The 60,948-nt window shown below is 44.8% G+C and overlaps 1 protein-coding gene across 4 annotated transcripts; it reads right to left on the bottom strand.

Moving 5' to 3' along the window:
- Positions 1 to 435: 435 nt before the first annotated feature.
- TBC1D24 (TBC1 domain family member 24) lies at positions 436 to 31,533 on the bottom strand. Of its 4 annotated transcripts, none has more exons than XM_066197961.1 (8): positions 31,496 to 31,533; positions 17,753 to 18,787; positions 15,564 to 15,581; positions 11,038 to 11,196; positions 10,024 to 10,087; positions 7,932 to 8,027; positions 6,057 to 6,282; positions 436 to 4,427 (listed from the first exon to the last, which is right to left on the bottom strand). In XM_066197961.1, exons 2-8 carry the CDS (start codon positions 18,709 to 18,711, stop codon positions 4,273 to 4,275), a joined length of 1,677 nt encoding a protein of 558 aa, XP_066054058.1. In that variant the 5' UTR covers positions 18,712 to 18,787; positions 31,496 to 31,533; the 3' UTR covers positions 436 to 4,272. The 4 variants fall into 4 exon arrangements, with proteins under 4 accessions (XP_066054058.1, XP_066054059.1, XP_066054060.1 ...); XM_066197962.1 differs by lacking the exon at positions 31,496 to 31,533 and adding an exon at positions 27,656 to 28,321; XM_066197963.1 differs by lacking the exon at positions 31,496 to 31,533 and adding an exon at positions 20,573 to 20,821.
- Between the last annotated feature and the right edge of the window lie 29,415 nt (positions 31,534 to 60,948).

The raw sequence follows: 60,948 nt of genomic DNA, 5'->3' as shown, positions 1-60,948 counted from the left end.
TGAAATACACAAATCTCTTTGGCCTGACAGCAGTTTGTTTAAACCTCCAAATTTCATGAAATTCCACTTTTTTCATTTACATCCTCAGTCACTGCATGGTCTGATTGCAACTTACAGGTGCTGGTGGCCAGAAGACACCCCTAACCTCTATTTTAAACCTAGGCTGGCCTGGGGCAAACCATGCTCCCTGGCCCTGCAAAGGGAAGAAGGCTCATGTCAGAATTTGCTATCTAGAGACTTCACAGTCAGTTTGACACCTGATCTCAGAGAGTCTTGTGAGATCTGAAATGATCAGGAACCGTGTAACCACCTCACCACAGTGAGAGTTCTGTCAGAGAACACATGCCCCAGGGTTTCTTTCAGTTTCAGGGTGCCTTTTGTTATGAGCTGTATGGGAAGGAAAAGACCAGAACAAAGGACAAAGCCAGCAGCCTCCACAGTCAAATACCTTTAATATAATCCCATATTCTGCACAGTGACAAAAATACCATTGATGTAGGGCAGTGATTCCAAGATAGGGTAGAAAACCAATTCAGCAGCACATCACCACTCATCTGAAGAAAACAGCACCCCAAATAGTACACGCACACTCACCCTGACTATGAATAGTCTGAAATTCATGACAGAGCTGCAGAACAGCCAGGTGCCCACGCCTCAGCTGTACCCAACAGCCTGACTCAGTGTCACTTGCAGGAGCTGAGCTCTCACAGTGCCACAGTTGTGGGTCAACTCCTGGCTGTGGCATCAGTGTCCCCATGGGCAGAAGAGATCATGCCCCACCAAAAATGAGGATGAATTTCCAAGGACAAAGTACACAATTTCAATACACACACATGAAGAGCAGTTGATGGATCTGCACGTCACCCCTCTGTGGGTCATCACACATCTCTATTGGCATTGTTTAACTCTTCAAAGAACGGTACTGGCGCCCACTCCATTTTGACTTCAGATATGTCACCAAAGAGGAAATGAGGATTTTTCCCTTCCCTTTGCTAATTTGCCTCTATTAACATGAGGTTGATTAACGTGCTGCATCAGAAAAAGGAGTGTGCCAAAGTGCAGGAGCTCCAGGAAAGACAACTCAGGTGCAGTGAAGTCTGTCCAGCCTGGCTGCAGCTGGACACAGTTTCTGTGGCCTGCAAACAGCTTGGTTGCCATTTACAGTCAAGTCAGGGTTCTGATGTCAGGAGTTTCTAATCTTTTCTGCCTTCAAGGAATATGACAAAGCAAAAAGCAGCTTCTCAGGAAAGCACAGATGCTCTTGCAGAACTGTGGTGACCAACGCCCAGCATGCAGCTCCCAGCCCAAGGCCATCCAGTGACTCTGGCACTCTTACTGCTGCCAGCAGGGCGACAAATGGGGATTACAACCTACTTCAACAGTTGTTCAGAGCTGCAAGTAACAACTGACTAAAGCACTTCATGGCTGGAGTACTTGAGATAACTTCACTTTCTGATAAAGTGTCTATTGTAGTAATTGTCTTCAGAACCAGCCAGTGGCTTCCAGCTCAAGAGCTTTGCATGAAACAAAGGGTTTGAAATTCGATATACAGTTGGTCAGCAACAACCATTAACTACACAGACAGGAAAAATGCCTCTTTGCTACCGGAAAGATGACTAAGTCAAAATGCTGTTCTTCTAAGGTGTCTCACAACCACAACAGGAATGACAGATGAGGATTTGCACATGACAAGGAATATCCATTTTTACTGAACACAAGGATTGTGTGAAGTTGCTTCAGCACTGTAGAACTGCTCTCCCTGGATTATTGCAGCTTCTTGCTCATCCAGGCTATTTCAGTTCAAACCACACAGACCAGTCCCACAGGGTGGCTGTGGCAGAGCAGTGCTTTATCAAGCCAAACCAGTCCCGTGCCTGGTATCCAGTACTGCTCCTTGGATTCTCACACTGATATCCTCTGATGAATTTCTGAGCAACCAGGAGTTATTTCGGATTCCAAACACTTAAGTCACTGTGCACCAAGAACAGAGCAGGGAAAGGAATATGTTTCTGAGGAATGTTTCTTATATATAGTTTAATACAAGGTATTGACATAGTTGCACCCGGCAGGGATGGGAGTGAGGAAATCCCATCACACTGCCAGATGCACCCAAGCTTTTGCAGGTAAAATTTATTTATTTGGAGTAGAACATTACACTCCCACAAATTCTACCAACACACAGCTCCAGGGAATTTCTGACAACAAGTTGGAAATTAATACTGTTGTGGTTTTGAGTTGTTTTTTGTTCCCAAGGATACCTCCTCAGACAAGCTCAAAAGAGGAGATGCAAACCAAATGGAAATCCCACCTACACTAAGGAGAACCTGTACTTTTTGAGTGATTTCTTTTGTCTGAGGAAGCTTGCGGGATACCTGCAAGGGCAAAGTGACACGGGTGGTTTAGAAAATTAGAAGGCAGCATCAGCCAGTGTTTGCAAAAAGTCAGCTATGACTGAGTTCTTCCACATCAAAATACATCAGTATAATTGCATTACCTCTTGCAGTTCAATCAAGTGTATAGAAAACTAGTGAAAAGACAACTGGGCAGAACTCACTGTGTGGGAAGGAGAAAGGGAGGCCCAATGCTGACTCTCAGACAGGATGAGAGAATCCAATTGCAAATACAAATGGTGCAAAAGACATCTTAAACTGTTCTGCACATAGGCTAATTTTTCAGAGTTATTTTGACAAAAAATTCAAAATGGCACTTAAAAAGCAAATCTTATTTTTGCCAAGTTTATTCACATACTCTGCACGAAGCAGCTCTTTACCAAGCCATGAGGTACTGTCATGCTTGGCAAGCAGAACAAGCCAACATGACCCAAAACTCACCTCTGACCTCTGAATACGAACGTGACCCTGTCCAGACTAGCTTTTAACATTATTCATTCAAATTTTTCCTTTTAATGAACTTCAAGCTTAAGTAGCAAACCCACACTACAGCTATTTTTTTAGATTGAACTGTTTAGAGAATCAGCAATTTCTCTTTCCCTTCATTTTTCCTGTTGTGATAAATCCTACTAGTGAGTTACTCACTGAAGCTCTGAGCATCCTGTTGTATGCTCTGGACTACTCACTGATGTTTATGTATTTGTGCTTCATGTGGGAGAAGTTCCACAACAGATAGTGCAATTTTTGAATAAAGACTCTGGGGAATTGCTTCCAGACATCACATGTCTCAGGACATGCCTGCAGAGAATGTAGGAATGCTCAAGAATGAGCAAAGCCTCATTGTATCACTCAAAACCTACCAGAATATACAGGAAGAAAAGCGTTACCTTCTCAGGAGGGATCTCATCACTGGGAAGACATCTGGAGAAACAGTGTTGCCTCCAGTTCTCCTGGGAAACTCATTCCCTCCCAAATTTCCTCCTGCCTTCCTATCTTTACTTGTGGGGAGAGGATTAAGCTCCTGTTCCACCACGTCCAATTCCCGAAACACACAGGGATAGCAACACAGTTATTTTCAGATTTAAAGCTTCATTTCAGCTCCCAGGAAGGATGAGGAAAGGAACATTTCTGATCACTGCAGATACTCTCTGGCTTTCAGCTGCCTGACGCAGGGAGTCGCTCTGAAGTCATCATACTGATATGGAATAGGAATGTAAACAAAATCAAGACTTGGAGATATCACCGTCCAGCCTGGATGCCTTTCTCAGAGGCAGATTGCTCAAACATACGCAACTGGAACATGTCAAAGTTTTGGTACAAAAAGATCAGCAATCGTGGTTCTGGTGTGAATGAAGAGCTTCATAACTTCTTAATGGTACTGATTTGTCCTTACAATGTTTGCTAATAGGAGGGCAGTGATTTTATGAACTGCTGTTTTAGGTCAAATCTGAGGTCACCAGCGCTCCCTGTGAGGAGACAGTTGATATTACTGGCTCAGGCCAGGTATTGGTGCCAGTGGGTCAGAGCTCTGCAGCACAGCTCAGCCAGGGTTGTGCCTCCGAGGAACTGCAGACTCAAACCTATCCCATGATTTGGACCTGTATCCATCTAGCATGGCTCCGGACTCATCACATTTTCATTTTCACCAACAGTCCCTGAATACAGATCTCTAGAGGTAAAGGAACAAGCAGTTAACCAGATACATTACTTCACCTTGACCTGTCCTAAATAAAATAAGAGTAAACAACTAGGCCTGCATCCAAGTGTACCACTTAGGAATGTCTCACAGCACTGAGCCCAGCTGAAAGGATGTTCCAACTCAGCTCCTGTATCAGAATTTACCTTGGACAACTGAAAAACTAGCTGATTAATGATAGTCACATCAACCATTCATGGTGTCCCTGAAGCCCCACACCTCCAGGATGGAGATCTGGAAGCTCTCAGAGCACAGTGGCTGGTTATTGAAAGTGTTGCAGTGGCTGGTTCTCCCGTGGTTCAGATCTGCATCGAGATACAGAGCCTGGCCATCACCACCTCCTGGGAAGAGACAAAGACAGGGTGAGGATGTCTCTGCATTTCATGGGAAACAGCTGTACAAAGAATTTAGTGCTTTTCCCATGGGGAACAACTGGAAGCCCTCAGCAATGTCTGCTTCCTGTCTTCAGGTGCAACAGTATATGATCAGATGTATAGGTTTTGAATTACAATATCAGAACTGGATAATTTATTTTAATAATAATAATAAACAAAAGTAATGCAACTCAGTAAGAACAAAAGCTACCTGCATTTAAGATTTGTATTTCAGCTCAGTGCTGGAAGATATTGGAACCTAAAACTACAAATTTTTCTCCAGTAAAGGAAAACCAAATAATTCTGTTAGCAGTCAAAAATCAAAGCTGGGAGAAGAACAAGATCAGTAAGTAACAGCACTGGCTTGGTCTTCTAAATCACTCTAAAACATGTAAGAGTTGAAAGCATTTTGGTTATCTGTGGGTCTGTGTCAAGGTTCACAGAGCTTTCAGTCAGAAAATGCAGAGAAGTGAAATAAAGTTAGACAGAAACGTGTTAGGAGAACAAAAAAGAAGATTTCCTATTGCTTACTGGGCAACCATCAAAGAACAGTTACTAAAGCCATCTGAAGAACCAAAAGGGTGGGAATTCTGGTCTACAGCTGGAGCTGTGTACAGCATTCACTTCCACATATCTACTACCCAGGCCTGTATCTCTCTTATTACCACCCATAGTGTAGTATACAGTAAATGTAAGCGACTACCTTACCAAAGGCTGATAGGAAGAGCTCGTGGGACACATCACACTCTACACCTCCCTGAAAGGAGGGTGGAACCTGCTGGGGGTTGGGCTCTGCTCCCAGGGAACAAGTGATAGATAGGACAAGAGGAAAATGTCTGAACCACTAGGGAAGATTGAGGTTGGATATTGGAAAAATTTCTGCACTGAAAGGGTGGTCAGGCATTGGAACAGGCTACCCAGGGCAGTGGTGGAGTCACCATCCCTGGAAGTGTTCAAAAACCCTGTAGATGTGGCACTACATGTAGATGGGTTTGATGGTCTCAGAGGGCTTTTCCAAAGTAAACAATTCCATGATTTTATGATTCGAGCACATGCTTCTAAGTGGGAAATCAGCCAACACTTGACATTACAGAGCAAATTATAGGCCAGTTGCTCTCCTAACAAGTGTCAAGTAAAGACTTTTGGGAAAATGACAACTGTGATTTTAGATCTGTTTCTTCTAAATCCCATTTAAGTGACAACTTTACTAAGCAGACTTTTGCCAAAGTCCGCAGCACCACAGATCCAATAAAGTTCCTGGAGAATTAACATCTTTTATAGTTTACTCTGTGTTTCAAAATCCTTGATGCAAAGTAAGCTCCTTTTTGAGAACTACTTCTCATTGTGAATTAGGCAGTATGAAGGAATGGCTGTATTTAAAGTCATGAGTTATTATTCTCTTCTCTAAAATGCTTGCTTATGAGGTATTCCTACCTGCATACCTGAAAATTTTGGTTGGGAAATGATGTTTTGGGCAATTTTATCTCTACCTGTGATACTGAAATAGATAAAGGGGTCAGGTGTATTTACCATGTATCTAAGGTGGATATGAAGAGCTGGGGTGGGATCTGTGCTCGAATTCTCACACTGACTCACCTACAATGATGCACTCGCTGCTGCCAGCCATGAACATAGAAGCTGTTTTGGAAGGCAAGTTGAAGTGCCTAGCTGCTAAGAAGGGAGAAAGGCGATCTGAGGGGATGCTGCTGGAGGAAAGGGTGCTGGAAGCTGGTTGGGCATGGTTTTCTGTGTCTGATCCAGTTGAGGCTAGTTCTGGGTGTTTTATGATCACCCACTCGTAGCGTTCCACTTCTGGCTGCAGCTGCAAAAAGACAGAGAAGGGCAGAGCTGACATTAGTGTAGACACACTACACAGCATTCTGCTCAGAAAAGAATATTCCAGCCCCTCAGTCTCTACCTGCAGAGTCAGCAGTAAAGCTTGGATCAACATTTCTTTTAGGCCAGATGTTATACTTTATTCCTTAGCTTTTTAGGTAGTTGAAAAAATAACACAATACCTTCCAAGTTACCTCATTACATCTCTCATCTCTAGATCATCTTTTCCTACAACTGCATAAAAGGAGGGTGGAGCCAGAAGGGGTAAGGCTCTGTTCCCAGTTAACAAGAGGTAGACAGGAGGAAATGGCCTCAAGTTGTGCCTGGGAAGGTTCAGATTGGATATTGTGAAAAATTCTGCACTGAAATGGTTGTCAGGCACTGGCACAGGCTGCCCAGGGAAGGTATAGAGTGACCATCTGTGTCAGTTTTGCACGGGCTGGTTCTTGGTAGTGGGGGGGCCACAGAGGTGGCTTCTGTGAGAAGCTGCTGGAAGCTTCCATCATGTCTAGCAGAGGCAATCCCTGATGGCTCTGAAGTTTACCCAGGGCTGGGTCAATTAGAAATGGTGGTAATGCCTCTGTGATAATGAAGGAGGGGGAGGAGATGAGAGCCACAGCCAAGATTCCTCTGCAGGCTGTGGAGATGACCATGGTGAAGCAGCTGTGCCCCTGCAGCCCATGAGGATCCATGGGGGATGCAGAGATCCATCCGCAGCCTGTGGGGGAGGTGCCCATGCCAGAGTGGGTGGGTGCCTAGAGGAGGCTGTGAGCCCATGGGAGACCCAGTGGAGAGAGGGGCCCCTGCTTCCAGCCTGGAGCAGTCTGCCCCTGGAGGACTGCACCTTGAGGAAGAGTGACCCACGCTGCAGCAGTTTTGGAGGACTGTTTGTCCGTGCGAGGGGCTCATGTTGCAGTTCACGGGGAACTGTCTCCTGTGGGAGGGACCCCCAGTCTCACAGAGGATGGACTCCTCTCCTTGAGTAGTGGAAGAAACCCCCCAGCCTTTGTCTCCCTGCACTGTTGGTGGGAAGGACGGATGAGCTCAGGTGAAAAAGGTGTTTTTAAGAGCTTATTTTACTTCTCATTTTCCTGCTCTGATCTTATTAGTAATAAATTTGCCCTATATCTCTAAGTTGAGCATGTTTTGCCTGGAGTGTTTTTTCCCAGTCTAAGGACTGCGAAACTCATGAACCCTTTGTTAAATTTTCTCTCCTCTGCCCAGCTGTAGCAGGAGAGGGTGAGTGAGCGGCTTTCATGGGTGCCTGGAATTTGACCAGTGTCAAACCATGACACCATCCTTAGAAGTGTTCAAAAAACGTGTGGATGTGGCACTTGGGAACATAGTTTACTAGTAAACAAGATGGTAGTTCTGGGTTGGTGATTGGACTTCATGATCCTAAAGGTCTTTCAACCTTGATGATTCTATCATCTTTTAAGAAAATGTCCTTTGCAAGCGGAGAAAAAGTCACCACAAAACTTAAAAGTAAAATTTTCCCTCCACGTTAAGAGTTCAATAAACTTTATAAATTAGAAAGGCATGTAATCCAGCCTCTTTAAGCGGAAGGAAGGTGATAGTTAACCACTACACTTGTTCTGTCTTGGTTCTGGGCAGCAACAACAAAATTTTACTCACCCTAAACACAAAGCACTCCCCAGTTCCAAAGAAACTCAGCTTGTTCCCTCCTCGCCGGCGCTCGCTCCAGTCAGTGGACAGGTAAGCCCCACAGACCTGGCACAGACAGCACAGTCAGGCTTCCCATTGAAGGAGAAAGTGTGTTAAACCCACCAATACTGATATTTCAGAGGCCAAAACTGCAAGCTTTACTTTAGTTTGAGTTTCAGAGTCTCTGTACCAGTGGATTAAAGCAGAACAAGTACTTACATCAAAGACAGATTTAAACTGCTTTAATCCACCGGTGGTTACCTCTAAATCCTAAGAGTGTCATAAATTATTTCATACCTCTGATGTCTTAAGGGAGAAATTATCTATCACAACCCCGGGTACCAAACCATAGATCACTCCAGGCCTGTACAGCCTGACTCCCCCTCCCTCACTGTGGCAGCCAAAGCAGCAGTGCTGTCCCAAGTTACAGTATGAGCAGCTCTGCCTGAACACTTTTTGGTCAAACAGTGGCCTTGGTCGCTTTCTTACATTTCAAAGTGTAGGTTAAAGCCAGCTTAGCTAAGCAAATGCTGAACGAGCTCAGGTATTTAGAGAGCCACTCAAACCACATGGGGGTCACTAGTCTCCAATAAAGAGAAGCACCCTTTGAGGGCTGAGCTGATCTCTGGAATCCTGTGTTTGCACTAGAATTTTTTGCTACCAGTAATACACATCTGTGCCAAGTGCACACAGAGGAACCAATGAAACTCTGAGAGTAGGATGAAATCATCTGCTTCCCCCCCCCCCCCCGAAACTAGAAAAACAATTATGATTATACAGAATTGTTCTAATGTACATTTACTGTTTGGCCTCCATGAGCACTACAACCAGAGCTCCTAGGACAAAATTACTGAAGATCAGATTTGTTTTATATAGATAAATCTGTATTTAGATTTAAATCTAAATTTAGATTTAGAATTAAATCTAAATGACCCAGAAGTCCATTTGATGTGATATGCCTGATGGGTATGAGAGGCAGAAAATGGGAAGGCAAATTTTCTTCATTCTAGAAGTTAACTATAGACATATGAATAAAGGATGAACAACCCTTTGCAAAACCCCTCCAAACCCATAAGCACAAGACAAACTCCCCCATATTTTTTTCTCCTAGTTTTTTTGACAGGCTCCAAGACAAGAAGCAAAACGATTGTTCCTCCCCTCTACTCTTTAGACACCAGGGGCATTCCATGAGCCACTGGCATCTCAACACAGGCCTGAGTGGCCAGAAACCACACGCAGAACTGTGAAATGGCCTGGAGGGTGAGCATTAGGTAGATATAAATAAGAGCAGAAATGGGCTTGCTCATGAACAGTCATCCTGCAGAGATACAGGCAGGAATAAAGCCCACAGGCTGCAATAACAGCCTAATGTCATATACAGAATACTTAGAGGTAATGTACAGTGGCACAGAAAACAACATCATTACAGGAAGTTCCTCTGCACCCTCCTGAGAAGGTTCTGGGAAGACTTCTTGTTTTATGTATTAACGTTTTAAATAAGCGTGTTGCTGTTTTCACATTATGCTGTCCAATATTGTCACAAATAGGAGCAGAAATAAGGGACCTATGCACACTCCTCCGCAGGTTCTCAGAGCTTCCTTGGCCTATTTTTTTCCTAATCAAGAACAAGATGAAGCTAAGGCTTTTGTTTTCACATCATGTAGTCAAACATTATTCATATAATTTAAATTCTGCTACTTTCTCTCCTCATATCCTTGAGAAAATTAAAATATCTTCTATGAATCATAACTTTAGCACAGTTCCCACTCTGTCCCTCTGATTCTGCATTTCAGAGACTGTCCAAGAGCATAATGAGCTACTGTAGTCCATCACCCCACGATACTTGCAAGAGAAAAAGCAGTTAACCAAGACCTGGTTTGCAAGGTCTGCCCAAGAATGCATAGTCCTATAACCAACAAATAGAATAACGTAAAGCATGGATTCTAAAAAAACCGAAGACAAACCTTGCTTATTCATTTTATTATAAACAGCTGTGTGTTGCAACACAACATTACACACTGCCCCAACCCCAATTTAATAATTTGTCTTTCACCTCACTCACCTCTTTTGCTGTTGTCTTGATGAGGAGCAGAGTTGGTTCGTGTCCCTCACTGTGGGAATAGAACCTGAAGTGCAGAGCACAACAAAGTGAGCACTTGACTGCCACCAACTGCAGCTTCTTTCCTCCTCAACGTCAGGCACTGCCTCCTTCTCCAACTGATGCCATGGCAAAAAAAAACACCTGAAGACTAAGAATATTCCTGCAAATACTTTATACAGTCCATGTAAATAATACAGCTGAGTGTAAACGAATACTATCAAGCAGTTGTTCCCTACTCAGTCCCCTGTACAGTTTATGTCTCTGAAGAATAACTAGAAGCTTACCTAGATCAGCTGCAGCATTTTACAGCATTTTGAATGGAAACAACCTAAAGGATTGTAAAACAACCTAGAGGACTGATGGCCATATGTGAAGGGCTTTAGGTCTTCATGGAAATTAATTGTGATGCATTCTCTTTGCTCGCTTTTGCTCTTCCTCATAGGCACATAAGGCTGGGAGAGCAGGTCACTCCCTGCCTCAGTACCACAACTACTGATGGCAAAGTCATTATTAGGAGCTATAGGGTTATAGTGTTCTGTACCAAGTGCAAGGACAACTCATATCTAGTTTATCTTACTTAAAAAACCCCAACCAATCAGATTCATAGGTGATTTCCAGTTTCCAGTTCTCTTCTTCCTTGGATCAGTTTGAATGTGGTTATCTAGTGCCTGCAGAGTAGCCACTGAGTTAAACCATTCAAACCCTTAAGGAACCAGACTCAGACCTGCAGAATCTGTGAACTGATCCAAGTTTGACTTTTCCAATTTATCTTGAACAGTTCAAAATATTCTGGCATAGGAAATATCCCAGTCAAATGCTGTAGGCAACAGGAATTTGTCACATTTATATTCCATCATTAATGATATTCTTCAGATCAAGTTCTGACTAAGCATAGCCTTTTTGTCAATCCAGCAAACACTTCACCAGTTGCTCCTTTATGCCCTACAGTAGAGAAGAGAGGAATGTTTTCCTTACCTGCTCAGACTACAGCCATGTTCCAAGGTGGTGAAAAGCAGGAGGGGCTGGCACAGTGCAAATCTCTCTGGGATCCATGACCAGATATCCCGCATCTCCTTCACACTGACAATTTCTGATCTGAAGTTCTCAGCATGAACTGCCAAGTGCACATTCTGCCTGAGAAATACAACACAAAACATTGAGAAGCAATAATTTAACAAGTTTTGAATTCCTGAACTGAAACATCAGAAGACAGCTGAACACGAACAGACTCCAGCATATAAATTATGGGTCAAAGCTCCAGCCCACAGGATTAGGTGGCCATGACCTGGTGAAGGTAATAAACTATTGCAATTTAACATAATCCTCAGAGGCAGAAATCTGGCTTGATTGAGTTTTCTGTTCCTCCATATGGAGCTGTGGCTTGCACCTTTACACCCAGAGGACACAACACTGAGCCACTAAAAATTACCATGGCCTTATATTTGCTGTTTGTGACAGTCTCGCTAGCACTTGTATTTAAGCACAATGAACAGAATACCTAAACAAACAGCCAGTATCTGACAGGAAGGGGCAGTATTTTTTCTACCTCTGAAGTCCTGCCTATAGTGTGGGATTAGAGAACTCCTAAACCCCTCAGAAACTTTAGAGGAATCAGTATTACCAGGGTAAGCAATTTTAACCGAAGGCAAATATTTGAAGCTTTTGAGAAGTTCCACCTCTTGGAAACATGTCATTACCAATGACTTCCACTTCATTATGAACCAAAAATGTTCCTGGGGTCATGGTTACAGATGGAGCCTGAGAACATCAAGGAGTCCTAGACATTGACACTGGGAAGGAAATCCCTGTAGCCCCCAGAAGGGTCTGATACAGTTGGAAGGATTGATTGACGACTTTTAAACACTTGAAGTAACAGTCATCACCATGTTAACCAGCCTTTGCTTCTCAGATTTAACAAGCATGCAAACCCAGAGCCTGGGGATTAAATGTTATTTGCTTTCATGGTCTATGTTAAATGCTTAAAATGCAATAGTGACAGCCAAGGACACAGAATTTACACAAGTCACTGAATTACTGGGCAGGCAGGTGTTTAATAGAGCTTTATTACTTTGCTCTGCATGCAAGGATTCAGGTGCAAGTATTTGCCATTCTGTGATGGAGTTTTTTTGACAATTACACATTTCTCTCAGTTTCATGATCATGAAGGGACCCTCAACACTACATCTGCATGAATCTGGACAGTTTAGCTCACCCCCTAAAACACACAAAATATATAATTTTTTTTATTTTTCATGCTTGTAGTACCAAAAAAAAAACCAACAAAAAAAACCCCCAGCAGCATTGCAATGGAGAGCAGTGCTTGCTTGGAGACACTGGGAAGTGGTTTCTGGAATTCACTGTAGGCACCTTGGTGTCAGCATTTTGAATGAAGTGATTCTTCAGGTCACTTAAAAAATCACTAAAATTACTGCTTATATTTTAGCCAAATGAATTAAATCAGTCTTTGCATTGCTACCCTGCATTATTTAATGCAAAGAACTTTTGTGGGCAGCTATTTAAACAACCTGTAACTATTTACAGGTTTTAAAACTTACAGTATCACAGACTAGGGACATTATTTGTACTTTTAAACACAGCAATCTGAGGCAAAGGAGAGATCCATTGAAACAAAGTAGGAGCCAAGCCTTGAAACCCCATGTCCAGAATCTTGCTTTAGGTCTCACCCTCTGTGTTCTGGCAGGTCTGCAGCTAAAACTGGTGTCTCTAAGGAACAGAGCTGAGAGACAAAGCCTTGGTTTCAGTTCAGCAGAAATGAAGATTTTTTTCTCCCCCCACATTTAAGGAATTAAAAAATATTCAGGGTAGTCAACTGTTTATTAGAATGAATTTCCAGCAGAAAAGCAATGGTGATAAATAGGCTACAACTTAATAATAAATATCAAAATGTTTACATTTACACCTTAAGCAAGCCTCAGAATTATTTGTATACCTGATCTGTACATTTTTCACATTTCTGTGAGCTGTTTGGGCAACTAAACTTCAGTTCTTTTTTCTAAAAGGCTCTTACACTCAGGGTATCATTGCTTTTGCCTTTTTGCCTTTTCCTGGCTACTCTGAACTGCTGATTTAAAGACTTTTCTACCCAAACCCCTCTCAAAGCCTGTGCTCAGCAGCATTCTGAACACATCCCTTTCAGTACCCTGTGCCTTCCCACAACTCTTCCATGTAGGTAGAATATCACCTTTTCAAACAGATCTTTCTGATTTTCTAGAAAGCATTTACCACTGTATTGGCCATTTAAAACCGTACCAGGCATACAGTTCCTGCCCTTTCAACATCATGGTAAATAATTTTATATTTAATGGCACCATCTAGTTAAACCAAAGAATGTGAAACTGGGAAACCTGCTATTTTCCAGTAACAAATCACAGCTGCAGATGATTGAGACTGAAACTGGACCCTGTGTTAAGGAGTGTCCACATACAGCCTGCACCTATCAAACCAAACTCTATGCTGCTGAGCAAAAATAAAACTTTTTTGGGGGGTGCCAGAAAATTGCAACTAGTTACAAGTACCTAACCTGTATTAATTCTCTTATTTTTGACAGTATTTATCTAATGACACTGAAAATCATCTCCTTCAGTTTGGCAGTGGTTTTTCAAAATAGTAAATAAGTGAAAATGAACTGAACATAAGTGGGCTAAGAAAAAACCCAAATGTTTTTGTTTATATTTATTGAGGAAAAATAAGTTTAGCCTTCACCACTCCACTCCATTCAGGGTCATCTGTGAAAACACTGTAGCTTGAGAGAACAGTAAATTTGGACAGCATTAAAGTCTATCACTAGAACTGAACAAATTCAGAAAGTTTTACCCTGCATTAGTGTTCTCCTCAGTTACCAGGATTTGCATGACAACTTTCTCTTGATTGCTGATGTTGGAAAGACTTGTTTAACTGTTATTACTCCAAGGAATTAGGTCTGAAAACCAGCACAATTAATGTTTAATAGAGTAGCATTTGCTAATTTCATAGGAGTGTTGCTTTTTCGGGTATATCATTAATACAATATGCTTCAGAGACCTCAAAGTTCCCAAAGGTAAAGCCAAGGTTGAGGACATGCAGCAGCGCCTGTCGAAGTGGATGTTCCCTGTATTATTCAAAGAACAACAAATACCCAACCCCAAAGATTACTCACTGAATTACATCTTCCTGCTCTACTCTGGCTTGGGTCAAATCTTAGAGGAGATACATTATCTTTAAAATCCATTATAATTTAAGTGAGGGCATAATTGTGTGGTAAAAGGAGATTTCTTTTTTGGACATAAATAGCAATATAAGTAATTTGTGGTATATAAACCTGAAACCTAATCCTGTGTCCAGATCAGCATCAACCGACGTCCTGCTCTCCCTAAGTCCCCTCAAACCCAAAGTGTTTCTTAGCATAAATCAAAGCTTTCTGCTGCTTTCAGAACAACCTAATTGCAAAAATAATACACAGATGCTGAAGATTTGCTTGGCTGGGATTAACAGCTTAGTGATTTATTAGAAGTAAAATCCTCAACACAGAAGTTATGGTATGAAACATGCTTTGCTAAGTCTCTTAAGATGTTTTTTCAAACATGAAAACATGAGGAAGTTAATTCCAACTTTGATTTTATAAATTAGTACAAGTGTTAATATGCATCACTCACTAAAGTTAACTCAGGGCACCTGCAGCAAGATCAGAGGATTCTCAAAGGCATGAATTGAAACCCAAACATCTGTGGTATTTAATACTCGCCGGGCCGCCTTTCTCTTTCCAAGTTCTCTGCTTATCAGGTATTACAATCCACTCATTGGATTTCAATTCTTTAAGATTTACTTTTCAGGCCAAGACTTGATAAATGACTTCATTAACCATTAATGCTCCATGGCTGAGTAACTCTGACCTCTTTGGCACATAAAAAGGTTCTTGTCTTCACGACTCTAAAAAACCACTACCTACTTAAAAATAAATATAATCTACTATGAATAGAATTCACTTTTAGGAGTGAGCCAAGTTGGGGTCAGTCCAAAATTTTTCCAATTAACAGCAGAAAGCTTCCAAAGAAGATAAAAAGTTGACTCTGTTTCACATTGAATGCAACAGCATAAACCAGGTTTGGAGGTGGGATGATACCTAATAGCTCATCTAAGCTGTTATTTGAGATATTTTTTAAAAAATACACTTTTTCATCCGGAGTAGAAAGGACCATTATTATAACAGCCCTTTATAGTCATAACCATAATCCCACCATGTACTTTCTCCATGTACAGTACTCTTTCCCACTCTGGAAAACACAGGTGTATTGCTGTCTGAAGTGCTGTGCTGACTCCTTGGGCCCACTACCCCTTCTTTCACAGCTCTGCAGGTGCTATGAACTAACTTTGCAGGAGGGTATTCAGGTATGTGGCACAGTCTCCTGCCCCAGCGTTGGCAATACGTGACGGCCTTGGAAAAAACAACAAGCCAAAGAGAGCAGGAATGAGCAAAGTGCAAAGACTCAAGTATTTTAACCTACCTTTTGGGAGGTGCAAGACTGCAAACAGGAGTGGTGCAGTGGAGATGGAATGGACAGAAGGAGAACATACAAGGAGAAAGACAAAAAAGACAGAAAAGATCAGTGACTTCCTACATCCATGACAAAGTGAGTGAAAGGAGCCTGGAGAGAAACAAAGCAAGGTTTGATTTGAGTCATCAAGCACTAAAAAACAATCAGACAGGTTAAAACATTTATATTTTTATCTTCCCCCTTTTTTGTTATGTGATGGGAAAATAAATCATCTTCTCCTTGCATATGCCAAACGCAACTGGAGAAGAGAACTCACTGGCACTCCATGGAACCCTGGAGAATAGCTCACTTCTCCTGCACTCTTCTCCTGCACTTCCATCTGCCCACACTGGGATCCAAACTGAACCAAGCCAAGCTCCCAGCAGCACTGTGCCTGGGGACACTGAGAAATTTCAATCGGTTTACAAAGGTAGCCAAGAAGGGATGAAGGTTTTCCAGTAGGAACTCTGCCTGGCATAGCAGTAACTATTTGCTTTATTTGGGTATATTACTGTATTTTGCCTTGAAAGCATCACTGTTGTGAGTAAGAATTTCTCTGCAACATTTAACACAGCAGGAGGTTTTGGAGTGTCTGTGGTTGGTTGATGTATGTTTTCTTTTCTCTGCTTTATTTAATTTTTTTTAAAAAAATTATTTTTATTTAAAGCTCTAATTCTGTTTTAAAAAATACACTCAAGGACATTACAACTCTCCTGAACTTTCTAACAGGAAGACACAATGGAGGAGTCAATATTTTGTAACAAGTCTCAAATGCAATGATTGGAACTGCCCCCAGTGTGACAATCCAGTGGCTAAAGGCCTTGAGACTGACAGGTATATGCTGAAGCTGATTGTAAACCAAGCTGTGAGTCTAAAAAATTAACCATTGGAAGAGACTGGGGGAGCTTTACATGTAGGTAGACACATGAAGGAAGTTCAGCTAACATTTACGTGATCTCTTAGGCTGAAATGTACAGAGTATGTATTGCCATGCCATGGAATGGTATCTGTTTGCAACTACTGTAACTAACCCAGCAATACAGTTGGCTGGAAGATCCTACTATATCAGTGGAGATTTAGAGAAAACAGTCTGAGCTTTCTAGGTATCACACTCACTGACCCAGGGGACTTCAGAGGGCAGGGCAGTTCATAAAGCTGTCTAACACTTAAACTTGAGATTTCAAAAACGGCTGGGAGAAGTTTTCTGCTGTCAGAGGCCTCTGGAAAAACAGAACATGTTCCACTTACCTGCACATACATCTGCACTTGGCAAGATGCTAATTTTGTTCAGATTAATACATTGCTGCCTTTTCTATATCCATCGAGAGGCCTCTCAGCTAAGCTTTTTATTAGTATAACTTTTACTGTCACATCAGAGCAGGACTTCATTTACCGGTTTCAGAGTTGGTTCTTCCTCCCCTTATTTCTGAGAAGAGCTTGTGATTATGCAACAGTTTCTTGGATCTGTACAGTCACTCTTCTTTTCCATGGTTCTTTCAACATTATTTTTTCTAATGGTACATGAACCTATCACAAAACAGGCCAACTCCTACCTGTGAGTACTATACTCTTGACTTCCTGGAGGCTTGCAGTCAAATTTATTTACAAGTAACCAGTAAATAAGACTTATTTCTTCCTTGCTCTGTTTAAATAAAGTTCTTCCTCAGTCAGGCAAAATGTTCCCAGCTGTTATAGTGCCTTACATTAAAGAAACTGCTGGATTCACAGTACTAGGCAGCATCACATTGACATTTTATACTAATAATATAATATTTAAGAATCAATTTTCACATTTCTTTGGGTATATTTCTTCCAAGTTATTTATCAGTGTTTTATTAAAATGCCTTTTAGTTAAAAAATGCTTAGGAAACTTTTGAGATATAACACTTGTAATTAATATATACTTGTATAAATTCATAACTGAGCAAGCTACAAGAAACTTCTGTTCTTCTTGTACCATAACACTTCAGTTACACTTCCCATTAAAATCACAGCAATGCTTGATTTTGGAGCTGCTGAGTTTTTCTGCAGAGAAAATGCATCAGCAGACACCAGCATGCACCAGTGGAGCTTCCCCACCAGTCACCCAGGGCTGCCTGACTGCTTCACACACTGGGAAAATTCAGGAGATTGCTCAGGTTACCTGTGCTGAGCCCTACCTTTTCTGTTTGACTGTGATACCCTTCTGCTGCAAAGCCTTCTCATTGGCCATCTGCAGGAGCTGGATCTCCTTCCGAGAGAAAAGGCGGATAGCAAAGGCTTTTTCCAAGAGCCTCTCAGGAGTCACTGACTTAGCGATGTCCCGCACGAAGGCTCGAATGTCCTGCTGGACACTGTCCGACTCCATGGGCTGCCCAGCTCTGACTTTGTGAAAGAATTTCAGAAGAGCCAGTGCAACACGATAGAGAACTTTGTACCCTTCCACCAGGAAGACGTCGAAGACTCGTGCAATGTATGCCATGGGCAGCTCTCCGAACAGCCACCGTTGCCAGTCTGAGTACACTTCCAGCACATCCTCCGACACCGCCACCATCAGCTTGTGGGCTGCCTGGCAGTACTTGTTCACCAGGTCCCCAAAGGTCATGCAAGAGGACTCGAAGGCCAGGAAGGTCTGGTCGATGAGCCGCTTGGACGGGTCGTTGCAAGCCAGGATGCGACAGACCTGCTCAAAGCACTCGGCTTCGTCCTTGCTATAGTGCAGGAGCAGCGCGATCACCGAGGGCAGCGCTGGGCAAAACGAGATGTCTGGAAACTGATTGGCGATGCACACAATGATCTTCCTGACGGCCCCGACACCCTCCGCGTTCAGGCAGTACGTGGGGATCAGGCTGTTGTCCACGAACTCTGGCAGTGGAAGGGAGCTGCTGCTGCGTTTCCCAATGATCTTCACCACAATGTCCCGGTACACGTTTGCGTCCGGGGTCACTGTACGGCACGGGATATTGTTGATGAGTTTATGGTACACTTTGGCTCTCAGAGAGTGGTTTTTGGCCCAATAGCCCTGCCGGGCCAGCTGCTTGAGCTCATGGAAGTCTGTGCAGGTGAGCTCTTTTGTATCCTGGCTCTGGGCACTCACATCCATTTTGTCCCAATCCACAAAGCGGCTGTATTCATCCATGGCTCCAGGAGAAGCAAATCACATGAATCACGGGAACAGAGACCTTAGTTAGTCATTGATAGACTCTTGGATTTTTCTGCAAAAGGAAAGTAAAAAACCAGACGTTTGAGTAACAGATAATCTCTTATCTTCTTTATGAACACACATATGTACATACTTGTTACTGCAACTGCAAAACTGTACTCTAAAGCAAAGAAAGTTAAAGATGCCTTTTTATTTTTAAGCCAAACTTTTCTTCCATTCTATCAGTAACTCCTACTGCAGTAATTAATCAAAGGCCAGCCAAGAGGCTGATCCTGAGGACATCTCCCCAGGAAATTATTTTCCCTAAGTGAACGTCCAAGCCGAGGCATGGACCTTTACGTTAACATCCCACTTAAGAGAACAGAAGACTCTCACTGCAAAAAAATATATTGCAAATTATGTTCAATTTGCAATCTCTCTTTCCAATTCTCTGGGGAAGTATAAGTGAAACTTAGACTAGAAGGATGCAGTCTCATGAGTAGTGTATGCTGTTCTGAGACTGTGTGGCCAGCGAGAAGAGATACTGTGCTCCTACTAAACCACAGCCATGTCCTCTGAATCATTTTTTTGTCCTGGTTCTAGCATTTGTGTGACCACATAGTCACTGAGATTGGCTTGTTAATCTGGTACAGTTTTTCTTTTCCATTGGCTTCCTCCTTCTTCATGGAAAGGGTGGTTAAACATTAGAACAGGCTGACCAGGGAGGTGGTGGAGTCACTGTCCCTGAACAGTGTTCAAGAAATATCCCTGAAAGTGTTCAAGAAATGACTGGATGTAACATTAGTGCTCTGGTCTAGCTGATAAGGTGGTGATTGCTCAAAGGCTGGACTTAATCTTGGAGGTCTTTTCCAACCTCAGTGACTGTGTGCAGCTGTATAGTCAGCCAGATCATTGCTAGTGCCAGAAGAGAGGCTTGTGGAGGACAAGAACGCCGCTTCCTGGCTGCAGCACAGGATCAAGTCAGCTTCAAACATCTTCATTAAAGCATTGACATTTTCTAAGTGTTGCTCTGGATGCCTGCCATGCCCTGTCACACAGGCACACAACAGCTCTCCCACTGGAGATGCCACAGACACCTTGTGACAGCACTAGGAGCTGAAACATCAGGTTCTGGCCCCTAGTGCCCTGTGCCAGGTTTACTTGATCTACCAGCTGGCTCCAGGTTCGGAGCACACTTGTGTCCCAGCGGAAAGTGTGGCTGTGACCACTGAAGGCCATATACAAACTGGCTTTAATCAGTCAGTGCAAAGCCAGAAGGGGATGCACCATAACCTCCACTATTGCAGCAGCTCTGCCGAGTGCTGGAACCTCTGCCCATGTGCCCGTGTGTGTGTTCTGTCCAATGAAGACATTATATAGCATGGTTAAATCAATGAAAATATTCACTGAAAAAGCTTCCAAAGAACCCTTATTCATTCCTGCACTGACAGACTGAAAAATGCATGGAACTTGACATTTATTGGCATGGTCTTCCATAAATAAGGTACTTTAAAATGATTTGAAACTATTAAGGTAGATATACCATCAAGATGAGATCTCATCCTCCTAGCTGCACTGCAGGAAGATAAATCAAACATTTTGCCTGAAGCAGCCATAGCAGCCAATCCAGACAGTTTTAGATTCTGAGTAAATGCTAACCTGGGTAATTTGGAATCACATGCTCGAAGTCCCAAATTTAACTCCTCTTCTAAAAGTTTGGCAGCAGTATGCAGGAGCCTTTCAGAGAAGGCTTTTGGATGGCTTTTCTCTACCATATTCAATTCAGGGCTTTTTATAAAAAGAAGACTGGTTTTGGATCATCTTTCTTACTCTGTAAGAGTGATACAGAAATGCTCACCATTTCTTTTCACTGCATTCTTCCATGTCTGAAACTAATTCTAAAACTGTAATTAAAGGAAGCAACACATTGCCCTGGCTCCAATTCTGAAAGTGAGATATCTTAAGGAGTTCAGCTGTGGGGTCTCAGTGTCAGCTCAGTGTGTTTCCTGGATATCCAGTAACAGCAGGATACCAGTCCATAGCAGAGCCAACATCAGGTCCAGGGAAGTGAACATTTTTCTGTAATTCTCCACCTGGGAATCACAGAAACACTCATTTTAAATTCAAATCCTAGAATAAGGTCCTTTTGTAGAAGAGAAATTTAATCCTACATTGCAGCGGTGAAAGCACAGGGAGATGAACCATTCTGCTCCTGGACACTTCAGCATAGAAACTATCACTGCCCTTTGCTTGCTGGAGTCTCCAGCATGCTTCCACCTTCTGCCATCATCCCTTGGGAGCTGCTTAGATTCATATTAGGGAGGGTTAAATAAAATGTTCATCATATAAGACAACTTCTAAGGCACCCAGATTCATCTTGGGTGTCTTTTATTTTTTTCCTGTAAAATTTCTTCTCCTGTCTTATTTTCTAAGATACACAGGCATACTTAGAAGTTGCATCAAACACACATTTTTCACTCTAGCAATTACTGCCCATTCCAGAAACGAATGAATTTGATGAATATGTGCTCTTGAAGCTCACTGAAATCCATGGCTAGAGGATGGCAGCCAGACTGCCAGAAGTTTTGAGCTCACAATTTTGTACATATTTTGGCTGGAATAAATCTGTGGTGTCTGCAAGTAGGTCTGGCTCCTTATGCTTTTCACAGGTCTAGATGCTGCAATAAAAAGTGACAGCAAAGCAACCGGGCATCATCAGGGCAGCCAGAGCATGACCAGCTATTAACTGTGCTTGCAAAACCAACAGAACTTGTGTGCTTCAGCGTAATGGTGTATAGCTCCTGAGACCTTGCCAGCAGCTACTGTAAGCCAGCAGGCCTCAAACAGGGAGAATTGACTTGCCAAAGGAGAAGAGCCCAAGAAATCTCAGGAAAATTCCTGCCAGGCTTTAACTCCTCCTCAGCTCTTTCTTGAATTGTTTTCCCCCTCTCCTGTGAGGCAAGTTCTCTGTCTTCTGGTAACCATGTAAAGAGCAATGTTTAACTCTGGGCTGCTGGGAAGAGGAGACAGATGATGTCTGGCCCCCAGCAGCCAAGAGCCAGTGAGACAGGGCTTCCTCCTGCTCATCCCTCCCACCACAAGGAAGCAAACAGGCAGTACAGACTTGTATTTGGAGGGAGGCTGGAGTTTCAGTCAGGTAATAAAACTAGAGGGTGGCTGTGTGGGACTGCAGTTGTGTCACAAAGTCCCACATTCACCTCAACTACCTTGCTCACCCCTCCATACAAAGGAGGGGTAACACAGGCAGAAGAGAAAAAACATTTCAGAATGAAATGTTTATATATATAGATAGGCAGGGACAACTTCCGCTATCCCACGTTGTTCCAAGCCCTGTCCAACCTGGCCTTGGACACTTCCAGGAATGGGGCAGACACAGCTTCTCTGAGAAGCCACAAAGCTTTAAAGTTCTGTACTAAGGGTAAGCAGTCCTGATTCTTTCTAACCAGACTGACTTTTAAAAAAAGCAGGAGTTAACAGAAGAACAGAAACAGGAGAAAGAGCTTTCTTCTTAGTACCTGCCCCACAACTGTAGATTGTTAGATTTATTAGTTTTTCTAACAGAGCTCTTCAGGTAAGTGCAATATATTAAAAAAGGCAAGTACATAAGTGAGAAGTAGAAAAATGCATACTGAGGATCTGCCAACTATGGATGCAGCACAGGCAAGAGCTTTTTCAAGGTTAAGTTCAAAGTCTGAAGCAGGCAAGCAATCACTACAGTTCAAACCCAAGCAAAGACCATAGTAATCTGCATGATTTTAAGTCAGTGACTGAATTTTCAGGAAACATTTAGCTCGCTAGTCTAGCCACATTTTCCATTTCATTCCCTTAGCTCTTCCCATTGTCTTTTGGACTGCCTTCAGAAGACTGCTGAAAACTGTCTGAATCTGTATAAAATACACAACAGTGAAGCCAAGCGTGACAGGCAAATTCCCATAACTGTCTATGAAGAAAAATTCTGTGAAAGTGTCAGAACACATGAACACATCAGAAAAAAGATTTGAATTATTACTTACTTCCAGTATGGGGAATATAAGGTTGCAATTTTACTAAAGATAACATGGCTGAGGGCAACTTCAATAATTTTACTATTTAGAATAATTATTTTATTATTAAAGGGGTTTGTTTGTTTTTTTCTTTCCAAAATGCAGGAACTAGCAAACTGAAATATCTGAACTACAACTAACTCAGAGGGCAATAATTTCTTTCAAATTGAGAGTACATGAAATACTCTATAGTAGTGAAATATTCACAGTCTAAACTTCTTAAAAATAAATTCCGACTTTGGTCAAAGCCTGAGATTACATTATTTGATATTGCTTTTAATAAACATAAGAGAGTGTCCTAAAAAATCCAAGCTATAGTTAATCAAGAGATCCTGGTTCACCATTCCGTTTAGGTATTCTTGGAACTTCGTGTTGTGAAAGTCTGCGTACAGTTTAGAAGATTAAGACACTTCATTTAAATCTAGTGTAGTTGCTGTATAACAGGAACTACCAAAGTCTGAAAATTACATTTTTCATCTTGTGCATGGGCAGTTACACCACCTTGGATTCAGCTCTTTGCTATGTACAGATACAGTTAGAGGCTGACACCCAATATTTTGGCAGGCATTTTTATAAGGTTCTAATGGAAAGCTAATATTCTCTTTTGCTGCCCTGCAAATCAAGGGTAATGTAATCCTCCAGACCTGCACCATATCATTTGGTGTTTATATTTCTGACCAGTGTTGTAGGCATGGAAAAGACGCAAATTTACACTTTTTCATAACCTTGTGAAACTAATCCATGCAGAAGGCACATGAAGAGATAACGAGAACTGCTTCCTCAAGACTGCTTACTAGTAATCCTTTTCCCTATAAGAGGAAATTAACCCCAAAAGTCTGAGGAGATGAATCCCACCCTTGAGGAATACTCAATCACCTCTGAGATGTTTGCTTCCTAAAGGGAAGTCTGACAGAAGCACAAAGCAACACAGTAAGATAGCAATAACTGCAGAACAGAAGACAACTGGCAGGCAGCCTCCCTCTCCTCCCCCAGTATTTTAGTGCATCCTGCAGCTTTCCCAAGCCCAGACTTACAGCAGCACAAACTTGATATCTCTGCCACATGGATCTGGGAACAAGACTGGACATCACTGTTCCCCCTGCACCCAAACACCTCCTGATCAGAAGCACAGTTCGTCACTTGTACAGCCTCGGTGATGTTCTCACCCCTCCCTGGAGCAGATGTGCTTCAGAGCTTGAATTAAACACTCCATTAAGCATCAGAAAGCAACCAGCTCATCTCATGCAGAGAGTGTTTGGGAGCACGTGGCTGCATTGTGCAGTGATGATCCCTTCCAGCAGAGTTATAGAACTCGATGGATTGCTTTAATGTGGTTAAATACAGTTCGATCTCTGCGATGTGCCCTGGGCACCCTGTATGCACAAGCTGAGCACCACGATAAAATTCCTGACAATGTTCTATTAAAAGTTTAGCAATAGTGTGATAGCAGATTATTAGATGCTTCCTGCTGGGTTTTTGATATGCATTTAGGACAAAGTCTAAAAACCTTCCCAAGTAACTGATAAAGCCCTGATATCAGAGCACTCTAAATGGCAAATACTTTAGGCATTTAGATGATTTCTCTTGGGATATCACCACTGCATATGAAGCACAGTAACAGAGAGTTTGTCCTGGAATCCCATGTTTTCTTTCTTAGGAACATACTAAAGCCTTCTTAAACAGTCTTTATGTGTAATTAATTTGTTGTGCACTTAATTGTGTCTGAAGTTCAGACACAGCAGTTCTTCACTGCTGGGTCAGTAAGTGATAGTAGTTTATATTTAGGAGAATACATACGCCATAGAATTATGGAATGGTTTGGGTTAGAAGAGACCTTAAAGCTCATCTCATGCCAGCCCCCCTGCCATGGGCAAGAACACCTTTCACTATCCCAGGGTGCTCCAAGCCCTGTCCAACCCAGCCTTGGTCACTTCCAGGGACGGGGCAGCCACAGACCTCACTGGGCACCCTGTGCGAGGGCCTCACCACTCTCCGAGTAAAGAATTTCTTCCTAATATTAATTTAAATACATCTCATAGCTGCACACACTTCAATACAAAGCATCCCTTCCTTCCCATCTTTGGGATGGGATCACACAAGCACTTCTGATGTCCACTCCCTGTGGATGCTGTGAGCGGTAAGATACCAAAAAGGCATAAGGTAAACACACAGAACCAAACAAGATAAAAGTTGGGGGAAAAACAGAACACATTTTTGTTGAAAAAATGTAAGAGGAAAGAAATGGTTAATGGCTCCACAAAGGTTCAAGAAGGCTGAAGAGCAGAGCATCGAAAGAGGATACTGGAGGCAAATGTTATCGAAGCCGTAGGTCAGTAGCTTTCCCTCCTGCGTACATCATAAAAACACTCAAGGAACAAACAGTAAAATTAGAGAGAGGGTAATTCCTACCTTTTTTCCCTACAGACCAAAAGAAAACTGCACTTAACCTGCATAACTATCTTACCTGATGCATTAAAAATGATCCATTAAAAAAAAGATATCTATCAAAGTACTGCAAAAAATCAGTACAATTTTCTGACTACATTGTATGAGTTTTCCACCTGGTCCTTCCAAACCATAAGGCTAAAAAGATCCTTCATGTTGTGCTAATTATTTGTCTTCCCTTTGTTGCAAAATCAGAAATAACTACAAACACGTCTCCCTTCAATTGCAAACTCTGACTCTGAACATACCATCTTTGGTCTTATTATTTTAACTTTCCCATAACACCTCAGTTTATATCTTTCTCCGTTTGAAAACACAGTCAACCACATAGAAACAAAGACAGTGTTGACTGTCAGTGCAAAACTTGACATGGGATCAAATCCACACACAATAATCCAATCCCTTTTCCCTCTCTGTTGCACTGGATGCTGTCAGTTTGACATCTATCACCATGAGAACCTCTTCCACTACATTTACTGGCAGAAAACATATTTAAATATCTGTTGATTGTATGTTCTCCTCTTAGACAGACACCATATCTGCATTGGTTTCTGACAAACAATGATTTATTCATATTCCTCTTTTCTAAGCCAGAAGGTGCAGGAACATGTACTTTACAGGTACATGCAACCATGTGCTATTTCTTTTACATTTAGAGTTTCTTCGGGTCCAGAACACCAGCTGACAGCACGAATGGAAATGCAGAAAGATTTTTACAAGCAGAAGACACAATCTGAGATACCAGGAAAGGGCATTACTAGGAAAGACGTTTGCCAAGAAGCTTTTCCCAGTCCATGGCAATATATTGTATATATACAATAATAACAAATACATACCCAATTTTTAAAAACTAATGCTTAGAATAATTTTCCCCACAATGTTCATATTTATCAAAAATACATCCACACAGATGACTGCTGGACATTCTCTCTTGGGAAAGGTTCAAAATATGAATGGTGTCATTTAAAGTCTGTTAAAGAAACCAGCCAATGTCCCAATTTCCCACATCATCTTTAAAATAAAATAGAAAGACAATTTAGTCAACACAATTCAAGTATCAGTGTGGATAATTATGCCAGTTTAATTCTTCTGTAAAATTAACTGATAATACATGTTTATAGTGATTTAAGACCCACTCTGCCTTAAATGAGCATGAACATACAAAGCCTTAACAGGCAGTGCTGGAGAGCTTAAGGAGAACCTAATTTGGGAAATGGGTGGATGCAGCAGTAACCCTGGTGGTAATGGAGCACACAAACCCTTAATCTTTGCTGAGCCTATGGAAATCATTGCACACACTCCTTGTCTCTGCAGTAAGCAAACAGAGATGTACACTTCACTCCTGCCAGCAGTTATCCCTACAACTCATTTATTCCAGGGGAGATCTGGGCTCCCATAATTTCAGCAAGCAGCTAAAAACAGACTAGGGAAATCTTACTATCTCAGAGTATTTCATTATTGTCTATACTAAGTATAAGGGCATAACAATTTTCTCTTGGAAAGCAAAAGTCAATTTACAGTAAGATGAGCATATAAAAATGAAAGCTGTCATTTCACTCAGAATTTTATTTTCTTCCAGCTCTGCAAAACCCTACAGATTTTGTTCCTTTCTTCTGACATTGCTCAGGAGAAAAGTTTCAATAATCTGGTATACCCTGTGATGGATTACCCTTTCCTGAAATGAAGTGCAGATTACCCTACACAGGGGAGATACTCAGACACCAACTACACTTTACAAGCAAAGGAGAACCTAAGCTCAGCCAACAGGTCCATTTCAGGAAACTGGAACAACACATTGCTTTATTTTGGTACTTACTTCTGTCCTCTTTCTAAACTTATGCTCTATTAAAAGAGTAGCAACAAACACTCCTGTGCAGCACAAAGGTACAGAAACAGCACCTTGTAATGAAAAACTGATGGGTGTGGAATCCCAAACTAGCCCTGCATTATTTTGTTTGTAATTTCAAAATCAAAGGCCATTTATAACAATAGACGAGTTGCCAAGTTTATAATCTTACTATTAGTGTATGTTGCTAATCTTCTAGTCTTACTGGGGAGAGAACTTTGGGAGACTGGCTCTGTCATAGTGTTCAGGGTCCACGGCACAGGATTTACAGGAAGCTTTGCTGTTGAGGGTGCTCTGTACCCATGTGCTTGTTCTGAGCAAACTTGAAGGGATTTAACACACCTGGCACACCTACTCCTCTCTCCAATGCCACTGCACTGGCCAATGGATTCCAAGTCTCTCACCTGGAGGATACAGGCATATTGAAATGGAAACCAGGTGCAGGATTCCTGTCTCCATAGGGGCCCAGATTAGAAAACAAATATTTTGTTTACAGAATGAAGATATTACAAAACAAAAATATTTAACAAAAAGAACCCCAAAACTCCTCCACCACTCAGACAGAAGTGCTTTTATTAAACCTTACCTTAGAACTTGTCATTGTAAAGATCTTCTTATAACTTACTCCCTTCTGTTGGGCCTGTTTGTGAGGGGAAAAATAATCTGTAAAAATCAGACTGCTTTTTAAACAGTGCACTGGGCAACACTGATCTGCATCAGGTGCACCACTGACCTTCACACCTTTAAAAAAAAAAGGTATCTGCATGCACAGGTTCCAACCTTCATACCTGAAATTGTGCTATAGAAAACAAGGTGACAAATATCCTCACTAAAAAGAAAAGCTAATTAACCACATTATAAAAGTGCCTGAAGCCTAAACAACTCATTTCAGTCTCTAAAATCACAAGCAGGATTGCAGCTGTGTCACAAATACTTTTAGCTCACCCTATTCTATACAGGATGTACAAAGTCTGCATTAAATAGGCAATCTCTGGAAAGTGTCTCTCTTCTGGGGACTAACAGGTATTTTCTGCACAGGTCCATGATTTTGCAATCCCAACTCTGCCATATTTGGATCCCCAGTTCTGAAACAAACCCAACAATACTCTGAAGATATGCAGTGAACCATGGGGTTAGAAGAGCTGATTTGCTGAGAGTTGGTATCTGGCCTTTGTCCTTTTAGGTAGAAAAATTAAAATTAATCTGAACATTATTTTTCTTTTCAAAAAGTTGACAGCATAGCAGATTTGGCAATAACACAGTACAAGTTTTCTGAAATACAGTCACTACACTTGTACTTGTGTATAAATGATTTCTCCTTTAAGTTGTTTCCCCATAAAAACATAAAATAATGAAGTTTTGGATTTTGGCAGCTACACCAAAGTTACACTTATTTGACAACATAATCAGGAGAGGGAGAAAGGGCTTTACACAGACAGTAAGTTTAGATTAGATATTGGGAAGAAATTCTTTCCTATGAGTGTGGTGACATCCTGGCACAGGTTACCCAGAGAACCTGTGGCTACCCTTGGGTACCTGGAAGTGTCCAAGGCCAGGCTGGATGGGGCTTGGAGCAACTCGGGAGAGTGGAAGGTGTCCCTGCCCATGGCAGGGGGTGGAATGAAATGAGCCTTAAGGGCCCTTCCAACCCAAACCACTCCGCTGATGTAGCTGTCTACACCCCAAGCACAGTTCAGCACACTCTTTAACACAGACATTGGCAGTCTCCTAGATTTCTCCTGAGTCTCTTTCTCAAGACAGTGGGAATCAACTGCTCATGGTCTTTTGCAACATGTCTGAAAGTTCAGGCAATTGTTCTCTAATTGCAGAAGTTTAAGCAGGAGGAGAACAAATGATGTTTATGTTCAAGCTTAAGAGTGTGAACACCACAGATATGTGCACTACCATATCTTAACATCAGAAATTTTAAAACATTTGAGCCCAGAACTGGACCTCACCATCACATATTCCCACCAACACTTCTGGACTCCAAGCCAGTCAATCATTAATTATAGTGCAATGAGATTTATTTTTGTGTCAGGTGACTGTCTGGTCAAGTACCAAAGCAGGCAATAGCTCAAGAATACCATTTCTGCAACAAAACCCACTGCACCTGCCAACACACCCCATGCAATTGTGTCAAACTATTGCAAAGAAACCTGAAAATAAAGGTATCTCCAAATGAATTTGAGAAAAATTGTAGTTCTTCAGTCCCAATTCAAGACTGTACAGACAGAATATAAGGAGCTATTTTTCTTTCAGACCATTAACACAGTTTATCAATTTTGAGTAGTAACACACACTTATCTGTGCCTGAGCATGCAGCCACACAGCCCAACAGCAGCAGTTCCAGCTGTCTCTCCAACCTAACAGGGAAGGCAGGAGGAATTCTACAGAGCCAGAAGAACATAACTCATGGTATGTTACCAATAACATGTTTGTCACTGACTGTATGTGGCTTCAGCACTAAAGCAAATGCACTTAGGACCTAAACAAATGCCAGAAAATGCATACAAGACAAGACATCAATATTGCCTAAACAATGCATTATCACATTGCAATAACCTTGATATTGGAGATAGTGAGACACCCATGCAGTGTGGACTGATTTGCTTTGCTTGCCTTAAATATACAGACAGTTATCTTAGTACAGGGAGAGCTTCTTTTCCCATTTTTTCTTTATAGTCCAAATAACAGGGGGTTCAGAGGATGGAGGCCCTTAAAGATTTCAGATTAACAGAACAAATAAACAAATACAACCAAAGGAAGAAAACAGAGGTTGCAACAAAAGGAGTGAGCTGGGAAGAGCAGAGGTACTCGAATATGTGACGATCCACAAACAGCCACCTAGAAACATTCACCTGACAGGACTTAATCATTAACAGCAAAAACCCCAAAAAACCCCAAACAAACAAACGCCCCAGAAACAACGAACAAAACAAAAACCCAACAAAAAGCCCACCACTACCACCAAAAACTCCCAAACAAAACAACAGCCCACAAAACAAACATCCCCCCCCAAAAAAAAACTCAACCAAACAAAAAAGCCAAAAACCAGGGTGAAAGCTATTTTCCTTTGAGTTAAAATTTCTGGCTGCAAGAACACCTGCTAACTTTCAAATATTAATGACAGAAAAGACATTCAGTAAAAGGATTCCCAACAGCTAATTATTGTGCAATACTATCCACAGCTGTTTTGAAAATTACAAAGGATACAAGTATCATGTATTGCTCAGAAGGAACAAAGAGTTAGCATGAAATGCTGCTGGAATCCTTGGACTCGAATTATCATTGCTGTTCTTGAGTAACTGTCTTGGAGAAATATTTTGCAAGTCTAACAGCTAGTGATTACAGAAAGAAGGAAATTCCAACAACAGAGAATTCCCTGTTCTGGTAATACAGTGCCCTAGATATGATCCATGTTATTTCTGTGCTCTGGGTACTCTTGGATGCTCTGAAAATCCTACTGGGATTTCCACTAAGCCAGAGAAGCTTTCAGATGCTCCAGCTTCTTGTAGGAATTGGACATAAAAACACAAGGATTGAGACAATACAGTTCAAAGGAGAAAGTCCCACTTCTCTCTCATCTCAAATACCCAAGTGTCATCCCTCCTGCTGCCCTGGGACCGGAATCAGGGGAGCATGCTGCATCCACCCGGCTATTGATCACAGACGCAGAGAGGCCGGGAAGCATTTTGGCAGGTTCTAGCCAGCACTCTAAACTTGCTCTTTGGTGGCTAACAGTGTACCAGCCCCAATGCTTCAGCAGCAATTTTCACTGAAGGAAGGGCCAGAAAGACAAACATGAAAACAAACTCACAACAAAATTCTACTTTCGTTATAGAAATTTCAGAAATATTGAAGGCCAGAAGCTGCAGAACACAAGCGCTGCTGGGTTTAGAGAGCTCTCCCTGTGAGGATCCACTGCCCCGCTGCGGGGGTGGGCTGGCAGAATAGGTGTAAACTGCGTGTTGGGAGAGCGTCACCAGCGGTCAGGGGATCCTCTGAGGCACTGACCGGCACCTGAGGTTCGCACAAGCCATTTAAACACCTTCCAACCTCTCCACACACCGAGCCAGCCCCCAGGCGCAGCCCAGAGCCCCCACGGCCGGCTCGCCCCAGGCACCAGCGCCCGCTCTCCGGACACCGACACCCCCGGCGGTTCCGCTCCGCGATCTGGAGCCCACGGACAGAGAGAGCGGCTGGGGCCGCGCCCGAGCCTCCCCCGCAGCTGCCGCCCGGTCTCGCACGAACACGGCCAGAGACCCGCGGCCCGGCCACGGGGGCCCGACGAAGGCCGGTCTCGGAGCCGGGTCCCTCCCAACTGCTCGCTGGAGGATGCCGCCGCGATGCCGCCGCCCAACACCGAATTCCATCCCCCTCGGTGGGCTCCTCGAGCTCGCCCTCGCTACTCCCCTCGCCTCACCGCTCTCCGCCGCTCCGGGCCGCGTCCGGCGGGACCGGGGGCGCGAGCGGCCCCGCGCCTGCGCAGAGGGCGCGGCAGCGGCGGGACGGGCGCGCGCACGCGGTGCCGCCGGGCCGGGCGGGCACGCGCGGAGCGCCCGCGGCTGTGGGGCCGAGCGGGGCTGTGCGGAGGGTGGCGGGGGCTCCGGGGGGCTGTAAGGGGCGATGGAGGGGTTGTGAGGGGCTGAGAGAGCTGATGGAAGCTTGGCGAGGGTGGCTGTGAGGGCTGGTGGGAGCTTTGGAGGAACGGGAGGCTGGGAGGGGTGACAATGAAGGACTGTGAGGGGGGTGCAGGCCAAAATTGAGAGAGTGTGAGGGGTGATGAAGGCTGAGAGGGGTGATCGGGACTGGGAGGGGTGGTGGGTGACAGTGAGGGGCAATGTGGGGCAGACGAGGTGGTTGGGGGAATATTGTCATAAGAGTATAGAAATTTGGTGAAAAGAAACCCCTTGTGAGCCAGCTGGTCGTTACGGATCAGAGAGGGTGAGTGTAGCTGGGTATAATCTCTGATTATAACCAGTTTGGCACTATAAGTGGTTGTATTAAATAGGAACTTCCATGAGCACGGGTTCTCAAACAGGGAACTTTTACTGTCACAAATTCATGAAGAGTGTGGTTTATTGAAGCAGCAGAAATGCAAGGGGGAATGGAAAGGGGGAATAACTGTAAGGTAGTATGTTTTGATTATATTTTCAGAAGAAATTATTTAGTCAGAGGATGGTGAGGCCCTGGCACAGATTTCCCAGAGAAGTTCTGGCTGCCGGGTGCCTGGAAGTGTTCAAGGCCAGGTTGGACTTGGAGTAACCTGGGATAGTGGAAGGTGTCCCTGCCCATGGCAGGGGGTGGACCTGGATGAGCTCTAAAGTCCCTTCCAACCCAAACCATTCTGAGATTCTGAGGTTCTATGAAATACAGATTTGGAATTGCCCAAGATGGATGCACTAGCTGTGATAGAGTTCTAACAGTAACAATAGTAGTGTTAGCCCAGGTAATAATAATCATCATCGTCTTATGTAGAAGCTTACAATGAATGCTTGGAAAGAGGGAGAGGAGAGTAGAAGCCTGTGAACTGTCTCTGAGGTCCTTTTGGGTCTTCCTCCTAACTAGGTGAAATTTTTACCATCCTTATGTAGAGCCCAACCTTATCCCCCTGCTCCTTCTTCACATGTAGCATGATCTAAGCAGAGAGCAGTGTAATACAATAAGATATGTGGGACTAATGTACTTAATTAAGGCAATTAGCATATGCAGGGTTGTGAATTTTAATATCTATATGACCCCTAATCAGGAAAAAGGTTGGGTTTTTTTTTTTTGTTGTTGTTGTTGTTTTGGGGTTTTTTTGTGTGTGTGTTTTTTGTTTTTTTTTTTTTTTTTTAATGGTGTCCTTCAAAGTTCTGGTCATACAACTTTGTTCTCATTTGCTTCACTCTTCAGAGCCAGAGCAGGAACATCACATCTCCACAGGACCTGCTGCTTCAGGGCCTTTCCTGATGTCAGCCATGCAGCTCTCCATCCACAGAGATAACACAGAGGGTACACAGCATAGACTGTAGATATTAAGCCTTAGGCCTTGCTTGTCGCCTTGGTCATCATCCCACGGACAGCAGTGCTGTGTGAGAACTCGGGCTGTGCTTCTGCCCTGGGAAAAGCTCAGCTCAAATACTAGAAACAATTGTTGCTTTAGGAAAGCTTTAAAATCTGACTACTTTTGTACTCAGTAACAATGTGTCTGGTTTTTGGGGTTTTTTTTAAAATTTTTTTTTTTATTTTTTCCCCCGCAAAGCCTACAATGGCTGGGACAGAAATTGGTTCATTTTAAAGATGAAGGATTTCCAGAGTGTTTATTTGACTTGGCTTGGCAGCAGTGTTCTGTGTACGACTGGATAAATAACTGCCACATTAAAGATTATTAACTAGCAATGCTTCAGTGGCCAATAAAGCACTAATCTTTTATATGGTGTTGTACATGTACACAGCTTGGTACGGCTGGATCTTGCCAAAGAGATAACAAATCCCTTACCTGGAAGGTTTACAATCTAAAGGAAACCACAAAGGACCACAAGGAAACTACAAAGCATGATAATGAAACATAAAATACGCACTGGACTTGGAGCCATTTGCAGCTGCATTTTAAACAGGGTCTTAAGTGGGCGTTTTGTATTTACCTTAAAGCTACTGGGCAGTGATTAGAGGCAAGATAGAATCCTAGAATGGTTTGGGTTGAAAGAGACCTTAAAGCCTATCCAGTCCCACCCCGTGCCGTGAGCAGGGACACCTTCTATTACACCAGACTTCTCCAAGCCCTGTCTAACCTGGTCTTGAACACTTCCTGGGATGGAGTGGCCACAACTTATCTGGGCAACCTGTGCCAGGGCCTCAGCACCCTCATTGAGTAAACCTTTTCCTAATACCTCATCTAAATCTCCCCTCATTCAGTTTAAAACCATTCTCCCTTTCCCTGTCACTACAGGCCCTACTGAAGAGCCTGCCCTCACCTTTCTTACAGACCCCTGTTAAGTCCTGCAGACAGACACAGCAGCCACTGTGCTGTGACAAATGGTCAGTGGGGTCTCAGGCAGAGCTGTGCCCCTGCCTCTGCCGGTGGCCAGCCAGGCAGTCCCACTGCTCCAAAGCAGGCCTAAGCTCCGAACTGGAGGGAAGCAATAATCAGTCCTCATAATGTGCTTCTTTTAAGGCTTCCTTGTGACTGGCTAATGCTTCTGTGGACAGCAATGAACTTGTGTTGTGGAGCATGAGAGCCATTTCCAGAAGCTGTGATGAGAAATCATTTGTTTATTCAGATATAAATTTGAACTATAATACATTATTTTTTATTCACTTGTGTTTGATTCTGCAGGGTCCTAGAGGGCACCTCCACACATATACAGCATTGTGTTCCTTGTGCTAAATGAAACAGAGCTAGCAAGGAAAGCAGGTTTAAAAGAGGATGAAAGCAGATGGAGACATGTGAGGACAAAGATAAATGTGGGCAGCATTTGCTAAGATTTTGTAGGAGGATGAAAAGCTGTCATTTGTCTTCAGCATTTAGAGATCCTTTCACTGTAATTTATGAGACCTATGTACTTTGCATACTTGGGCTCATGGTGCCCCTCTGAGGTAAACCAGTGCTGGTATTCTCATGTCCCTCCCAGGGAACTGTGGCAGAGACAATGTGTTCACATGGGGGAATGAAACCGCTGGGGACTGACAGGCTTTGGAAAAGCAAGAGCAGGCACAGGGAGAGGGACCAGACTCCTAGAGTTTCTCTGCTGAAATGTGAACCATGATTGGAGCTGAACATACTGAACAACAGACAGTTGTTCTCAGTGCTCTGAAAGTAGGAATAATTGAAGACTTACTCCAAACTTCTGTCCTGATGCTCAGTGGTGCATTATTGAGAGATATTTTAGGAGTATAATGGTGACTAAAGCCTCTGCAGTGCCTGTTGATTTTACCTAATTCCAGTACTCTGAGTGCTATAGGGGGGTAGAGTTCAAGGAAACAGAGGTAAGATAAAGAGCACAGAGATAAGATCAGTGTGGGGAAATCTTTCAGGAGAGGGGTCTGTGTGAATGCAGGATAAAAGGTGACAGCAGTGTGTGAACTTGTATGGGTGGTGAAAATGGCAGATGATACAGGCAGAGTGGATGCTCTGTGCTGCAAAACTTTGGAGCCTGCATGGCTATATGAGTAATCTCCATCAACCTGTGTTCAGGCTGTTGGACTTTCTGTGACTGTGAGAGAGAGGGTGAAGACCTTGTCTGAGTAGCTGGCTGATGGCTGGTGGAAAATGTGTTTGAATACATCTACTCCTCTTCCTGGAGGAAGATGTTCATTGCTGGTGGCTTTACAGAGCCAAAGAATGCCAAGGCTCTCTAAGTTCTTAAACCCTGCAGTGGTTCAAAAAAGGAGCAAGACCCAGTGAGCCCCTGGGCATGGAGTGCAGGGAGTCTACAGAGGCTTTCTAGGGATGAAAGAAGGATTTTTGTCTATATCTAACTAGTTCCCAGAGTTTTGAAAGACTTACATGTAGCATGAAATAAAGTAGTTCTGCAAGTGCAGTGTTGAGTGAGGCTTCTGACCTTTGGGTTTGTGCCTTGATGGTGGCTTCTCTCTCTGTTCTCTAAAGAATAAGTGAGCTCATATTGAACCATTCCTTTGTGTGGGAATGCTATTCCCCATGAACACACATTTTCCAGAACCTACAGGAACAGACCATTTCCCTGGTATGTACAGTTGTATATCTCACATTTTCTTATGAAAGTAGGCTGGAGTTATGGACTAGGTGCTGGATGTAATGGCGGCTTTTTGACGGGGCAGTGGAGGGACTGGAAAGCTGGATTGGGGAACTACATGAAAGCAAGAAAAGAAAAGAAAGTGAGGAATGTCTAAGTGGATGGAATGATCCATCACATCAGACTTATTCTCGTGTGTGTTCAACAGCCTTGGAGAGGAGATTTGCACTGGTAAGGTGGGCAGAGGAGAAGCAGGAGGGTCATCAGAGAATGCTAGGAAGCATAGAAGGGTCTTAGGCCATAACCTAAGCTGGGATAGTAAAAAGTGGCTTGGCTGGTCCCACAGCAACGGGATTTGCCCTGGGCTGCTTTCATGGAAAGCTGATAAGCCTCAGCAAAGTCTGACCTCCTGTGGATAAAACTGGGAATTACTAGGGGATAATTAAGCAAATCTTATTCCTATCATGTGCCAGCACCTTAATGAGAGTTTTTTTCAGTGGTGTGGATCACTCCTCTTCCACTTGCAGCAGTCAGATATGGTTCTGCCCTTCTAGATGAGCTGCTGATGATACTCCTGGCAATGAGGGTGAGCCTTATGGTCCCAAAACTCAGTGCTGGTGGATGTTCTAATGACACAAAAGGAATGTGGTCATGAAGGCAGACAAGCATTTCTCTGTGACTGCAAGAAGTACTTTGTGGACACTGTGTTTTCCATTTGGTTGGATGACTTGCAGCCAGCTTTTCCTGTTTCTTTGTCCCTTCCCTTGCCCCAGCTATGGCAGCTCCTGCCTTTTAGGGGTGAGCAGTCACATTGTACCATGAATGTGAAAGGTTGTCTTCTGGTACTCGGTGATCCTCTTGGTGTGGAGAGGGTTTTTTTGAGAAGAGAATTAGCAGTTTCCCTCCAGGATGACTTTAATCCCCCTCCTCCATGAGGAGACTGTAGTGGTGTGTGGTACATTCCTATCATATCTCACCAGGTATTCCAGAGTGATGTTGCTTGTTAGGATCCAGCTTTGGCTGCAGGTCCTGCTGTGGTGTTCCATACTTGGTAGGGTCCAGTCCACAGAGATTCCTCTGGCTATTGGGCATCTTGGGAGCTCTCTTACCAGTTCCTGACTCTGGAGGAGGAGAGTTCATTGCAGAAGGATTTTGCACATGACAGTTTGCCTCCCCCTGTGGGGTGCCTGCCTGGTTACCTGTGGGATCTCAGGGAATAACTCATAATCCAAGGGCTTTTCCTGGGAAGGTGATTCTCTAGGAGTTTGGTTTATCCCAAGTCCAGGTGTATCCTATAAGCTCCAGGGACTGTTGGTCAGTCACATTCTACAGACACAGATAGATAACTAAATGTTGCTTAATTTATGTCCCGTACCGTCTTTGATGTTGGTTTGATCCTTTTCTTCCCTCTCTACTCCACTACACCAGTTCAAACACAACACTGCCTTTTCTCAGGAGGCTCACTGGCTTTCATCAGGCAAAGCAGGAACTCCTGTTTTAGGAATTGAGGTCCCTCATGGTATTATGTCTGTCTGGACTGCTGGCTCTCGGTCTTCAGGGTGTCTGGTATATTTACCTCATAGTGTGATTGAGTGGGAGCAGTGAGGGACCTGCAGACTTCACAACAAAGGTGGCTAGACAAGGAAGTTCAAAACCAAGGTGTGATCCCATGGATCTGCTTTTTAGACACCTGAGAATAAGCCACACATCCCTGGGTGAAAGGTTAGAGGGTATAGTGCCGAGATGGCCTCTGCCTGGAGAGGGATCCTATCTGTCCCAGCCAAACGGCCAGGGCAGGCTTAGCTATCAGGGGGGCTTTACACTAAAATCCATGGCACTGGGTCCTCTCAGGCCTGCCTGTGCTCTTCTCTAAGGCAAAGCAGAACCTGCAATTAGTGTTTCCAGAAGGCGTGAAATGGAGCTGGAGCAAAAGCAGGCTCGGTGGTGCTCTGGCCCAGGCCTGGCCCTTGCAGCCTTCACACCTGTGCCAGAGCATGAATTACTACTCTGTGCTGGTGCCCCTCACCCCTTTGCACACTCTGTTTTCATTAGTGTGCTCTTTGGTTAAGGACCCTTCTCACTTCCAGCTGAGCAAACACTTTCCGTCTCATGTAAAATCCAGTTTGGTGCTAATAGGCATCTCCCACCACCTTCCTCCCTCCCCTTTACCACCTTTTCTGCAGTTGGCAGGACAAAAAAGTGTCGCTATTACCTGACTTATTATTGGCACGGGACTGTAATTTATGACATATGCTTGGTAAAATGCCATGCTGAAAACATTTATGGCCCTCTTCGAGTCCTGTGGGGTGGTGGGGAGAGCAACGGCTGTGAAGCCAGTTGTTCCACCCTTGCAAAATACAGCACAGTCCAAAGGCTTCCTCTGCCTTCTGACAGCAGTGCTGTGGGCAGTGGTCTCGGCACCCTGCTCTGCTGATGTCAGAGTGGGTTGAGACACCAGTGCCCAGAACAGATGCAAAGTTTTCTGTCCTTAGGAGACACACAGTTTGTCCCTTTGGAAATTTATTGCTTTTAGTCCTCTACAATCATACCCCTCAGGCAGGATCTCAGAACCCGCCTTCCTCATATTCCTCATACAAATGTCATCTCCTCTTTCCTCCCCTCACTTCAAGTCCCTGTTCTCTAATGGGAGGGTCTACATCAGCTGCTCCATGTGCAGCCGGTCAAGCACAAGACCTGTGAAAGGCATTACAGCAGGACAGCTGCCCTTCAGCAACTAGGTTTATGCTCTGCCTGAAAGAAACAACCTGGTCATTTAGTTCTCCATGTCTGGATTTGACCTGAAAATGTGCTGTGGAGAGAAGGGGGCAAATGAATTGTCATTGCTGTAGGGGGGCTAGATTTGAATAGCAATCCAAGGGGCAAAGGAAAGTCCTGGCAGCAGTGACTTTTTCAGTGATTAAAGAGAGATTTGTGAGAAATGGGACTTTATATCCCAGTCTTGAGATGAGTGGTATGGAAATTTGGCATGGGAAGGAGTTTTTTTACACTGGGATATTTGCTGATTACTGAAAAGTTAATGTTGACTGTTGAGCTCCTCTCAGGAAAACACCATCGTTCATCTTTCAGAGGTATTTGGAGCTTGGCTGTCTTCCCTTTTCACTTGTTGTGATTCAAAGGATGGGAGCAGGGATCGTCCAAACCATTTCCCAGCTCTAGGAGCACACTTTCCTTGAAGCTGCTCAGTTAGAAGGAGCATTTGCTTGGCTCGCAGTGAGGCAGGCTCTCTGTATACTGTGGGGAAGGATCACGTGGCAGTTTGTCCTCTTTCTCTGGTTCAAGCTTTGCCAGCTGCTGCATGAGAAGCAGGTCTGCAGCCTTCTGCTTCAACGATGCCATATGTGCATCCCTGTGCTGGAGCTAAAGGAGATGTTCTGGCTGGGGTTGAGTCCTGAATGCTCTCTGCTATTTGCTATCTGAAGGTTTGCAAGATAAAACCTCGGGAGCTGAATGACATAAGGAAATGTGCAAAGTCCACAGTGCCAAGTTAATGCTGCTTCCAGAGTCATCATCTCTAGCTGCTGTTATTTCTGGACATCTTGTCCAAAGAGTATCAAGGCTGAGGGTTTGGTCTGGGAGAAGGCCTTGAGCCGGAGTTGCTTCATTCCTGCTGTGGTTGGACAGAATTTGTGTTTTGGATGGCATTTTTTCCCCCAAACAGCAGCTATGTAGAAGTTTGCCATCTGGTGTTATTTCGTCCTCTGATCTCCATCTGTCCTGGGCACTGGGGAGAGACTGAAGCCTCCTGTGAGTGAATCAGCTTATTTTGTCTTCAACAGTATTGGGTGGAGCAGGTTTCTCTGGAGCTGATTCTTCTGCATCTTCTCACTGGTGCTTAGATATTTGGGTGCCAAAGTGGGTGCTAAAATCAGAGATGAAATCCTCCCTTTCACTTTTTGTGTGAGGGAGGGTTGGTGGAGCTCACATCATCTGTGAGGTCTGAACCACCTTTAAGCCTTGGTCTGTTCACTGAATTCCAGACACCCCATGCCCAGGTTAAATTTCTACCTGGATCCCAGAAAGAATTCCCCCTTTATCAGATGGTGAGAAGCAGATGGGTGGTGCTGGATCCTGCTGAAAACAGGGAAGAACCACAATCTTGAAAGGTTTCCCAGTGTCCTGCAGGGTGAAAGAAGTTTAGCTGACAATAAAACTTCTGCTGGGTGTGAGATTATTCAATGGAAAAAGGTGGGGGGAAATGGCAAAAAATGGCAACCTGTCTTAAGACAGTTTACTGTATATGCACCTGATAAAAATCATAACATGGGATCGTCTTTCTTCTCTGCTTTCTTGGCTTTTGGCAAGTGTAACCAAGCTCTGGCAGGCAGGGCAAATTTTCTTCTCCCTGGGGTCATTAAAAAAGATCATTTCCCCATTTAAAGAGCGAGAGGGAGGTGGGAATGGAAAGGGGAGCTGAGCCAGGCAGCAGGCAAGCCCTGTCCACACTGCTGCACGAGTCAGCAGAGCCATAGCTCTCCCACCCCCACTACTCTTCATGGTGTTAGGCACGTGGGATTGAGGGGGGCTGGATGGGTATGAAAGCAAACACACATCTGGAAGTTCCTCCAGTTAATTGGGCAATTATTCATACCACTCTTGCTGGAAGCAGCCTGCTACTGCTGAGCCAAAACCAACAACAACAGATCGGGTGTACTCCATCCGTGCTTGTATTGGGGAGGCTTGTGTGGCAAGGTGGAGCTGCAGAGGGCAAGTTAAGCAGTGAGGGCATAGACCCACTACTCCTGGGCTGCTCTGCCTGGCTGTAGATGTGTGGGGAAGCCCTGGAGATCCTGGATGTGGTGAGATGCTTGGGAAGCACTTGCTTCCCAGTACATGTGGGCCCCAGGTGGGGAGGGGGTAGCTGCTGCTCTGGAGCAGCATGAGAACCCAAGTCAACCTGTGTTGGGTTTTATTAGGAGCTTGGCAGGCTGTGGTGTTGGTGAAGGTAGTCCAGGCCCAGATGTGCTCTGTAGCACTTGACTCCTCGTAAATAGTGGATTCACTGCCGTTTCTGCTCAGCTCCCACCTGAGTGAGGCTCTGTCAGCTCATGTTCACCTTTTCCATCCCTTCTCCTTCACCTTCCTCACACCCCTGGTTCCTTCTTACTCTGACAGCAATGTCACTGCATGTCCCCATTCCCTGCCTGTTTTCTGGTACTGGTGCTGTGCAGGTGAAGTTCTGAGGGAATGCAGAGCTAGATGGCCTTGTCTTTGGCAGATCATTTCCCAGAATTTGCCTGTGAGATGGGAGCTGGGAGTGACCACCTCAGTCTGAGTAGCTTACCCTGTGACAGAGTTGACAGGCCTCAGCAGATCCTCAGGGAGATGATCTTCAGGAGTACCCTGGACACCATCAGCCTTGAAGAGTTGTCTTTACTCCTTCTCATCTCTATATCTGGTGGGATATAGGGTTGCTCCTGAGGCTGAATTCTCTGGGATTGCATATCAATGTGACAGACCACATTTTAAAAGCATTTCCCTGGAACCATCACTGACTGCTCTGTGAGTGCTTTGCCATTCCCTCCTTACTGTTGAAGCCCACAGGAAAGCCTCCCCCTTCCAGCAGAATCTCTTGATTGATAAAAACAATCCCCTTCTCTCAAACCGTGCCTGCCACACAAGCTGGGGGTGCTGTGTTTGGCCCATCTGCTTCCCACTTTGCCTGAGAGCACATCTCTGGTACTGGGAGTCATTGTGGCAGCCTCAGAAGTGCATGCTGTGCTGGGCTCCATTGGCATAATTGGAGCCAGCTCCAGCCAAGCCCAGCTGGGATGTGAAAGGAGAAGAATTCCCGTGGTTCCCTCTTTCCTTGTCTTTTTCCCTTTGCCATGAGATGGGTCTTCTCTAAAGAAATTTATTGCCATTAACTCAAGATCTTCCTTGGGATAACATAAATCAGACAGACAGTTTGGCTGCAGGATGAACATGCAAACGTAAGCAAGGCTGGAGCGGGTCACGCCATGGAGCTGTCGAGTACAGGATCTTCTCCACAGCATCACTGGAGTGAGTGCTGAAACAATGCAAGAATGGCATGTGTTGTCTTGCCTCTTCTCTGACAGTCTATGGATGTGGTGAAAGGTTTATCTAGTGGGTGATCAGCAAATATTTTGTATCTTTGTTTGTCCATTTTTGAAGTGTCTTAGATGGTGCTAAGTCAGAAAAGCTTGGGGATGTAAAGTTCTCTGCATGAGCTTTAGTAGTGATCTCAAAAGTACTGTGAGGACATCTCAGCATCAGAAAACACTGCAGAGGGGGGAGAATGATTCCCAGTTTTACAGAAGGGAGTGAAGAATTTAAATGACTTATCCAAAATTTCAGTGGGAATCCTTAACAGAGTGTGGTGTTGAAACCAGATTCTCAGGCTCCTGTGACTGTTCAGCTTTCCTCTTTGATAATCACCCACACAGAGATCTAAGTTAGGATTGGAACTTACCCTCGAGCTAATGCAGAAATAAACCTAACTGAAGGGAAAGCCTTCCTTACTGTCCAGCTGGATGATTGTACTGTGGAAGGAGGACATCGCCAGGTGGAGAGGCCAACCAACAAAACCTGCTTTGTCAAGGATTAGGAAATGGAAACATTGCTGAGGGTCCAGCTGAGGAAATACAATCCTGAAGGTGCTTGCTGTTCAGCCAGAAGGGAGAGGGTAGAGCCGCCAACCATGTGGAAGGGATGGGAAAGGTAGGAGGGTATGTGGAGCTGGGCACTGAAATGGAGCAGCTGAGATACAAGCACCAAGGGACAGATCTCACTCTCACTGAAGGGAATGGACTGACTCCCATTGACGTCAATGAGGGCTGAACTGGGACCCTTGCGAGAAATATATTGAACACAGACAAACCCAGCAAAGTCAAAACAGATGATGCAGGCTGCTTAATACAGTCACAGGGAGCTGATTGCGAAACCTCCTAACGAGGCTGCTCTGTCAAGCAGCCATCCAAGCCCAGTAGGCACCAGCCTAGGAGAAGAACATGGGAGGCTGTGGTCCTGGAGAAGGCATACCCAAGATGGAAGGCTGAAATGGCACGGGATGTGTCCTCACCGTGCTTCAGCATAACCCCACTTGCCACCTTGTTTGTGTGACCTTCTTACCTTTCTTATCTTACCATATTCCAGGTGCTTTTTCTTAAGCTTCCTCTGTTCCACCAATGGAGCTGTTCTGAAGCTAGAGGTGTGGACAGAGTGGACAAGTTGTCACAGAGGAATACACAGCTGTACCACAACTGGCAGTGGGGGGCAGCTGTATGTGCACATGCCTAATCCATGGCACATGCAAGTCAGTTCAACTTAGTCAATGTGACAGAACTGCACTAAGCTGGCTGAAGTGACCTTAATTGCACGGACTAAGCAAATGCACATGGATTGTAACGCTGACACGCAGTAACCGGTTACCGCATGATAGCCGGTTCCTGTGTTTGCGCTCAGCCTCTGACTCATCACCCCAAACTCTTCCCTTGCTGTGCTTCTCAGTCCTTTGTTCCAGGTTCCCAGTGCTTGGTTTCCTCTGCGTCAAGGATGTCTGTGATCCTACCACAGCCCCATGTCTGTCCAGAGTTTTCGCAACTCTCCTGCTCTGCTCCACGGAGTCTCAATGATCTGCTCCAGGTTCAGGCTCTTCTAGTCCTCTTCTGAGGGTACTCAGCCAGCCAGCTCTCTGTGGGAACCCAGGTCACGGCTCAGATTGTATCCCCTCACTCATAAACCCTTTCCAGCCCAGGAGGCCTCCTTGGGGACCAGGGCCTGCCTCTCCTCCATCTTTACTTTTGTTTACTTGGAGAAAACAGAGAGTCCAGACATGGCTCCACCCTCAGAGAGCAAGATGATATGGAGCACTCTAGTGAGGTCAGTGGTGAGATCTTGACAGTATCTTCTCTCTGGCACAGTGGGAATTTGGAAAAGGTGATGGAGTTGAAAGGAGAGGGCAGGGTGAAGTTAGTAGTGTGGAATACGAAGCTGAAAATAAAAGGAGCTGAGTTTCTGCGTGCTCCTGAGGATGTGTCATCCTTGACCAAGCAATGGTTCAGGCTGAAGAGCAGAGACTTCAGTGAAGCCACGCGTACTCTATACTATGTTGAAACAAAATTCAGTCCAGAAAGATCCATTTCCCCCAAACCTGGAGTTTTACCACTGCTGCAGCTGTGTTATGACAGAAGGGGCAGGTCTAAATCAGCTGATTTGTAGGTGGAAAATTCAAGGGAATGGGAAGAGAGAGCAGGAGTGGAGACAGGCAGGGGGCATTGTTGCTCTTAAAATGGTCCTTTACTGTATGCACAGCTTAGATGTTTTGGGAAGAGTGAAATTTCACTTTTGATTCCTCTTGGATAGACTGGACTGAAACTTTCCTTTTTGCCCTGGATTTGCTGAAATAGCAGCATCTTGTACAAGGACCAGCTTCCTTGATGTAAGAGTAATGTTTGGTGGGGAATCCAAAAGTGTACACAGGGACAGACTAGCTGCAGTGGGCATTGAAGCATTGCCTGAACTTTCAGGAATGGAATAAGCAAACTTATTCCTTGTTGCTGGGGCTAGCAGACATGGAAGACAACAAGAGGGGCCTCTCACTATGCCAGATGCAAAAGAAAGACTATGGAAAACTGTGGGCTTGCTGTATATTGGGGCAGAGGACCTAGAAACAGAGGGCATGAAAAAGGCAGATATTCAACACTTTTTTGATGCTGGGACCCATAATGTTTAATACCCTTTTTAACAGTTTAGAGTGCACTCTCAGCAAGATTAGGGACAACCAGCTGACACCGCTGAAGGCACAGCTGGTAGTCAAAGGGCACTTCACATGCTGTCCTCTATCCTGTGCTGTGATGTGCATTTCAGGGCTGATGACCTGGCATTTTCTGCTGCCTGCATTGTTTGTTTGCTTCTTGCTTCCATTTCAGGCAGCCCTCTTTCTTTGAAGATGGTGGAAACAAACATTCATTCTCTAAGTAAGCAGCTAAAGGGACTCATACCTCAGTGAGTTAAATTTGTACCGTGAGCCATAGCTTTATGTTTGTGGGTTTCCCACTGTAACAGTAGCACCAGGATGTAATCATAGCACTGTCCCAAGTGAGCTACTGCATCAGCCTAATGCACTTTTGCTAAGGGTTTGCCTCTGGGCAGTGAGGTGGGAAAGGACCTGTGTATGCGAGGAGGTGTGGGCTTGAAGGAGCCCTGCTCCATGTTATCTCTCCAGCCACAGCCTAGCACAGAGCTGCTTCCCTCTCCATGCAAACTGGCACATGCAGACTGTGTTCATGGAGTGGAGTAACCTGAGTGGTTCACCCTGTGTAGTGAGGTAAAGGTGTTTCTGGAAGCACACAGGAAAGCAGCAGCAGCATCACCTCCTTAGCTGGGCCCAGCTGTACAGCACTATAGGCAACACTGTCTTCTGGAGTGTATCTGGGACAGCCTCCTCCATCCGCGCTCCTACTTTTCCTTGTTCATGGGCATCTCGTAAAGTGATTAATTAGACTGATTTTTTTTTCTCTCCCTTGTCTTTTTATAGCAAACACTGCTCCTCTACACATTCCATGACTCTTCACCTCCCCTGGATATCCGTATGGGTCTGTTTATTGACATGACAGCATGCAGCAGTCAGCGCTGCCAAAGTCAATGTGTCCTGTGTCTGTTGAGGGTAAGCTGGGGCTATCATCTTTGTGTCTCCTGAGAGATACCAAGACTGTTTGTTGATTTTGCCTTTAGCTGGTGTTGGATAAACAGCGAAATTGTATTATTTTTGTGCTTCTTCCTTTGACCAGCTTAAGCACTGAAGTGGGCACATCAGTCACTGACATCAATTGTTTCCCCTGGAATTTGTTCTGAGTGTTTGGTGAAGCCATTATCGTTGAAATTCATCTGGAAGGGTGAGAAAATCATGACCCTTATGGTGTTCTGGGGCCTAGCCATGGTTGACATTTTGCAGTGCTGGTCTCACAAGATGGGGGGCTGCCTTTGTTCATCAGGTACAGGTGTTCTCGATCATTCTGTTTATCAGTGTTAGATTTGCTGTTTTATGGTTGTGGCATCCTCAGTGCAAAAACAGAGGCAGCAAGCCTGGGCAGCCTATTCAAGGAAATCTCACTTCTCAGGGCTCTCTTTTCTCTGGTGGATCCTCTGGTGTCCTGGAAAGTGTGAGTCCTGCCTAAGGACTAAGTCATGCAGAAGTTTCTGCATGAGGAGGTGTTTGGGAAACTCTGTGTACTCTTTCCTGATGTCTGATAGAAGTTGAGCTCTCACAGCAGCTTTCTGTATGGGCTCCTCTTATGCAACTTGTAAAGAGAGGAATCCCATGTCACAAGTTGAGTCAGACCATTGACTTCTTGATGGCTTGGTCTGATTTGGGTGAAATTTGCTGATGGGTTCCGAGCTGTTGGGGATGGATGAACAAACACAAACAGCATGATTGCTTAAGTTTTATTACCATTGGAAACCAGGCTGAAGAAACCAGTTCCACTATTCACTATGAGATAGCTTGTGACCAAAACCATCGCAGAGGTCATGCTTCCTAGTACCTGCATGGGATCTTTTATTGGTGTAAATTCATTCTAGGCCTTTGGAATCAGCTGACAGATCTTGATATGCAACAGCTGGCCCAAAATGGCAGATCCTGCTGCTCCAGGGTTTCAAGGATCAGGCAACCAGGGGAGAAAACTGGGTGAAGAAATGCTTGGTCTTGGGCTTCTGCCAACAGAGTGCAAGACCCGCTGACACAGTGGGGACACAGAAGTAAGACTAGTCATGTTCTCAGGTGCTGGGGCCTTTCAATGTGAGTATGCTGGCCCTGGTAGAGTGGGCTTGCTCCAGACAGGTCCTTCCCACTGGACTTCAACAAGCAGGAGGATGAAGATGCTGGGAGAGGTGACACAAGTAGTTTTTGGACTGATTTTACTCACAACTTGGGACTTGTTTGTGATACAAATGTAAAAGCTGGGGACTAAATGTAAAAGCTCTGCAGCACAGCAAAATCATAGAATATTAGAAACTCCTGAGTTGGAAGGGACCTACAAGGATCATCAAGTCCAACTCCTGACCCTGCACAGGACAACCTCAAGAATCCCACCATGTGCCTGAGAGCCTTGTCCAAACATTTTTTGAACTCTGAGACGCGTGTGGATGTGACCACTGCCTGGGGAGCCTGTTCCAGTGCCCAGTCACCCTGTGGGTGAAGAACCTTTTCTTAATATTTGATCTAAACCTCCTCTGACAAAGCTTCATGCTTTGGTTCTTCACCATGTGTCAAAAAATTATGCCTAATCAGCAGGATTAGAGCATGTCACAGTTTCCTTCCAGGCTCTATATCCAGCTTTCCTTCCCACAAAACTCAACAAGGGAGAGGGCAAGTCAAAGAGTCCACAGCTGGTGTGAGTGATGGTTTAGCACAAACAACATATTCTGAACCACAAAAATAGGCTGAGTTGCTGCTGGAGTGGAGTTGCTGCTCTGGTGTGATTCAAGGCTCTTTAAGGAGAACAGAAGAAATAAGGAGAACCAGACAAACTATCCTTGGAAAGATAAACAGAACAATACAAAGTGAGTTACTGTTGAGTTAGGAAGAACAATTGCTGAGAGCAGCAAAGGTGCTTCTAGACAAAGAACTGCAAACATTTTAAAAGGGATCTGGAATAAAGAGACCATGAACAACTGGGCAGGCTGTGACCTCTGAACCTGAAGGAGGAGACTGGCAGAACTCCCAGGCACATCATCTCCACATGTCTGATGCTCTGCAAACATCTGCCCAGCACCCTGAGCTCTTGCTAAAGGCAGTGGTAAGTGGCACTGTAAGTCCAGGACAGTGTCTGACAGCTCAACTCCTGCTGCCTGGACTGTCTTGGATTATGTAACAAAAAAAAAAGTTTATTCCATCTGTTGAAACCAAGCTGGGGAGGTGTTTTTTCTTGATCTGTTGTAACTCCAGGAGGGGGGGGGAGGGTGTGTGACTGCCTTTCCGATTACAAGCCAGATGTTAAAACCGGGTGGGGCATTGTTTCTTATCTCTACTCATCATCCCATTACCTCCATTGGGATATCTTCTGTTAATGGGCCATAAAAGCTCACCAATGACATGACCCACTACATCATCCCATTGTGAGATGCTCTGCCCAGGGAGGAGGAGCCAAACCATTTCCACATAGATAAGAAGGAGGCACAAGTGTCACCAGACATCCAGTGTTCCCACGGGACTCCTGAAGGAAGACTGGACCCATCTCTGGACCCTTTTTCTCTACAGGATCATCTCTACTTCCAGCAGGACCACATCTGCCACTCCAGGAGGGCTTACTTTTGGACTGTTTCCAACACCCTGACCAACAGGGTGTCAGGTTGTATTCTGACTCTGACAGTGGTCTTTTGTATTATTGAATTTATTTTCTTTTACTTTTTTTCCCTCCTCTTCCTATTAAATTGTATTTCTGACTTGGAGTCTCTCACTGGTTTTGCTTTCAAACCACTACATTGGACTGGCTGACTTTGGCATCGAGTGGGATGGATGACTGTTATCCTGCTGTGGAGCTGTGATGTGATTTGATTCCCACAAAATACTGCTGCTGAAATGTATTTCTGGGTCCTGCAGTTTGGGTACAGCTGCTGTTTCTTTGGACTCTCTCATACTTCTCAATCCTCATTACGGAAGCTCTCGGATGTAGCAAAGATGAAGAGCTGAAGGATTTAATTTTTTACATTACAAAAAACCCTCTTTCTGGCTTCTTGTTTTCTATTATGGCCAATCACACTGCCAGTTTCCCTTTCCCAGTTCTTCTCATGGCATGTAGTGAGATTCTGGAGGTTGTCCTGTGCAGGGCTAAGAGTTGGACTTGATGACCCTTGTGGGTCCCTTGCCAACTCATGACACTCTTTGGTTTTGATTTTTCCACCCCTCTGTAACCATGCATTGCCTTTCTGCCCTATCCTTCATCTCCCTCCTGCAGCCTCCCTGGTGCTGTGATGCCATGAAAGCAGATATGCTGCCAGTGGTAGTTGGAGACAGTTCCTGCCATGCCAATGCTGTCTGTGAGCTGTCTGGCTCCTTGTGTGGTTCCTGGCATGAGACTCTTCACGTCAGCACCATGCATTGTGGTCATGCAGCTGTTTCAGAGACCAACTCATGGCTGCAGTATTCCATGCATTTTCCTACTGATTGCAGCACCCATGCAGTCGTGAATGGCAGCTGGCAGCAATGTGCCAAGCAGCAACAACACAGGAACATGTTAGCATTGTCTTGTGGTGGTTGCCCCTGGACACTTCAGAAGAGCCTTGCCCTGGAGCCAGGTGTTTTCCATATTGGCCTCTCTCCTCCCTGAGGGGGTTGTGTAAGGTGACCTCTGGAGGTCCCTTCCGCCCTCAAGCATTCTATGCAGTAAGAATTTCCCCCTGCAGTGGAGGGTGTTCTGGTACAGTGGTGGCATGGCACCTGGGGTCTGTAGGTGTGGGGTGATGCTCCCCTGCTGGGGCAGGTAGTCTTGTATTCAGACTCAAAGAGGAGAAATGCAGCGACTCTTTTACCAGGAAATGAGCTCAGGGAGCTGGGTACTCAAGTGATAAATTGCTGGAGTGTGTAGATATGTGTCCTGTAGCCCTGTGTGGGACCTGGCCTGGAGACCAGGAGAACTTTAGGAACAAGATAGCAAAGACGTGCCTAGGGTCCGTGGAGCATAATCTCAAGCAATCAAATGTTTGCTTTCCTAATGCTGCTCTTGGGAGCCTTGGCTACCTGAGACGATAGTATGTGTCTGTTATTTCAGTCAGGCAGGCTGAAACACCCAGACACTATAAGGTTTTTCTGCGGAACCAACCTGAAAAATCTTTCTTGGATGCTGTGTGTACACCAGTCTGCCATGGCAAAAACTATCCATGTACAAAACCATTTTGCAGGGCAGTTGGAAAGAGATGCTGAGGTAATTTGCAGATTCCCCCTCTGAAAGCATTGTCCTGGCAGAGGATTCAGCCTGCTGTGCTGGATCACAGAGGTTCATGGTATTCATCAGGATCCTTGCACACCTTGCCTCCACCCAAGGCCACTGTCGTAATTTGATCTCAGCTTCAGCATGCCTTCTACTTCCCTTTCCTGAGGACATGTGTGAGCAGTAGCAGTACATCTCCTGCAGTAGCTCTGAAATAGGTAGGGGAAGGCTGTAATGACAGAGGAGGTACAACTGACACCAAAGAAGTTTTCGAGCATCAGCACTTTATTGATCTTCAGTACAACCTTTTATAATATTCATCTTACATGCATTACACCTACGTGCCCTCTCTACCCTTTTGTGATTGGTTACTACACTTCAGCATTCCATGTTTCATTACCTCCAATACTGTTCACCTCTCCTACACAATCATAGCCCATTAGGGATGAGGCTCAGCTGCAGCCTCGTTCCCAATCACCACAAAACGTGTGCCTACAATTCCCCCTTTTCTTTCTTTGAAATGAATGCCATGCCTACCATCCTTCTACAGGGCCCTTGCAGAAGGAATAGCAAAACATGATACAAGTATCTTTTTGTGTAGGTTCCACTAACTCTGGAATGTGTCTGTGTACTGACCTTGATTCGTTCCCCAAACTTACATTACATATCAAAATACTTATACCTACACTTACAGAATATTAACAGTATCAATAGCTGCACAACTTTATAAGGCAACATACAAGAATAAGCTAAAGGCTACATAATCGGATATTAACAAAATCAACACCTATGTAATTCTATCAATAACTGTACAACTTTAACAACATCAATAACCATACAGCTCCATAAAGTAACATACAAGGATAAGATAGAATCTATATGTTCCAATCACCCACATGTCTTTGCTTATTCCAAGGAATCAGGTGAGCCATAGCCAGGTTCATTACTTTGATGGGCATTATCCAATACAGGTCAAATGCAACAAGCAGGCACCCACCAAACTCCAGTATCTGTTGAGATATAGGCATATCCACATCCCCAGGTAACAGGATTCCACGGGCCCCCCCAGGCTTGTGTTTGCAAATTATGAACCCAGACTGGAGTAGAGCCACAAGTCCTGTCACTTGATAACAAAAGTGTGTTAGAATAACAGGAGGCACTGTAGACCAGGGAGGAATAGTAAGATGATTCAATGTAAACACAGCTTTCCAAACTCTTGGCCTGTGCAGTTTCACTTACCATTCCCCCTGTTTTGTTTTTGAAAAAAGGCTTTAAGTGTAGAAGGAAAATGTCTTATAATAGCGGGACCAGTTGAAGAATGCAAAATACTAGTAACATGTTGAACATTCCAAGATTGTAAGAACTGTTGAGTACGCTGAACTAGGTCCATTATTACCCTTGACAATATGTGGTACACCTAAAGCTGCAAAAGCACTATGTCAATGCAAGATCACATCTTTTCCCCTTCTCTCCTGTACAGAAGTTCAACTGCCTTTAGAATAAGTGTCCACAGAAACATGTACATATTTAAGGGGACTAAACTCTGAAACATGAGTGCATGGTAACTGTTTTTCTGCACTGATAGAAATACCCATTGTAAGAAATGCAAAGAATTGTGCTAACTGTCACACCATCAGGCTATGAGGCCCACAGGAGAGAGTAAAAAAAAAATTATATATATATATATATATATATATATATATATATATATACTGAGAAGTATGGTGGTAACCACTCTCCAAGCTTTTCCCTTTTGTACTCTTAATTTTACTTGATGTAGCAAGAGGTTCTGGTGACAGGCTACTGGAAGACAACAAGAAAGGACACCTTTTAATGAATCAAAAAGTGCTGCCAAGAGTACATTCGATAACCCAAACGATGGTTTGATCTAACTAATTTAACCTAATAATTTTTGCAAGTCATTCAATGTTTGTATAGAGTGCAGAATAGTCACCATCTGCACTTCAACAGTTTGATCTAAGATTTCCATTCCCAAATACTTCCAGGAAGCATGTTGCTGTACCATGGACTCAAACGATCACATCCCCTCAAATCTAAAGGTACTGAGATTATATAAGGAAAGACCATAGTTACCTGCCCATCAGGATTAACAAGACTCACAGGAACCAGACCTTGGCAACTGTCAGTTGTTCCTCCAACTCCTGCCACTGCTGCAGAAATTACTGTGGGCCAAAAAGGCCACTGTGTCTTTGAAATAATAGTGACATCAGCTCCAGTGTCACTCACCCCAGCAGCAGTCACTTGCGGGGGGGCGGGTGGGGTGGGGTGGAGGGAGAACCTCATACAAGTTTTAAACAACACTTCCTATTAGGTCTAGAGACAGTAACCATTTGGGTCCAAAGACCCTGGGGGTGCCTGTAGATCTGAACCTTATGGCCTCTCTTTCAACAGATTCTGCACTAGGTACTTACATTGCAAAACGTACCTGCAAGACGGACTTCATACTGAGACATCACAGCCTTCTTAGTATCCTTCATATCTTTCCCTGTTTCCCTATTGCCTCCAATGACCTCTTTCTCTCCATTTTTAAGAGACCAACTAAGCTAATTGCATCTCTTGCCAACAACAGGTCTTTTCAAATGCACTATAGTGACTCTGTGTCTTGGTTTGGAAAGACAGGTATCTGCTAGGGAAAGCTGGAGCTTCCCATGGAATGGAGAATGTAAACCCCTTCCTCCAAATTATTATAATTTTGCAATTAAGGGAGCTTTCAGGCAAAGATACAGGAATAGGAATAACAGTTCTTTACTAGGAAAAAATACAAATGTCATAATACAGAAGAAAAACCAAGCAAACAAGAAAAAAAATCCTAGAAACACTGACAGAGTCAGAATTTGACCTGACACCCTGTTGGTCAGGGTGTTGGACACAGTCCAAATAAGTCCTCCTGGAGTGACAGATGTGGTTCTGATGGTGCAGAGATGATCCTGTAGAAGGGTGTAGTCTCCTTCTGAAGGTCCAGTGGTGATGAGTCCAGTCTTCCTCTGGGAAATCCAGTGGAAACAGGTTGCCCTGGTGTTTCTGACTCAGTCTTTATCTAGGTAGGAACAGTTGGCTCCTCCCATTGGGTGGAGAATCTCAGAATGGGATGATGTAATTGTATCAGTCAGGTGGTGAGCCTTTTCTGTTAATATCCCATTAACAGAAGATACCCGCCCCCTCCCCCCCAGAGTTAGGAGGAACGGGTTATACATTTAAGAGATAAAGAAAAACACCTCCACAACTGCTGTCAACAGATGGAAAATAGAATACACATTTTTGATTTTGTATTGCAACATAAGACATTATCCACCCCTTATTCTATTACTATCCTGGTTTAGGGCAAATTTGGAAGGAAACCCCCAAATGGGGCTCCTCTGGAGAACAAACCCAAATGGCCCCTCCCCCCAGCCAGTCTGGGAAAAGAACTTCCTTGAAGAAAAGTGGAAAAAATTATTTATTTGACAAACAAAATGCCCACAAGCATAAGGAATGAATAATATGAAACAAAAAAACCTCTCGCCGCTCTGAAGAGAGACGGCAAAACTGAGAGAAGTCCTTGCTGGAAGTTAGCTCAGCTCTCTCAGCCTCTTATCAGACCCAGTCCCTTCAGCACTGGAAAATGCTGAGGGCCAGGCCCGGTGGGCCGTGGGCATGAAATCTCAGCGGTCTTCTGGGTTTTTCAGTCCAGAGCAGATTTAAACAGTCCCAAGAAAAAGGAGAAAAAAACCAGTCCAGGAAGGTTCTTTGCCTCAGCTAGCTAAACTAACTAAAAGGAAAAAAACCTCTCTCTCTGGCCACTGTCCGTGCATCTGACGAACACACCATCCCCAGGAAGAAGGAAGAAATGCAGAGGAGTGAACGCTGTTTTTCAAAACAAACTGTGCGCTTCTTCTTTCCCTGCTTTGCTCTCAGAACCAGTCTTAAAGGTACAGAACACAACATACAGCACACACAGAACAGACAACTGGGGATACAAGCACCATAACATCACCCTAGGACAATTACCATCTGCATCATACCTAAATCAATAAACTGTACTTCATATTGCAACTCAAGACACTCCGAAATTCCTGATTCCTCTCACCTTTAACTGGAATCTAGGGTTTGTTCAAGATGCTTTGTATCAGTGCAAATCACCTTTTGTAAATAAACATTTTAGAAAAAATAATGCAATGAAAAAGAAAATAGGAATATCCTGTGACTCATTTCCTTCCTTACAATATTAACCTGCCAAATTATGTATCCATATAGACATATATATATATATCTACACACACATCAATCAAGCAACATGACTTTGCTTAGGTATGGAAACTGGGGGTGATAGCTTTCACACCATGGCACAAATCTGCCAAAGTTTATCTGCATCAATAACTCCAGGTAACACAAACAGCCCTTGTAAAGTAACACTTGAATGTCTAACCAGTAATGCACTTAATCCATATCCCAAAGGTCCAAAAGCATCCAATGGCACTTCATGTACCTTGGTGTTGCCTATGGTGACTGAGACAGGTGTAAAGACATCTGCTCCAGCACTTCCTTTGGTTCTGGCACTGAGTGTGCTGCATAAGCCTGGAAGGGGTAGCTGGACATATTCCCAGCTCCTGGAGACCCACTGGGCGGCAGCGCTTGTCCCTCACAATCAAAATTAGAATGGCATTGTTTGCTGTAGCGTCCCGGTCTGCTGCAGTGTACACACGGCCCGACAGGGCATTGCCTGCTGTTTCCCGGCACTGAAAAACTGCCAGATTGATTAGGGCAATTTCTCCTGAAAGGCCTTCTTTGACGACATCCATAACAACTTCTGGAGATTTGCACAGCTGCAGTGACCTGTTTTGTAAGCTGCTCCACCTGATATTGTGTTGTCCCGACTCTGCTGCAAGCCTCAATCATATCTACCAGCATAGGCTTCTGCAGTGGCAATAAGACTTGTTAACACTCTGCATTCACATTATCTTTAGCCAGTTGAAAAGCAGAGGTTTTTGGGCTGCTACATTATCAATTTGTTCCTCAATCACTTCTCTAAGGTGATCTCTAAATGCGATATATGGCTCACTAGGCTTCTGCTTAGTTGCTGTCCGTGACTGATGAGGAGCTCCCACATCCAGTACACGCTGCATCGTGAGAAATGCCAGCTCTTTTCCTTACTGTAGCACTAACGGGTTCAGTCTGGCTTGGAGCTGTGGGGTGTTAGTCAGAGGGTCCCTCATGAGCTGGGGTGGACCTGCTCAAAGGAGCGGGTTGCCTGGAGAACATTCTAAATGACTTAAGGCAACCTCATTCACTAACCTCATTCACTGTAACTCAAAAATTAACATCTGAGTTGGGGAGAAGCAAATGTGTGCTATCTGCCAACACTCAGAGGGGGTTAACTCATTAGTAAAGATATCTTGCAGCATAGACTGAGTGAAATGAGAGAAGTAAATCCATGCTGCATCACCATGTTTCTTAAGCCTTTGAGTACACTCCAATGAAAAGGCTCCCACTCATCTGGGCTGTCACCATTATTTCAGATCATGGGACATGCTAGAATCTGATTCGCCAATTCTAATTCCCCTGCCTCCCATGCTTGTTCATACAATTTTGCCCAAAATCTTTTTGAATCTACCCCTCTTACTGGAAGAGCCACTGGTTGTTATGGTGTAAGTGTATCTTGCAGTGGAAGGGTGGTTGGTGGACGTCTTGCTTCCTTTAACTGTGCTGGCCGAAATGAATTAATCAAAACATGCTCTGGTTGTGAACAGGATGTACCATCGGCTTTTTGCCTGCAGGGAGTGTGCTTGCCCGTCTGCAGCCTTCTCCACAGCATCCTGCTGGCTGCAGGGTGCAGACATGACCCATTTGATGTTGCTGGTACAGCCCCAACAATTCTCCCTGGGGCTTGGCAGCCCCAGCTCTGTCTGCAGCACTGCTAGGAAGCAGCTCCTGGTTAGCTCCATGCCATCAGTGTAGTGGCAGAAGCGGCTGCTTGCCAAGGGAACCTGCAGCAGCTGGCAGCCCTTTCTCAGCAACCCGTGCAGGCTCCTGGCCACCACCCCAAATCTCTGTGGCTTGCTGCGCTTGCAAAGGCAGTAGGGTCACAGTGGCTCTGCCGTGGTTGGGCCGGGCCAGTGCCGCTTCCTGAGACCTTGGAATTTTGTCATCGCCACCCAGGGAAAGAGTGCAATTCTTGGGTGATATCATCAGAATAGGACCATTCACAGAAGGAGCAGTCACAGAGGGAAGAGGAGACAAAGAGGACATAGCTGCAGCAGGGGGGTCAGCTGCTGGAGTGGTGGCTATGACCAGAACTGGGGGAGCAGCAGTGATGGTGGCAACTGCCACTTCTCTATCGGCTTGTATTTGTAACAAGGCATCCCAAACTAAATGCCAAGCCATAAGTAAACCTGCAGCTGTCTCGTCCCCCCAGTGTAGCTGCATTCCGTAGTGCATACCCTGCTTCTTCCCATGTTTTAACAAAGAAGGCAGTATGTGCATTTATACTCACGCTGTTTCATCCACACCAAACAAACAAAATGTGTAGCACCCTCTCCTCACACCTTTTACATTTCCTTTGTAGAATTTTGTCCTGGGTTGTAGTATAGGATGTGCACAAAGTATTCTATCACCATCTCCATGAACTGTTGAATCCAGGTGGGGCAGTGTTTTCCCAGACCCCCTCCCTCTGGGCCATTATCTTCTGTTAATGGCCCATCAATGCCTTGCTGCATGACTCATGGATAACTCCCTGGGGGAGCTATCTCTGTTTAATGGGCCATCAAGAACCCCCTGCATGACTCATCATCCCATTGTGAGCTGCTCCGCCCAGAGGGAGGAACCAAGCATTCTCACCTGGATATAATCTGGGGTTTGGGACAGTACAGGGGGCCTTTCCCACTGGGTTCCCAGAGGACCAGAGCTACCAGACCTTTCTACAGGATCACTGCTTCAGGAAGACCACCTCATCTGGACTGCTTCCATCACCTGGCTCAGGTTGTATTCTGACTGTCAGTGGTCTTTTGTATTATTGCATCTGTTTTTATTTTACCTTTTTTTCCCTTCTTCCTATTAAATTGTATTTCTGACTTGGAGCCTCTAATTTGTTTTGCTTTCAAACCACCGCAAATTTGCAGCAGAGTGTCCAATATGGATTCCTCCTCTTCTGATATCTGAGCCCCCATTTCTATGTACCCAGCAGCCCACCTGGGGTTGGTGTGGTTTTTTTTCCAGGCTTTTGGTCCACCAGGCTTTGTCTTCAGGCTTTTGGGCAACCTGTATTCGTCTGGCTGGGCTCCACCATCTCACTGCTATTAAGTCCACAGTCCCTTACCTAAACTACCTCCATATCATGTTGTGTATCATGCCAGGGTCACCAGATGATGAGGAGGTATGACTGACAACAAAAAAGTCTTCAAGCATCAGCACCGTATTGTTCTTCAGTACAACCTTTTATAATATTCATCTTACATGCTTTACACCTACGTGCCCTCTCTACCCTTTTGTGATTGCTCAGTACACCTCAGCATTCCGTGTTCATTATCTCCAATACTGTTCACCTGTCCTACACAGTTGTAGCCCATCAGGGATGAGGCTCAGCTGCAGCCTCATTCCCAATCACCACAAACCATGTGCCTACACTGTAATAGTGGCATAGACATTCATTGGACTTCTCCTTCTCACTGTCCAGATAATGCCATTGAGACTGGCTGGGATATTTTGGTGCATGGACAAACTTCCGCAGCAAGTGGCAGTGAAGTGAGTGATGCTGGAGGCCCCCTTTGTGATTTCAGGGCAGAGCAAAGTGTGCCTGTCCAACAGAGGCACCCTTGGGGCTGAGCCTGCTACAGGCCAGCACCCTGAGTATGCACACCTGAAGGTGCATCCCAACAAGGGGAAGGACAGGCTACTTATGCTTTGCAAACCCTTTCTGGTTGTGGCTGAGGACACCCAGGATGGAAATAGAAGGACAGCACAGTTGTGCCATGTGGCACCCCAAGTTCACGCTACACCAGGACCTGACCCTGCCTGGAGGCTCTACCTGCAGGCAGAGGTTTCTTTTGGTTGCAGCAGCTCTGCCCTGTCTCAGATGCAGCTGCCTGTGAGCAGGCTCCACCCAGGCCCGTGGTTCCATCAACACCTCCTGCACTGGGGGTGCATCTGCCTGGAGCTGGGCCTGCCCAGGGGAGCTCGTGTGGGACAAGCACACACAGCCAGGTGTTGTCTGCAACCCCTGTTTCCTGCCGATCCTGGCAAGGTGCCCTTGCTTTCCTTCCCCTGCTATGGCTCTGTGATGTGAAACATTGACTGCCTTACATCAATGAGACAGCCAGGCAACAAGAGACAGCAAAGGTTTTTTGTCTAGTCATGCAGGGCTCAGATCCTCATATGGTCATACACAGCATTATGAGCAGGGAAGGGGTACAGTGTCAAAAGAAGAAGATTTGGGGATAGGGCAAATACTAGGAAGAAATGGGGTTGTTCCAGATCAGAGAGAAGCAAAACAAGTTACAGAGAAGACAGTGAGCCTTCTGCTGAGCTCTGAAGCCTGATGCTCCATGGGCCAAGTCCTCAGCCAGTGCACAGGTGCAGGCACTGAACTGCACAGGGACATTGTGAGGTGGCTGTAATAGACCTGCACACACAGCTGGGGACCTGCACCTCCTGAAAAATGCTCCTGCTGAGCTCTTTGAGACCCTCACGGCACACCTGGCCAGGGCTGGTCAGGACAGCCACAGAGATCCACCCTGGCATAGGAGCAGGGCCTCAGGAGGGAGTACCATCCCATCCACAGTGCTGCTGGCAGTGGAGCCTGCCAGGGAATTGCAGATTAATGTGGAACTGATCTGAGATGAAACACTTTGGATCAGGACCACAACCAAAAATATTTTGAGTTGGATTAAACTGATCCAAACAAATCTTTTTGTTTCCTGCTTTCCCAGCAGACAGTCTTAAAGGTCACAAAGCTGAGAAGTGTGGCTGGGCACAAGTGGATTTTCCTTCAGGAAAATTGCAAGAACAGAAAATTCCTGACCAGCTTACCCCTAAGTGCAAATAAGGGGGTGATTGACCTCTCCCAGTTTTAGACCTCTTTGTGAGGAGCTGAGACAGGGAGCCCTGGAATGCAGAGTTTGGCACCTCTAGCCAGCAGAGAGGTCCCCACTCCCTAGGGGACAAGCCCAGCAGAAGTGATGGCTGGTCTCCTGCATATTGCTGCATGCTGAGTGGAGGCTGGGACTCCTCAAAGCAGCCCTCCAAAATGCTGACTTTTGGGAAGTGGGAGCCTTTCCAAGCCTTGGGGACTGTGTCGACATGGCATGAAGGTGTCCAGACAGATTTAGGTAGGCAGTGACAGGAACAAACAGACCTATTCCTTTCAACAACTGCTTTTTTGATAACTGCCTGTATTGTTAGCCACCATCAGCCAGTGACTCAGAGATGGAAGTGTGCAGGGGCAGGCTTTGTAACTGTCCCAGCTGTCTCTCCCAAAAGCAGGGCCCTGATACCCTGATCTACACCCTGATCTACTTGAGGGCCAAGTTCTAGATCAGCTGGTGATGGCAGAAGCAGCCTGAGGGCTGCTTTCCTTTGTGGGTGTCTTGCTGCTGGCAGCCACACTTGAGGAGATGCTTGGAGCTGAAGAGCTGCTGGCTCCCACCTGAGTGCAGGTCACTCTGATTCAGCCTGAGGGCTCCTTGCTCTGTGCTGTGAACTCACCTCAGCATCCAGCTGATCCCCGGGGGGATCTCACCCACCAGATTTTTCCGCTGGTGCGATCGCCTCAGGAGGCCGTGCAGCTGTGGGAGAGGTGCTGGCTGCTGGTGAGGAGCGCTGCTCCCTGCATGGGCAGCTGCAGCCTGCAATGCTGCTGTTGCTTCCTGCAGCTCCGTGCCCGGTTCCTGTGGGAGCCTGACTCTCCCAGGCAGGTGTGCTGAGGGAGTGGGCCCAGGACATCTGCTCGGCAGCCAGGGATGCTGCTGCTGGAGAAGCAGTGCAGAGGCCAGACATGTTTGCAAGCACCTGTGTGCATGTAGAGCTGTGTGCAGGAGCACACTAGAGTACTCGGCCTGTGTCCCTCATCTCTGCTGCTGTCCTGTGTCTAACTGATGCAGGTTAGCTTCTAAACTAAACTTGCCCTTCAAATTTGGCAATGTCATTTTAATTCACAGAGCACTTTTAAGATGCTCATATGTATTTGGCAACTGTGGTCTGTTTTTATTAGTAAAATTATAGCATATGATATTAAAGTCTGTTTTCATTGCCCTTGTTGAAAGGGATGCCAAATGCAAATCCATTTAGATAAGTGAACTGGATTTATAAACTTCCTTTTGCTGTGCCTATTAAACAGGTGACAAGCCAGGGCCTTGGAGTTTCTCTCCTTTTCTGGTATGGGAGCTGGGTGCTGGATCAGAAACAGCAACAGAGAGTGCTCTGACCCTGCCCACTGAGGCAGGTGGGCAGGATTGCCTGCCCAGTGCACACTCAACTCCACCTCGCCTGGAGCCAGCTGGGAACGGAAGGGAACAGACAGGAGTTTGTCAGCTGGAAGTGGCTCCTGCGGAGCCCCAGGAGGAGCCCCTGAGCCTTTGCTGGGCTCTGCCGTGACACGGCTGCACCAGGAGCTGCCTGCAGACTCCCTGGGCTTGGCTGCCACGGCCTGCAGAATGCCCTCACTGGCACTGTGGCTTGTATGTCCAGGGCCACAGCAGAGTCTGGGGTAGAGGGTTGTGGTGGCTAACAGCTGGCCAGGAGGCCTCACAGTTATAAATAATCCTAATTATAATTTTATGACTGAAACATAACAAATTATATAACTAATTATATAACTAATAGTATAACTACCTAAATTATATAACTCGACCTGTTGGGGAGCAGGTCTAGGCCGTTGGGGACACGGGCAGCTATTGGCCAGTTTGCTGGAGTGGCAACTAATTCAGCCAATCAGGAATAACCGCGCGGACTTTCAAAACTATATAAGGAGAACAGTACTCAATAAAAGTTGGCTGTTGTCACATGAACTTTTGTGTGTTCAGCTGTGTGTCTGTCTCTGAAACTGCAACAAGTGGTGATGCAGCGGCTGCTGCAGGCAGAGTGGGGAGACAGAGGGCAGCGGGGATAGCTGCCTGCAGCCTGTAGAGATGCGGAGAGTGGTGTGGAGAGCTGCAGTAGCCCCAGTGGAGCAGTGGATATAGCTGTGAGCAGCGTGGGGGGCTGCAAAGAGTGTCAGGGGAAGCCCCATTCATTGGTCCAGCCCCTTTGTAAATAGAAAAAGCCACTGGGAAATATGGGAGCAT

The sequence above is a fragment of the Chamaea fasciata genome, unplaced genomic scaffold (genome assembly GCF_029207755.1).
Source record: "Chamaea fasciata isolate MVZ Bird 193981 ecotype frontalis unplaced genomic scaffold, bChaFas1.0.hap1 SCAF_16, whole genome shotgun sequence".
Lineage (NCBI taxonomy): Eukaryota > Metazoa > Chordata > Aves > Passeriformes > Sylviidae > Chamaea > Chamaea fasciata.
The sequence above is the reverse complement of the archived record's forward strand: the minus strand, read 5'-3'. Positions and strand labels throughout refer to the sequence as shown.

Coding starts and splice junctions, on each gene's coding strand:
- TBC1D24 (XM_066197961.1), bottom strand. CDS start 18,711: ATGGATGAATACAGCCGCTTTGTGGATTGGGACAAAATGGATGTGAGT. Junction 8,028..10,023: donor TCAAGACAACAGCAAAAGAG/GTGAGTGAGGTG, acceptor TGTCTGTGCCAG/GTCTGTGGGGCTTACCTGTC. Junction 6,283..7,931: donor GGGAGTGCTTTGTGTTTAGG/GTGAGTAAAATT, acceptor GTCTTTTTGCAG/CTGCAGCCAGAAGTGGAACG.